At 38.7% G+C, this 72,089-nt stretch overlaps 5 protein-coding genes across 5 annotated transcripts in view; 3 read left to right on the forward strand and 2 right to left on the reverse strand.

Annotated features, from left to right (window-relative positions):
* Positions 1-4,248: 4,248 nt before the first annotated feature.
* Positions 4,249-5,196, forward strand: LOC124959069 (olfactory receptor 5B17-like). Its single transcript, XM_047517711.1, has one exon. It carries the CDS (start codon positions 4,252-4,254, stop codon positions 5,194-5,196), a length of 945 nt encoding a protein of 314 aa, XP_047373667.1. The 5' UTR covers positions 4,249-4,251.
* A 10,531-nt stretch (positions 5,197-15,727) lies between these two features.
* On the reverse strand, positions 15,728-16,669 carry LOC124959070 (olfactory receptor 9I1-like). The gene has a single exon (XM_047517712.1). It carries the CDS (start codon positions 16,667-16,669, stop codon positions 15,728-15,730), a length of 942 nt encoding a protein of 313 aa, XP_047373668.1.
* A 10,687-nt stretch (positions 16,670-27,356) lies between these two features.
* Positions 27,357-42,290, forward strand: LOC124959071 (olfactory receptor 5B2-like). Its single transcript, XM_047517713.1, has 3 exons — positions 27,357-28,269; positions 36,167-36,189; positions 42,180-42,290. Exons 1-3 carry the CDS (start codon positions 27,357-27,359, stop codon positions 42,288-42,290), a joined length of 1,047 nt encoding a protein of 348 aa, XP_047373669.1.
* A 2,236-nt stretch (positions 42,291-44,526) lies between these two features.
* On the reverse strand, positions 44,527-45,462 carry LOC124960785 (olfactory receptor 5B17-like). The gene has a single exon (XM_047519717.1). The coding sequence runs from the start codon at positions 45,460-45,462 to the stop codon at positions 44,527-44,529; it is 936 nt and encodes a 311-aa protein (XP_047375673.1).
* A 26,121-nt stretch (positions 45,463-71,583) lies between these two features.
* LOC124959072 (olfactory receptor 5B12-like) overlaps positions 71,584-72,089 on the forward strand; it is a 948-nt gene continuing 442 nt past the window's right edge. Inside the window, exon 1 of the mRNA XM_047517714.1 lies at positions 71,584-72,089. This exon is cut by the window's right edge and continues 442 nt beyond it. Within this exon, the coding sequence (XP_047373670.1) occupies positions 71,587-72,089 (503 nt within the window). The 5' untranslated portion in view covers positions 71,584-71,586.

The raw sequence follows: 72,089 nt of genomic DNA on the forward strand, positions 1-72,089 counted from the left end.
TAATTGCTTCTTCACTAGATAAGTATGATTGAAGAGAGATAATCGTCCTCAAAAGGGAGAGTCTGTTACCCAAGAGAAAACCATGTTTGTAAAAATTTTTCTAGTTGTATTCATTAGGCTCTGAAATCATGTCACAGTCCCACATGACATTATTTTAAAGAAAAAACTAATGAGAGCCCCTTTGGCCACCATTTAAACAAGTGACTGCTATACCATTTAAACAAGTAAAGTACATGCACTGACCTTTCCCTAGACAGAGTATTTTTGGTGATTCTGCAACAGAAGGCAAGAAAAACATGCCAAAATAAAAATGGTGTCTCATGCTGAAAGAATAACACTTTTACTAAAGTATACTCAAGTATGTTTGGACACACCTACTTGCTCTTAACAGACTCACTTCTGTGAAGTTATGACAGAGAAAATTTCATAATTCCTATTCAGCAAACGAGGAAGATGAACTCAGCAGCAGGAAGATAAATTGAAAATGCACAGAAAATCCACAGTCCATGCAAGATCTAAACCCAGGCCCCCTAACCTGGGAAGACCATAACCACCTTCCATCTCTTCATGCCTCAGAGAACTTGCAACATTTTCACAAATATATTGGAGAGAATTCCTCCAATATCATTTGTACACCTTCTGACGACTAATTTCTCGATAAATTTCTGATTTCAGACCCACAATTCAGGGCAATTTCTCTTTCTTTTCCAAGAGCAAGGTAAGCTTCTATAATCACTAAGTATGTTCAATAAAATATATGATTAACATATAAACAGGATGTTACATCTTCAGAGAATTTTGAGATCAATCTGCTTGTTTTAATATCTTTTTGAAACACTGACACAGTAGTGGCTGGGGATGTATCTCAATGGTAAAGTACTTGCCTAGCATCTGCAAGACCATGGGTTGAAGCCTCAGTAACACAATCCCCAGGATCACACACACACACACACACACACACACACACACACACACACAGAGCTATCTTGAGCTGGGGTCTAGGCAGCTTGCCTATTATGCAGTGCAGATATATATCACACTGAGATGGATCTTCCATTCAAATGCACATCACTTTAACAAGCAGAGAGGGTTCAGTGATATTCATGAAATGACATGTCATGTTGATTTCCCTAAGAAGAGAGCAAAGGCCTAGATTAGCTGATGCTCTGAGCAGGAGGTGAACAACCCTGTTCTGCCCATCAGGTTGTCACTGAAGGGACAGCTCCCCTGAACCAGGTGCAGCAATACTTCCATTGACTCTGGATGAACCACAAGTCTACTTAGAACACTTCTCCATTTTCACTATCAGTTCCCCACAAACTTGCTTTTGCATTACTACTGCTCTAGAAAACCTGGCATTGCAGTGATTAAAGACACAGACTTTAGAAGAAGTTAGACATGGAATTGAATCTTGAATTAATCTCTAAGTCGGTATAGAATTTGAGGAAAGCATATGACCCTCCAAACCTCCCTGTTCTTAACAGTGAGGTTAGATATCTGACCATGTGTAAGTGTAAATACTGTCTCTCCCCCTATTCTGATATGTGTCTGTGTGTCTGTCTATCATCCATGAGACAAAATTGGCTCATAATCATTAAGTTTAAGCTGTTAATAACTTCAGATCTAATATAGGAAAAAAACCCATTTCAGATACGTGATCTTGACAAATCCATACTTTCATGTTGGTTGGCTACTGATCTCTGAAGACATCTCAGCCTCAACAATTTCTAACTCTGAAGATAAAATTTACCTACTATACATTGTTTTCATGCCCAGCACAGCAGCCTTAATAATGATTCCCAAAATTATTCACTTATTTATCCCTGAAACTTATGATTAGCATGTCTTACAAGGTAAAAAGGACTCTGGATGGTGATTAAAGCAAGGATTTGAGAAGTTGAGATTTTCTTGGGGACATTCACAGGGACCAGTACAATATATTAGTGATCAAAAGCTACACATATAAAAATAAAAATTGTAGCTCATGTTATTAAATGGGGGATATATTTTCTAACACAAAAATTTAAATTCCAGACATCAAAGTGATATGTGGAGGGACCAAGAAAAAGATGAAAAAAGAGATCAGGGAAAAGACAAATAGAACCCAGGCTATCTTGGATCTACTACACCAAAAATTTTCAACCCTCAATATCTGCTCTCTAGCTAAGTGTTGATGGTGATGACAATAAAAATGGGTCTAACACAAGAAGGCATTTTTTTTTTTTTGACCAGGGATTGAACCCAGGAGCACTTAACTTCTTAGCCTCAACCCAACCTTTTTTTTTTTATATTTATTTTTTATTTACAGAGAGGATCTTGCTGGGTTGTTTAGGGTCTCACTGTTGAGGCTGGCTTTGAACACACAATTCTGCCTTAGTCTCCAGAGCAGCTAGGATCACAGGTGTGTGCCCCTGTGTCTGGCAAGAACAGATTCTAAATATGCTTTACAAGGAAGAAATTTTTCAAAAGAGGACTTGAAGTTCCCAGGGTGCTCAGGCACAATGGTTGATACAGATTCTCATCTGGGAAAGCATAGAGCAACCATGTGTATGTGTAAATACTGTCTCTTCACATATTCTCTGACATCTGTCTGTCTATCATCCATGAGACAAAATTGGCTCATAGTCCTTAAGTTTAAGCTGTTAATAACTTCAGATCTGATTTAGGAAAAAAATCCATTTCAGATACTTGTTGTTTACAAATTCATACTTCCATGCTCTTCTGTTTGTTGACTACTAATCTCTGAAGACATCTCAGTCTCTGCAATGTCTAAAACTGAAGATCCTGCACACCTTCATTTCTTTAAAAACTGGATATATGAGTATGTATATGTGTAAATACTGTTTTTCCCCCAATCTCTGATATGTGTCTGTCTGTGTGTCTTTATATCTATCTATGACCCATTAAACATAATTGGCTCACAATCAGTAAGTTTAAGCTATTAGCAGCTTCAAGAGATTTGATTTAGGAAAAAAATCATGTCTCATATTTGATCATAACAAATTAATACTTTTCTCTGTTCCTCTGGTTTTTCTTATACACAATCACTAAGTTGGTTTCTAATCTCTGAAGACATCACAGCCTCAACCATGTCTACCTCTGGAGATGATTTACCTACTATACATTGCATTCATGCCCAGTATACCAGCTTAATGATGGTTCCCCAAATATCCACTTTTTTATTCCCGAAACCTATGGGTACACTGTCTTACATAGTAAAAAGGACTCTGCATGGTGATTAAAGTGAGGGTTTGAGAAGGTGAGATTTTCCTGGGTCATCCACAGTGGCCAATGACAATATATTAGTAATCATAGAACCAAAAAAAAAAGACATATATAAAAATAAAAATAAAAATAAATAAAAATTGTAGCTCATATCATTAACCAGGGGATACGTTGGATACCACAAATAATTTAATGTCCAGACATATCAATTGACATATGGAGGGAAAAGCAGAAATATGAGAAATGAGATAAGGGAATAGATGAATAGAACCACAGACTATCATGTACTTCCCACATCAGAAATTTCCACCCTCAATTTCTGCTCTGTAGCTGAGGATTCACGGAAATGACAGTAAGAATGATTCTGACACAAAAAGGCATTCTTTCAACACCAGCTGAAATGCACTTTGGAAGGAAGTAATTTTTAAAAAAAGGACTCAGAAGTCCCAGCGTGCTCAAGCAGAATGGTTGATACAGACTCATCTGGGAAAGGACAGAGCATGCTGGAAGTTTCTTATCATGGAGATAATGATTATATGTAAATTAAATAAAAATAAAATCACTTCAAATTCATTAACATTTAGGTTCAGAACCATTCTGATTGGATTTAAACTTTGTGAGTTAATTCTTCAAACTTTTGGTTACCAAGTTATTTCATATAAGAATTGGCATAATAGCTAATCAATTTAATGGTACTGATGAGAAGTTTAAAGGAATACACACATATAAATCCTGACATAGGAGATAGAAACATAGCTGTTGATCTTGAAAGAAACAAATTAACAGATTGGGAAGCCAACCTGTGTAGGCACTTACTCTTCAAAAGCAAATTATTGTCTAGATAAATCATCCACTAAATTGTGTGGTCATGCCAACACGTTAGATCTAGAGAATACTGAAAATCATGATTATTATAGTAAGGCAATATTATCCTTTTCCATTTCTGTTCAACTGAGTTTGCTCTTCTAAATCAAATGTTTCCTCTTTGCTGCATGGCACCTGGCGGTTCTAGAGTAAGTGCCCTCCATGGGGAATAACACGGAGGTGAGTGAGTTCATCCTGCTGGGACTGTCCAGTGCTCCAGAGCTGCAGCTTCCCCTCTTCATCATGTTCACTCTCATCTACCTCGTCACCCTGGCTGGGAACCTGGGGATGATGACATTGATCCTGCTGGACTCGCGGCTCCACACCCCCATGTACATTTTCCTCAGCAACCTGTCTCTGGTGGACTTTTGTTCCTCCTCAGCTGTCACTCCCAAGGTCATGGCTGGGTTGCTTATGGAAGACAAGGTCATCTCCTACCACGCCTGTGCTGCTCAGATGTTCTTTTTTGCAGGCTTTGCCACCGTAGAAAATTACCTCCTGACCTTGATGGCCTACGATCGCTACGTGGCAGTGTGCAAACCCCTGCATTACTCCACCATCATGACGAGCCCCCTGTGTGCTCGTCTGGCCCTAGGCTGCTATGCCATCGGTCTGGTGAATGCTTCTGTGCAAATTGGAGACACGTTCTGCCTCTCTTACTGTGTGTCCAATGTGGTCCATCACTACTTCTGTGATATTCCAGCTGTCATGACTCTGACTTGCTCTGACAAGCACATTGCTGAACTGATTCTTGTTCTCGTGTCAACCTTTAATGTCATTTTCGCATTTCTTGTTATCTCAATTTCCTACCTATTCATATTTGCCACTATTTTGAAGATGCACTCAGCTTCAGGGTACCGGAAGGCTCTGTCCACCTGTGCCTCCCACCTCACTGCTGTCTCCATTTTCTATGGGACTGTCATCATCATGTACTTACAGCCCAGCTCCAGCCACTCCATGGACACAGACAAAATCGCCTCTGTCTTTTATACCATGATCATCCCCATGCTGAACCCTGTGGTCTACAGCCTGAGGAACAAGGAGGTCAAGAGCGCATTCAAAAAGCTTATTCAAAAGGCAAAATCTTCTCTAGGTTCTGTCCTTTAATGATGTGAACCCCACCAAGTTATTTCATCCCCGTTAGAACTACTGCATGCAATAATCCAAATGTTAAATGCTTTGTGGTATATAGAGAATGAAATTGCCTAATATTATTTCTTCAGCTGAAGAACAGTTCTAAGTATTCACAAATTTGAAAATATAATTATTTCAATGAAGTTTTAAGGAATATATTTTTTTGTCACATTTTATCCAGATATAAATAATTACTTCATTTTAATAAAATTTGTCACCACAGAGTTATTTGGTATTAGAAAGCCTGCTCACATGAAAATTTCTAAATAGAGAATATTCATGTTAGAATAAAAGGCAGAAGAGATATAATTATTTTATTTTAATTAAATCAATTTGCGGATGTCATGACCTTTAGTACATAAATCATAAACAATAAATTGAAAATTATTAGAACTAATAAATGACATAAGTAACGTTTAAAGGTAGACCTTCAATGCAAATTAATGATAATTGTGTATATAAGCAGTTAATAATCTGAAAATAATTAAAGGAATTCCACTTTAAAAATCATCAAAAATAATGAAAAGATCATGGAGAAAAATTAAAAACAAAGTGTAGTGTTTTTTTTTTCAAGCATCCTTGAGGATTTTACTTTTATACATTTTATAGGTAAAATATTTTTTTATGTTTCTCATTCTTAGTTGACATAACAGATAATAATTTGTTCAAAGCAAGAGCAGCAACAATGTCTTCAAAGACGTGAGATTTTTAACTATGTAATTAAAAATAAAGTGTATCATGTTATGAAACATCATTAAAAATGTGCACATAGCAACACATACAAATATTTTATTACTATTTTAGTTGCACATATTTATGGGATAACTGTATATATATGTATAGCATGTACTAATCAAGCCATGGTAGTTTTTCCATTTCCTTAAAATTATTAAAAATTTTGATTAGCATACAAAAATTGTACAATGTGGTATTTCAATACATGTCTACAATGTGCAGAAATCAGGATAATTAACATTTTCATCTCCTTATCATTACTTTTATTTGGAGTCTGAAATATTCTGGCTCTTCATAAAACATATAATAGTTTTTTGTGAATTATAATTATACCACTGTGCTGTAGAGCACTATAATTTATGACTTCTATTGAACATGTTTGGGCATTACTTATACTCTTAAAATTATAAAACAATTGAAAGACATGAAATAAAATCTAAATGGGGAAAGACATTCCTTGTTCATGAATCAAAATCCAAAAGCCAAAAATACTCCCCAACAGATCTACAAAGTCAACATCCTCCTTGTCCATCTCCCACCAGCTGTACAGAAAGTGGTAAACTTATTTCAAAATTCATGAGGGAATCCGAGACCCAAAATAAACAAAATAATATGTAAAAGGAAAGGAAAGTTGGATTACTCTCACTTCTCTAATTTTCAAAATTTACCTGAGAAGTGTTATGGTTTAGATGTGAGGTGGCCCCAAAAGCTTACATGGGAGACAATGCTGGAAGGTTCAGAGGAGAAATGATTGGGTTGTAAGAGTCTTAACCAAATCAGTGAATTAATCCCTGATAGGACTAATTGAAGTGGTAGGGTGTAGTTGGAGGAGATTGGACTTGGGGTGTGACTTTGGGGTATATATTTTGTATCTGGAGAGTGAAGTCTCTCTCTCTCTCTCTGGTTCCTGATGATGCCTGCTACTTCCCTCTGCCACACTCTTCCATCATGATGTTCAACCTCATCTCGAGCCCTAATGAATGGAGCTAGTCTTCTATGGACTAAGACCTCTGAAATCATGAGCCTTCAAATAAACCTTCCTCCTCTGCAATTGTGCTGGTCAGATCATTTAGTCACAGCAGTGAAAAAGCCAACTAAAACAAGAAGCTATAGCAATCAAGATTGTATGATTTTTCACTTAGGGTAATGTTCTCCAGTTTAATTCATGTTTTTGCAAATGACAGGATTCCCCCCACCTTTGTGACTGAATAGTACTCTATTGTGTATACATACTATATTTTCTTTATACACTCATTTGTTGATAAACACCTAAGCCGCTCCCATACCTTAGCTATTGTGAATAATATTGCCATGAACATAGGCAGTAAACACAGGAGTACTTGCATCTCTTTGGCATGATGATGTCAATTCCTTTGGATCTATGTACCTCTATGTACTAGTAGCAGGATTGCTGAATTCTATTGTATTTTTAGTTCACAGTACCTCCAAATTTTTCCATAATGAATCAAATATCACATTTTACCCCATAAATATGTACAATTATTATTTGCCAATCAAAACAGTTAGGATAAGTTATAAAAAAACAGAAAAGATAATATGATAATGGTTTAAGAAAAGCAGCTATAAATCAATGGACTAGAATTAAGAATCCGGAAATAAACCCCTAAGAGATATGATTAATTAACTTTCCGCAAGGGCTTCCAAAGAATTCAATAAAAGCATAATAATTTGTTTTCAAGAAAAAAGTCTTGGGACAATGGGATGTCCTCATGCAAACGCATGGAGTTGAACCCCTGTGTTATATCCTATACAAAAATTAAATCAAAATGGATAACAGCCCTAACTGTAAGAGCAAATACTATAAAACTCAGAGGAAAAAAGAGGGAAATGGAAATAAGAAGAAAAATGAGAAAGGTTTTTAATGAAGAAAAATAGGACAAAGAATATCAAAACTTGGGAAATGCAGCTGAAGAGTACTGACAGAGACTTTTATAGCACCAAAGTTTACATTGGTGAAGAAGAAAAGACTCGAGCCAATGATGTAAGCTACCATTATTAAGTAACTGGAAAAAAAGGGTAGAAAACAAAACCAAAATCAACAACAAGGGGACTGACAAAAGCAGAAATTAATAAAATTAAAGGTGGAAAAACAATACAGAAAACAAGTGAAATCAAAATCTGTGCGTTTGGGGGGAAAACTGTAATATCATAAGTCTACAGCTTAAATGATCAATATCAAAATAAAGAGAGGATGTTACCACAGATATTAAAAGAGGAAAAGGGGAAAATGCCATGATTGAATCTATGCCTATAATGCAAAATTTTAGGCAAAATGAACCAATTTTTAAAGAAAGAAAATATCATGGTTCACTGGAGGAAAAAAAATATATACAAGATTAGGCTTTCAGGAGTTGTTTCCATACTGTGTTACTGCGGAAGCGTCTCTGAGTGTATGGAGCATCCGCAGAGGAAAGACTGGAGGATGGGATGAGAACAGTTCTGTGACCAGACCAGCTGCCACCAGGTAAGATTCTCTACATCACCGCAAAGGCCACATCTCCTGGACCTGTGACGCAAAGGCCATCTCAGCCGGCACCCAGGCACAGAGGAGAGATTTCAACCTGTGTGAGGACAGGGGCTGCCACAGCCTGACCCTGCTCTCCATCAGCCCTGGGGGTGCTGGGCTCATATGTGCTGAGGTTGCCTGCCCTTCAGCTCTTTCCAGACATTCTCTAAGTGATGCTGACCCAGAAAGAGGAAAAGTGAAGAGCGGAGGGAGTGCACTACGTTCCCACCTAAGCATGGGCACACGAGGGACCTTCAGGAATCCAACTCCAGTCTCTTGGTTCTCAGATTGATGCCCATGTTCCAAACCTAGATCTGGCTCAGATCCTCCCCACAACCCAGGCGGGTGAACAGGCATCCAGTGAATGCACTGAACCCTAAATGAGGGTGCACCACTGGCACCAGCTTGCACAGCCTCCACCAGCAGCTCTGGTAAAGGGAGGTGCTGGGCTGGACAGCACATCAGCTGAGGGGTCCAGGAAGTCCTGCCAGGTCTGCAACATGAGCCACCAGGCTTCTAGCAGGCACTTTGAGATGTCCCTACTGCTATGGTCCTCTCCCACAGTGGTCTCAGCAGGCCTTTCTGGGGTCCAGGAAACCCCAATGTGTTGAGCATGGGTCGAGTCCCTCCTCTCACACCTGCTTCTTGTCCTAGCTTTGGTAAAGCCCAGACTATAATGCCTTGTCCCCTGGCTGATGACCAGTTGTCCAGAGCACATTAGCAGAGGTAATTTTAAAGGTAAAAGACTCACTTCTCAACTGCTTCGACTTTGGAGTTACACTTCCAAAGTCAGACATAACGTTAGATTCACAGCCATGCCCAGGATGTCCCCTCTCCAGACTCTTCTCTGGCCCCTGGGTGTGATGGACACACTGTGTGTCCTTTACCAGCTGCTTCTTCTCCCTGCCTACACTCTCTGGGAGTTACAGGTTCAGAAGGGTTAGTCAAAGAGGCCTTAACGTTGGTGCCATATGTGTGCAATTTCTTTTTGCACACTTGTTTTCTGCAATGGTTTAGTTTGACTTCTTTAATTGTCCTTGTGTCACTAGCATAGCATAGAAGCCAGAATAAATTGATGTGGTCCTTAGGAAAAGCTGTACCTGCCACCATCCAGAGAGCTCAGAGTAGAGAGTTAGGGGCGTGGAGGAGTGCTGGACTCACAGTGCCCTCTTCTCCCACCTTAAGTCCTCCAGATTGCAAGAGATCCTGCTCCAGTTCCCTCTTGCTCCCCTCCCCTCCCCTCCTGGTTTAGTTTGCTATTTTCAGAGAGGGGACATAGGATGCTGTTCCTGATTTCTGTGGGCAGCAATTTGGTCTTTCCCAGCAGGAGAGGTAGAGGGGAGCTAACTAGGGAAAGAAATTGATCAAATTATGTTGTGTGCATGTCATAACCAATACTGTTGTTCATGAAATCGACACCTATACAAATTACATTTGTTTAGCATATTAAAGTATTGTGGTATATTCATTAGATTTGTTATATATCCCGCACAACCACATTTCTATTAAATAAATTTAATTTGTCATTAGTATTGTTCTTTTTCATTTTATTTATATATTTTTCTGTTTTCATTGAAGCATTAAAATTACACATAATAGTGAGATTCACTGTGACATATTCATACATGCACACAACATAATATGCTCAATTTCTTTCCCTAGTTAACTCCCCTCTGCCTTTCTTGCCCTTGCCCTGGATCTCCTTCCTCTATTCTACTTGTCTCCCTTCTATTTTCATGGGATCCCTTTCTTTTCCTTTTTTTCTCTCTCTTTAACTTCTGTATGTGAGAGAAAAAATTCAAACCTTGAGTTTCTGAGTCTGGTTTATTTCAATTAGCATGATGTTCTCCAGTTCTATCCATTTGGAAGTGACATGCTATGAGTATTATTCTAACAACAGCAGCAGCAAAAACACTCCAAATAAGAAAAACTGCATGATAAATTCAACCAAATGATTAAGAAAAATGAAATACAAATTCAGCACAACTGTTTGAGAATATAAAAGACAACAGTTCCATTCCCAAATCATTTTATGAGGCCAGAATTGTCCTCATGCCAAAGCCAGTTAAAGACATTTCAAGAAACGAAAATCACATGCCAATAGTCCTCATGAACTTTATCACAAAAACATTAAGATATTTGGAAACAGAACCCAACAATAGATCAGAAAGTTAATATATTAACCCCACATCATAACCACTGGAGTTTACTTTGGGAATGCATGTCTGGATCAACAATCAGAACCTACACAATGTATTCCAAATTATCAACAGACTAGAGATATCAATAAATTCATAAAAACCACATGACAAAATTCAACTATCTACAGTGTTGTACTGAATAAAGAATAGACATATTGCATGAGGTGAAAACAAGAGTCCAACTATAGAACACACTGATATTGTCAACTTGTTTTGACAGGTTTGTAAAGACTGATCTATGGGGGGAAAAATTCTTTCAAACATTTCCAAGAATGGTTTAAGAAAAACTGCATGCAACAATGAATGGATATAACATGTACTTACAGAAACGAATTCTAAATGGCTAATACACGTAAACATAAGACTAAAATTATGCAGGTTTGAGAATACAGTGTAGAAAATCACAGTAACACTATTAGCATCTGAAAATATTTTGAATATGACCCCAAAATATAACCCATCACACTCTAAAAACTAAAACACAATCCTTTATGTCCTTTCATCTAGATTCATTCATCTGGCAGCCCTCCCCTGGAGGGTTGTAGCTATGCTCTCATCTACTCAAAATAATAATTGTCTTAGGGGAAAACCTGCACGGTAGGAACATTCTAGAAACCCCAATCTTTGTTACTTTCTGTGTCCATGTCTGTCCAGTGCTCTGCATTCGAATGTGGCAATGTGTCCATGAAGGTCCGGGTGACTGAGTTCTCTTTACTGCCACCTTTAGGTGTGACTATGCACATGGCTTTCCGGATGTGCTCAGTGAGGTCTGATGCTGCAAGTGGTGACTCACGATGCTCCTGTCCACACTGGTCAGCAGCATGCTTGACTCTCACCAGAGACCATCTTACAGATACAGGGGACCCCAAACCTGGAATGGACTAGGGATGTGCTCCTGTGATTTCCCATCTCTGCTGCTCAGAATCTCAAGTCTTCTGGAGACAACTCACGGGATGCAGCATGGGAAGTGAAGAGAAGGCCAAGCAGTAGGATACTCCCATCACAACCTGAGCTGCCAGCAGAGTCTCAATTCTTCTAACGCTTGTGACCCATGAGGTGCTTCATTTCATTTTGTTTGGAAATTGGGCTCCCTGTTAAAAAGAGGTTCGAATGTGTCTGGTCATTACATTTCCTTCATTTGGGTCAAGAAAAATAATGCAAACCAGAGAAGCAACTTGTATGCAGTGTGTCAGAAATCATTGCCTCCCAGATTTATTTCACTGAGGTCAGAACATTAGAATCCCAGTTGGTGCCTGAGGAATGGCCGCAGAGTCAGAAAAGTATAAACCAGAACTCACAAGGTCCAGACTGGGACCATAGGGATGGGAAGGTTTCTGTAACACAGCGAGGATACCCAGAGTTGGGGTGTCGGTCCATCATCTCCTGCATTGTCCGCTCTGCTCCTATGACGTCCATTTCCTCGAGAGGAACTCAAAAGTTTCTTGTAACTAATGCCTTTCATCCGACCTCACCAGCAGGAGAAACCTCCTTGGAAGGAACGGGGTCTGTTCTTTGTCCACACATGAGTACGTGGTGATAGTGTGGTATCAGGGCACCAATATCTCTATGCACTTGCATGTTTGCTACTGATTACTATTTCAGCAAGGTATGTATTCCTATTTCCATTTAACAGAGGACAGAATTGAAGACTTGAGAAGAGAAATAACTTGCCTAAAAAGACACCAGATAAAATCTAATCTGTTCAGCAATTTGAAAGGCAAGTTCATTCGTCTCTGGTATATATTTTATCTCCCCACTTAATATAGTTATCAGATTTACATTATGTTGTAGGGAAAGAGTTGGTCTTGCACTCCTGAGAGGAACTTCTATGAAGCAAAGTTAATATTTCTGTGCTGCTTTCTGATCAGGTTCAAGGAGATTGCTGCTATGGGCATTTTAAATACCTGGAAAATGCAATTACCTAATGTTCCTTGGGCTGATTTTATACATATGCTGGAAACTTGAAAATTGCTGGGAGAGATTTTTTAAATGTCCTCAAGATAAATTTGTGAGGTAATGCATATATTAATTAGCTCGTCTTAGCCGGTCCACTATGTACACGTGTATCAAAACATCACTTTGCATGACATAAACACATGCAATTTTTATTTTTCAGTTGAAAAAATTCAATAAAGACTATTGCAAAAATTCAGTAACAGCTTCAGAGCTGGAAAAAGTCATTCTTGAGGAGGATCCTTGAATCCCACAATGTTACTGCCAAGGAAAATCAGGGTGCTGTGGTTTGCCTTGGGCACAGATCTCATGATCTTGGACATAGGCCCATGCTTAGGGTATGGTAGGGGTTCAGGTATTTTTTAACATTTTTGTTGTGAAATATATGTATTTATTTATTGTCTAAATTTTATTAAACTGTATTCAAAATGCACATAAAATAAAAACAAATATAATACAATTTGTATAACAAATATCCAGGCAATCACTGTCAAACCACAATACATGAAATACTTTCTCTCTCCAGAAGTTCCTAGGTGGTACTCTCCCTCCTTACAAAACCTTCCTTTGCTGCTGTGTGTTTTCAGTAGTTAAAGGTTTTTCATCTATGTATATGTCTCTCTAACAATATAACCTTTCTTTCTTTCTCTCTCTCTATATATGTACACAAGGGTGCACGCACACACACACACACACACACACACACACACAACCCAATTATTTCCACTTATTTTCTGTAATAAGTGTTTCTCTCTTACATGAAGGAAGCCTGAAGACAGACAGTCCCTGGCTCACATGATGGACTAAAAATATCCTTTTTTTCTTCTGCCATTGACAGTATTGATTTCATCTGCAAAGTCACCTTATGATCCACAATGATAACCTGGGGTCCAGCCATTAAGGCACACTCCAAGCCAGAAGAATAAAAATCCAAAGGCTAGCAGAGTTTTGTGGGGTTATGACAATTTTTTATGAAGTTTTGTTACCCATATCCTGGTGCTCAAAGGCAAGTTTCTCCAGTGTACCTCATTAGGTCATTGGAAATCCAGGGTTACCAGTTATGTGTATCTTTGATTTTTAAAAGATAATGCCAAACTCTTTTCCAAAGTTGTTACACAAGCTAATCTTATTCTTTTTTTCCATATCAGGTATTTTAATTTCTGCCTATTCAAATGAGCATGTTTTGGGCTCAAATATGAATTTTCCTGATTACTAATGAGAATAAGCATCTCTTCATAGATTTAATAATGTTTGAATATACTCTATCTGGGTCAACAGGATTTCCTATTCTGAATTTCTTCACATGTTCAGCTTCATAATGGCCATGAAAATTTTGTATTAGCCAAACACAGGTCAGATGTTTATTTCTGAATCAATCAGCTACAGACTATGCAATGGTCCAAGCCAAAGGATTCGCACCTCATAAAACTGATGGTGGATGGGTTTGTCGAGCACAAAACAATAAGTTCAATGAAAGAAACATCCTTTGGTCATCTTTGAATATGAGATGTGCAAATGAATGCACCTCTTCCCAGTTAAGCATACAAGTTTGTTTAATTTCTTGGGCAAAGATTGAGTCATACATTCTCCTCAGTTAAATGCCTTTCACCATCTTTGGTTCATAATATTCTTCACTTTTTACAATGGCTGTGGAATTGTCACAAATGCCCAGAGTTGATACAAAAAAGTGAAGAAAACAGAAAGGAAGAGAAAAATCTAAATTGAATACTAGATTTATTCTAGGAGATTTCTTATTCATCTGCTGATTTCATTTTTACAGTATCTTCTTGGATTTGGAATTGTTATACTTGATTTAGACCTGAGAAGTCAAATCATATCCCCAAAGTCTCACAATGAATTAGAAGGACATTAGAGTCAAGGATACAGGATTTAGTTTGAAGTCTAACTCCACAGCTTGTCCACGGCTATACTCTTAAGTAATTTTGAATCCTGGGAAAGTGTTTACTTAATTTTAAAAAATGGGAATTTTATATTTAGTCCTGTCTCCCCTTCTTGCCTTATAGAATTTCCATAAAACTCAAATGGAACCATGCATGTCATATAACAATTCCTTCAAAAGCCATCATTGAGAGCTCATGTGATCTGGACATTGGACTTAGAAATGAAGGAAACAGACTGTGTTCTCAAGGGTTTTACAGTCTGATGCAGGAGTTATGGTAATTTCCCCTCTCACCAGATCTTTGCTAGGGAAGGTGATGTGTAGTTTAACTGTTGTCTGTATCCCTCTTTGCTCTCCAACATGATTGACCCTCACAATAGAACACTTAACAAATGAGAACTGTTCATGAAGTAGGCAATGGGGTGAGGAAAGGCATCACACTGTGTCTTTTAGAAACTAGAGCTGGACCTTGTAGACACCCAGTGGCACTATGACCAGTGTCACTAAGTGGCTTAGTTCTTCCTGAGATATCAGCATATCACTGAGGCAGGAACCACAAAGCCTAGTTCCAGTTGAGGTACCAGCTGGCAAAGCCATTTGTAAATTCCACTCTGTCCTGAGCAGGAAGGAAGACACTCTAAGGGGCAAGACACTCTAATGGTGAAGAGGGAGGCCTATATCTCAAAGATGTCCTTCCCTGGGTCAGTTAGAGTCTCAGTTCTATTTTATATAGTTCTCATAATTACAGTGATCATTCACTTACATATTAAAAGGAGAAAGAAGACCAATTAGCACAACTCACAGGGGTCCCCGGATGTCATCTTCGAGAAGAAGGACATGGTAATGTTGATAGGAGCCCAAAGGAGAAGGAAAGAGTGGCAAGAACTGGGATGGTGAAATAAACTCAAGACACCTTGAACTTCAGGATTTCTAAGTTGAGACATCAGAGAGTGGTAGGACTGATAAGTGACAAAAACATGGGCTGGAAGTGGGAGAGGGGAGGAGAAGGAGGTTCCATGGAGTTACTGGCTAAACCTTCACATTTTTTTGGTTTTGTTTATGTGCCTGGTGGGCCTGGTCTATCTTCTCTCTGTTTTTGCATGTAGGATCCATATTGCTCTGGTGCCTATTAGGATATGTTGCCATGGGAGCAAAAGTGACCAGGATAAGAAGACCTCTCATTTGTGTCTACCCGCTCTGGGACACCTGGAATCTACTGGTGACCTTTTTGATGGCAGCTTTCACATCCTTGTTCCTCAGGCTGTAGATCAGAGGGTTCAGCATGGGGATGACCACAGTGTAGAAGACGGACACCACCTTGTCTTCCTCCAGCGAGTTGCCTGAGCCGCTTCGTATATACATGAAGATCAGTGTCCCAAAGAAAAGGGCCACGGCGGTGAGGTGGGAGGCACATGTGGAGAAAGTCTTGGCCCTGCCACCTGCAGACTTCACCCTCAAAACGGCCTTGATGATGAGCAGGTAGGAAATGAGGATGGCCAAGGCATTGGCCAAAATCACAAAGTTGCCAAAGAAGACAATGATGATCTCAGCGTTCATTGTGTCACCGCAGGCAAGCTTCAGCAGGGGCGGGAGGTCACAGAAGAAGAAGTTGATCTGGTTGTCCTCACAGAAAGAGAGGGAGAAGGTGCATGTGGTTCTCAGGATGGCCCCAGACATCCCACAGACATAGGCTCCCAGCACCAAACTCCAGCAGATTCTGGGATTCATGGCCACTGCGTAGAGCAGTGGGTTGCTAATAGCAACACAGCGGTCATAGGCCATCACTGCCAGCAGGAAACACTCTGTGGCTGCACAGATGGTGAAGAAGAACTGGGCAGCACAGCAGCCATAGGAGATGACCATTTTGCCTGTGGCCAGTGTGGCCAGGATCTGAGGGGTGATGACTGAGCTGTAGCAGGCATCTATCAGGGAGAGGTGGCTCAGGAAGAAGTACATTGGGGTGTGGAGCTGGACATCCACTTGGATGAGAACCACCATCCCCAGATTCCCCAGAAGGGTGACAAGATAGAAACTGAGAAAGAGCAGGAAAAGGGGCATCTCCAGGTTCGGATGACCAGTAAAGCCTGTGAGAACGAACTCAGCTACTCTGGTGAGGTTATTCTTGGCCATGGGTTCAGGGTGGACTGTTGGTCTGAGGATGAGAATGAAGTAAAAAAAAAATTCTTAGAATCCAAGAACAGAATCTCTTTCTCCATAGTAGAAGCTGAGTTTATAATTCTGAATTTACATACTGAGTTGTTTTTCAGAAATCCTGAACCCGGCTGATTCTCCTTGAGCTTCTCCTGCATTGTATGAAGCTGAACCCTCAGTTGTTGCTTCTGATTCAGATTACTTCTGTTTCTCATTGGAGATTTCTGTAAACATAAAAGACACATGATTCTCAGGTTTTGAAGAGAAAAAGACAACATCTATCCTAATCCCACCTGGGACTGGACACCCCATGTGGTCATCTAGTTGCTACATGAGCCTCCATCTGCAGACAGCTCCACCTGTAATTCTGTGTGGACCTGGATTCTCCTTCTCTGTGCCTTCCACCCACTGACCTTAGTTTCTTCCCTTCCAGACACACAACAATTTTAATCCCTTCTTACCATGAAATCTGTTCAGAAGGTAGAATATGATGACATGGTAAATAAGTTGATCTAATTTTCTTCTTACTATATGATTTTTCAAGCAGGTAGTCAAAAATTGCCTGGTCAGTTAGTCTTAGTTCATATCTAAAAGTTTTTCTCCACCTTAATCTTTACCACTCCAGCACAGATACAGGAAGTAGAGTAAATTATAGGGAAATCTTTTGTCTAAGCTCTGCTTTCTGTTGTCAACCCCCCATAAAACTGTATTTTATAAAGTTTACTTACAACATGTAAATCCAGAGAGATTAGAGCTGCAGGCTTAGAAACTATTACTCCAATCTTACTTGTAAATTTTATATAAGAGTTGAAATCCCATGCTGGACACGGTCCCAAGGGATGACAAATTCTGATGGCAAAGGCCCTGGTTCACCTTCCTGGTGTGCATGTGAACCGTCCTTCAAAGTCAGTATTTCCCCAGGGTTTCTAGGGTAATAGTGTCATCTTTATTACCTGGTACAACAATCCAGTGGGATTTTTCTTCATTTGGGATTAAAACTAATCTAAGGTAGTTCAAGAATTTTGCTCAGATAAGTGAATGTAGCTGACCAATTTTAGGTTTCCTTCTTCCTAAGCAAACCCAAGGGTATCGAAAGTGTTTTGGAGCTGGTTTTATGGAAGAAATGCTGCAACCCCAGAGGTTTCTGCTGGATCGTGAATCAGCAGCTGGGACACCCCAGGGCCCCTGGGAAAAGCTAGCCCTGTCAGGGAGAATGCACTTCAGCAGAGCTCATTATCCATCTTCTCCACACATCCTAGAGGAGAAAAGCAAAGCTTTGGGGATTTCAGGGCAACTCCTAGGCCTTGTTAGTCTCAAAGCTAAACTGCAGCTACTGCAAGGAAAAAAAGGTTCTTTTCATTACTGGTCCTCATGTTTTCCTATCCTGCAGTGAGTGCTATCAGGACCGGAACTCGGATGTGGACCTTTGGTGGAGTGATCTTTACATTGCACCCATCCTTGGTCCTGCTGTCAAGTCCCGTCGCAGGGGCTGAAGCTTGCTGCACTATCTGCTCAGTGTTTTATGAGGAAGAACGATTATTGATCGTGAGGTAATACATGCAGTACAGTATACACACACCCAATTGGCATCTCCTCTGGGGAGCTTGTTAGCTCGCCTTCCTTGAAGACTCATTTCCAGGACTCCTGTGTCCACTCTCCCTGGCTATTCCAGTTCGCGGTGTTGATCCTGCAGAATTCTTGTCTCTACACTTCCATGCGCTTCTCTTTAATCACTTGCCTCAGAGGGGGTCTTTTGTCAGTCCTCAGTGGTCACTCCCAAGTCCTGACTGGGTTCCTCAGAGGAGACAAAGTCTTCCTCATCATGCAGGTGCTGCTCAGATGATCTCTCAAAACTTTCACCACGTGGAAAAAGTCCTGCTGGCTCTGGTGGCCTGTGAGCACCATGCAGCAGGGTGCCAACCCTTTCATTGATCCTCATCGTGACTACAGCTCTGTTGCACTTGGACAACTGTAGGCTGCCACCTCTGTACCCTAGACCACACACACAGAAAATCATAAAAACCAGGAGAATAGATCCTCAGTCATTAACTGTGAAATTGTGTAAGAGTAGGCTCTTTGTTTAACCTGGAAAATCACTTCATACTTACTGATTTTACCTATAACTAAAATGACTTTAACGGTTCACGTAGAATAAGATCGGACAATGACTATCATGAATCAGCACCACGCACCACGTGTTCATTGTCCCGTTTTTACCGTCAAAATACTGTATAAAAATCTATCACAACCATGTGAATGTGTTCAATAACACTGAGCAGTATACTCAAAATGGTTTAAGTGGTCAGCTTTTATTGTGTTGATTTTACCATTATCAAAATAAACAAATGAAACACACAAACATTTGATTTCAATTCATAACAACTCAGCTTTTTGATATAGGGAAGTTGAGGGTCAGATATCCAAAACCAGTACCGCTGAGCTGAAATCAAAGCAGGGGGCTGTGCTCCTTCCAGAAGCTTCTGGGGAGCATTGGTCCTTGTCACCTTCACCCTGAGGTGACTGCCTGCACTCCTTAGCGCTGAATGCCAGCTGTCTCCACTGCTTTCTCTGCTTTGTCTTTCTTCAACCTCCCTTTTCCTCTCTCTTTTAAAAATGATATAAAATTCTCAAAACATAGGATTTACTCTCTTTGAATGTACAATGCAATGACATTTAGAACCTTCACAGGTTCTGAGGTGCAGCTATCTCTATCTATTGGATTCCCAAATCTCCCATTACCAACGCAACATACATAAAGTTATACATTTAAACCCATTAGGACATAACTCTCTTGCCTCCTGCCCTCTGTCCAAGGTGATCAGTAACCTGCTTTTGTATTCTTGTCTCTACCTATTCTGAGCAATTTGTATAAAAAGCAATCATCAAATAGGTGACATTTTTGTCTGACTAATGTCATTTGTTGTTTCCATGGCTCATCACTATTACAACATCTATTGGCACTTTATTTCCTTTATGACTGAATAATATTCCATTGCATGGAAATACCCCTTTGTTTATTCATTCCTCAGATGATTGGACCTGCTTATACTTTTCAGCAATTGTGAATAGTCCTGCTATGAACACCCACTACGTACAAATATTTGTGTGCCTACTTTCAAACTTCTGAGGATGTTTTAGAGCCTAAGGGTTGAGTCACACGGTAATTTAACTTTTGAGGAACTGCCAAACTGTTTTCCACAGAAGCTACACCATTGTACACTCCTATCAGCAATACATGAGGGTTCTAATTTCTCCACATTGTTAACAATTTATATGCCTCATTTTAAAATGAATCATCCTAGCAATAATAACGTACTATTTCACTGAGGTTTTGATTTGAAGTTCCATAGCAATTAAGGATGTTGCTTATTGGACATGTGAATATATTCTATTTCTTTCTTTCTTTCTTTCTTTCTTTTTTCTTTCTCTCTTTCTTCCTTTCCCTCTTTATTTCTTTCTTTCTTTTGTGTGTGTGTGTGTGTGTGTGTGTGTGTGTGTGTGTGTGTGTTGTGTGCTGGGGGTTCTGGCATGTTAGACAGGTTCTCTTCCACTGAGCTCCATCCCCAGTCTGGCCATTTGTAGATACTCTTTAAAGAAATGTCTATTCAAGTCTTTTGCCCATTTGTAGTTGGGTTGCAAGTGTTTCTGTTGTTACTTTGTGGAGGTTCTTTATATATTCTGGCCATTAAAACCTTCCAGACATAAGATCCGTGAATAGTTTCGCTGATTTTTTTAGGCTGTCTTTGCAATGCTTGATACCTACTAATGAATAAAAGTTTTAAATTTTGATAAAGTCCAAGTCATCAGCGTTTTTTTATTTTTTTTGTTTTATTTTGTTCTTATACTTTTTAAAAATCTCTTATCAGTGTCTTGTAGTTATACATAAAGTGAGACTCATTTTGACATATTCACAAATGCATATAACACGGCTTGCTCCACTTCACCCTCAGTACTTCCCTTCCCCTTCCCTCCTCCAATCCCTCCCCTCTACGCTATTAGTCTTCCTTCTGTTTATTTCTTTTAAATTGGTAAATTATAGTGGTATATAAAATTAGAATGCATTGTGATATAACTATAAATGGACATAGAATGAACATAGAATCAACTTCATTCCCTAGTTCTTCCCCTTTTCCTCCCCTCCTTCTTCTATGATTTTTTGTATTCTCTATGATTTTTTGGCTTTGGGAACATAATTACCTGGGGAATTTTTTACATTTTTAAAAATTTGTTCTTTTTAGATATACATGACAGTCAAATGTATTTTGACATATTACACACATGTGGAGTATAGCTTATTCTAATTAGAATCCTATTCTTTTGGTTGTACATGCAGTGGAGTTACCCTGGTTGTGTATTCATATACAAGGATAGAAAAGTTATGTCCATTCAATCCTACTGTCCTTCCTATCCCCTCCCCCTCCCTTCTCTTTATTCCCCTTAGTCTAGTACAATGGACTTCTATTCTTCCCCTCCTCATCCTCCCTTGTTGTGAGTTAGCATCCACATATCAGAGAGAACATCTGGTCTTTGGATTTGGGAACTGGCTTATTTCACTCAGCATGATATTCTCCATTTCCATTCATTTACTGGCAAATGGCATAATTTCATTCTTCTTTAAGGTTGAGTGATATTCCATGGTGTGTGTGTGTGTGTATATATATATATATATATCACATCTTCTTTATTAATTCATCAGTTGAAGGACACCCAGGTTGATTCCATAGCTTAGCTATTGTGAATTGAGCAGCTGTGAACATTGATGTGGCTGCGTCATGGTAGCACGCTGATTTTAAGTCCTTTGGGTATAAACTGAGGACTGGAATAGCTGGGTCAAGTGGTGGTTCATTCCAGCTTTTCTGAGGAATCTCCACACTGTTTTTCAGAGTGGTTGCACCAATTTGAAGCAATATATGAGTGAACCTTTTTCCCCACATTTATTGTGCATTCTTAATTGCCATTCTAACTGGAATGAGGTGAAATCTCAGTGTAGTTTTAATTGGCAAGGATTGCTAGAGATATGGAACATTTTTTCATATGTTTGTTGATCATTCATCTAATGACCTGCTTTAACCCCTTGACATAGTCATAAGCATTTCTCCATCATATGTGGTGAAGTGCTCACCTCCAGCAAGTAAATACGGATTTCTACACATTCAGGGACCTCTTAAACTTTTCTGTTTAAAACGAACAAATGGCCCCCCAAAAGAAACTGCCCCCACAAAAGCTGAAGCTGTGATAAAGTAAATAGGAATATGCAGTGGAGCTTGGGCAGTGAGGACATTGCTGGGACAGGCCTTCCTGAACACTCAGCCACACTGCACCTCCTGGAGCAGAGGTCATTGTAATACACCGCTGAGGTTGGTTCTTGTCATTTTGTGTCATATCCTAGAAACCATTAATAAATCCAAACTCATGGATTTTACCCATGTTTTCTTCTAACAGTTCTGTGGTTCTAACTCTGTTTCAGTCAGTGATATATTTTGATTTGCTCTGGTATTTCCACTTGTCTTAATGCTATTGTTTATGAGTGCATTTTCCCCACTGAGTAAACTTGTCACCCTTGCCAAAATGCAATTGAACCTGGACAGATGGACTCTTAATTCCTGGACTCTTAATTCTATTCCACGGGTTCACTTAAGCCAGTGCCACATGGCAATGACTGTGGTGGTTGAGTAATACATTTTGAATTTGGAATAGGCATGTGCTCCTACTTTGTTTTTCTGTAAGATTATTTTGGTTGTTGAACATCCTTTGAAATTCAATATGATATTTGTATTGGCTTTTACATTTCAGGAAACAAGCCTTTAGGATCTTGGTAGGAATTTCATTAAATCTATTTAAAGTATTGCCATTTAAAAATACTAACTTTTAAAACCCATGAAAATTTAAACTCTAGGGATTTGGGAATTTCAGCAATTTTTTGTACTTTGAAGGTGTAAGTGTGTAACTTTTTGGTTTATATCCATTTCTGGATGTTGATTGACTTGAATACTGCTATAAGTGGATTTATTTTTAAATTTCCTCTTAAGATTATTTATTGTCAGTATGTAGAAACGCCATTGAAATTTGTTTGATAATCTTAAATCCTGTGATTTTACTGATTAAGTTTATTGGGTAATATTGTTCTGTACACACTTTAAGATTTTTGATATATAAGATCATGTCATCTGAGAGTAGACATAGCTTTTCTTCTATCCAATTTGGTATCTTTTATTTTCCTTGCTTGCTGTTCTGGTTTGAACTTCTGGAACAATTTAGAACTCAAGTAATGAGAGCAGCAATACTTGTGTCTGATGTTTTGGGGAATCTTCAGTCCCTCACTTTGGATTATAGTCTTAGCTGTGGTTTGTACGTGCTCTTTACTGTTAGTGGACATTCACTTCAGTTCTAGTATTCTGAGTATTCTTTTCATGAAAGAAGTAAAACTTTGGCAATTGCTTACTCTGGATTATAGAAATGATCTTGTTGTTCCCTTCATTATATTAATTTGTTTATTACATGGCTTGATTTTTGCATATTGAAACACCTTCACATTCTTGGAATAAGAATTGCTCATTCATGATTTATGGTTATGTTCACTTATGATGGATTTGTCCTGCAAGTGTTTTTTTAACATCACTTCACTGTATTAAACAGGGGTATTGATCTGTACTTTTATTTAATTCGTGTTTTTGTCTAGCTTTGTTATGAGGTTATGCTGACTTCGCAGAATGAGTGAAGCAGTGTTTTATATATATATATAAAACATATAAATAAACATATATATAAATACCCAGATGAAATGAAAATGTTCAAACAAAAAACAAACTTAGGGAAGTGAAAGTTAGATGGACTTTATTTCTAATCGCCAAAAATGAAAACAGCATTAATGTCTCTCAACTAAGGAATGTAAAAATTAATATGTATTTCAGTATGAATGGACCTCAGTTATGTTACACTCATTGAATGAACCACAGATGGCATATCCTAGGAGTCTAGTCAAGGACATTCTTGCAAAGGCAAAAACAAATGGAAAAAGTTGGTGGTGTTTGCTGGGGCAGGAGGTGGGAGAGACAATTGACCAAAAAGATTAAGAAGTTTGTTACAGGTGATTTTTGGTAGTGGTTGCGTGAATATACGTTCGAAGCGAATTTTGAAGCTCTACATTAAAAAGTATGTGTATTTGTCTTTCAATTATATATTGAAGATTGAAATGAGAATTGGCAGATAACACAATTACATGTGTGCACACATAAAATATCCACCTTAGTCCCACAGGTAGTTTAATTGCTTCTTTCCTTAAAAAGTGGGATGAAGCACTGTAGACTCCCTCATGGGAGGGCATCCCAGGAGAGCTCTGTGTATGCAGTGCCCCCGTGGTCATTATTAATTCCTCTGAATATTATTATCTGTCATTACAGACAGGTTTTCTTCCAACCTAAAGGCTTGTTGCGAGTGCACAACTGTGGTCAAGAAAAATACCCCGAGATTAAAGTCATATTGATTGACTTTGGATTCATAACCACTTACCAAGTTGTTTTGAAATTTTATTTGCAAACATACTACTGTAGATAATGTATGAGACATAACATCATAATATTTCTTTTACAAATAAGGAGGAGGTGTGTCCTCCACAGACACTGTAAGAATGCATGGTAGATTCAGGACCCAAATGCTTACTAGAGTCTTTTCTAGACCTCAGCATCCTTTGGCAACTACCTGCGAGAGAGCTGCTCCAACAATATGGTTTTTCATGGAAGAATTTCTGTTTTCAAACACTCTGTTCAGGATTGACTATCATTTGTTTTTGAAGAGCAAGGTAAGCTTTTATATTCAATATGTACTTATGGTGAAAAGTGTAATTCATTTTAAAATAGTGGGGCAGGTGGACCTTCTGTGAATTACATCAGCACAGAAGTGGGACTGTGAGCATGTTTCTAAAACACTGAGGTGAAGCTGGAATGCAAATACTAAAAGTTCTTCAGGAAAGAGTTTAGTGATATTTATAAAATATCGTATTGCTGCTTCCCAAAATATTTTTAAAGAAAAATGAATATCTAGTAATTTCTAGTTATTCACTCCCTGGTGGTTTTTTACTAGAGATTAAAGAGCACAGAGAGTGCAATGATCCTTCTTTAAATAGAAAGGGACCTGATGAATAATCAAGATCTGAACTTCATTTTAACATTTTAACATTTTGCCCATAATCCCATGATCTATTGTTACTGGCACATCTACAAATATCAATGGTCATATAGTAAAATTAACGCTTTTGATTGAAATTACACTGAGTTTAAGTATTCGATTTTGAATCTTCCTCAATATACCTCAATCTACAGGTAGATATACAGGGACACAAAGTCCCCATCAAATGTTGTAGAACACGCTGTGTTAAAAGTGCTACATACCTTAAGGTAGACAAACATAAAGCCCTTGCGGGCTGGACTTGCAAAGTGATGTTGCCAGGGAATAGAATAAGAATAATAGGGAATAGTAGTTAGCAGAGAATGAGTGAGCTTCCAAACTCCTCAAATTGAAATAGATGAGACAGACATCGTTACCCTATGTACATGTACGATTTCATGAATAGCATCAATCTACATCGGGCACAACCACATGACAAAAAGATGTAACCCATTTGTGTACAATGAACCAAAATGCAGTGAGTAAAATTTTAAAAATATATATACCAGAAGAAAAAAATTAATATTTTTAAATTGTTCCTGTGGCGGGGGGGAATCCTAGTCCTATTCTTCAACAAATGAATATTTTTAAACTTGGAGCTTTCCCCAAAAGAGTGTCTGCAGGTTAAAGATAACCTCCAAACAGTGAACTTTCAACCCTGAATATCTGTGATTCAATGATAGGTTGATAGAGAATGAGAAAAGGCACAATCTTTCAACTCAAGCCAAAAAAAATGAACCTTAATAAAGAAATTGAACAGAAGAAGGGCTCACATGGAATGCCCAGAGCCATCAATCCTATGGGCAGATCATGAACAGTGTGAAAGCACATAAATCTCAGTAGACTTAGTACTAACCTCATCTAGGTCTGAAGCCCCCTATGTGGGTACCCACTTTTCTCAAACCACAGAAGGGCCCGAAGTCCATCCTAGTAGTGATAGTGTAGATAGAACGTTTCAGGTTGTGCTAGACACTCAGCATTTACTCATTTTTAATGTGTTATCTCAATTTTCACAGTAGCACCTTGAGGTAGGGTCACTACTACCATGACCTGCGTAGCAGTCACAAAGGTTTCTTGAGTAGGAGTGACGGGAGATGAAGAAAAATCACAGAGACAAAGAATACACAGAGATAATTTCACTAAAAACCAGGTGGGAAACTGCACTCGGATATGGTAGCAGGAACCCAGAACTAGCCCAGCAAGTTTCTCATAATGAGGAGGTGAAATTACAGGGACACTGTAAATTGTCCAATGCTTGTAAGTAGTCAGAGACTTCCTTGTGCATATAAAAGTTACAGAGTTAGAAACATTTTGCAACAGCTACCACCCTATTATTTTGTTGTTGTTGTTGTTGCATGAATGGTATCTTGTATTCCACTATCTTGACAAATACTAATAATATATTTTTAAAAGTCACTTAGGTTTTCTAAGACTGTGTCACTTATAAATAATGATAACATTGCTACACTATTATTGAAGTGCTAAAAACTTTCTGCCATTATCCTCCTGTCCCAGGGCACCCATTGTCCTGGGAGATCTGGTAACTGTTAGCATCAGAGATAAGAGTATAGACTGATAGCATCCTTACCCGTGGCAAGGAATGTTTCCCAGACTTGGCTTTGCCAAAACTTCAGGATCAGCTGATGACAGGGGGCTCATCCACTCTCCACACATTACCATCTAAATTTTGCACAGGGGAATTAGGTGACAGCAGTGATTCTTAGCCTGCAGATGTAGGGTTGGTGCACACCTCTGCACAGAGAGGGCCGGCACCTGATGCTGTGCCCTCCCCCACCAGAACTGCCTCCATGGCACCACTTTCTCACCACCTCCACCATGCATGTATCTCAGGAGCTTGCTGCAAAATCCTAAACACTGAGCTTGGATCATTGCAGACAATGAGCAATTGTAAATTGCAATTTTAGTTTAGACCATGAATATGGTAATCATCATTCTGTCTGTGACCAAAGCTTGACTTTCCAATTAATATTTCTACAAGCATGAATGTATCACTCAACCTCTGGTGTCTCACAATCCAAATGAAAGTAACAACACTCCTTCGTTATAAAATTGTTGAGAAATTAGGGGATAGAGATAGAGTGTCCAGAATCCAGACAAGTTCCTGGCACATGAGTTACACAGAAGAAGTCTGTGAAGACATGAAAACATGAACTGATTGATTTATTAATTCCAGCATTGTCATGTATAGTTTACTAAATTTTCAAAATCTCAGCTCACACAGATATCAAATTTTAAATCATGAACATGGTCCAGGTAGACTCCCCATTTAACATGCCGGAGCTGTACAGATAATTAATACACTAAACTATATTGTGAGGCTCATGTTTTATTTATGAGAAATTTGAAGTACATAGTGTGACTACAGTGATAACATAATGCACATGGTAGATATACATTCGGGTTTCACTGGAGTCTCTGCTATGTTGAGAGCCCCATTGTTATTCCTCTTTGCTACAGTGCATCTTGTGATTCCCAAGCATTGATGGAGAACAGGACAGAAGTGGTGGACTTCATCCTCCTAGGACTAACCAGTGCCCCAGAACTACAAGTGGCCCTCTTTATCATGATCACCCTCATCTACCTCATCGATGTGGTTGGTAACCTGGGGATGATCCTATTGATCCTCCTGGACTCCCGACTCCACACGCCCATGTACTTTTTCCTTGGTAACCTGTCTCTGGCAGACTTCTGCTATTCTTCAGCTGTCACCCCCACAGTCATGGCTGGGCTCATTTTAGGAAACTGCGTAATTTCCTACAATGCCTGTGCTGCTCAAGCGTTCTTGTTTGGAGCCTTTGCTGGTGTGGAAAATTTATTCTTGGCCGCAATGGCCTTTGACCGCTATGCTGCAGTATGTAAGCCCCTGCACTACACCACCACCATGACGACCAGTGTGTGTGTGTGTCTGGCTGCAGGCTGCTACGTCGGGGGTTTCCTGAATGCCTCCGTCCACACTGGGGAAACGTTCAGTCTCTCCTTCTGTAAGTCCAACGTGGTCCACCACTTCTTCTGTGATATTCCAGCAGTCATGTCTCTCTCTTGCTCTGATAGACATGTCAATGAGCTGGTTCTTGTTTATGTAGCCAGCTTCATTATCTTTTCTGCCCTCCTAGTTATCTTGGTATCCTACCTATTCATATTTGTCACCATTCTAAAGATGCGCTCAGCTGCAGGATACCAGAAGGCTCTGTCCACCTGTGCCTCCCACCTCACTGCTGTCTCCATTTTCTATGGGACAGTTATCTTCATGTACTTACAGCCCAGCTCCAGCCACTCCATGGACACCGACAAGATTGCCTCCGTCTTTTACACTATGGTCATCCCCATGCTGAACCCTGTGGTCTACAGCCTCAGGAACAAGGAGGTCAAGAGTGCATTCAAAAAAGTCATTGGAAGCACCATTCATTGAAGACAATGTTCTGCTGCCATGTGATCTTTGGACCTTTGTCTGGTGCACAGGGCTTCCTTTCTCACTCCCTGTTCCGTCTACTGGTCTATATGTCCATTGTCAGGACAGTACCATGCGACTTTGGTGATCATAACTTTGTAGAAAATTTTCAAGTCAGGAATTCTGATGCCTGCAGTTTGGTCTGCCTATTTTTTCATCCCTCAGGATTGTTTTGCTCTTCTGTCTTTTATGTTTCCATGACATCGGTGTTTCTAAATTACAATTATTCATGCATGCCGATTATACAAATAAATGGCTTAACTGTGACACTTCCATAAAAGCATGTGTCATGCTTGGATTTTATCCCTACTACCCTCTTATACTCTTCCTTCTCTCCTTCTCCCACCAGTCCTTTTACTTTTCCCTAAAAGTACCTTCCAATTGTCTGTTTTTCCTCTTCACTTCCACATAAGAGAAAAAAAAAGTGATCTGCCTTATTTTGCTAACATGGAATGATTATAAAAAAATTACGTCTCAGAAATTATATCATATCCATTCATTGTTCTTGAGTTTGTATGACCCACCTGTGGACTGTACTGGATTCAGAACTCTTCTAGTTTTTTCTAATATCTGTGTACAATTCTGCAGCTAAGAATGGGAATTGCTCTTTCTGAAAACCTTGTAAACTAAAACCAGATGACTAGTTGCAAGTCTCATGCCTGAAGCTGTGGGTCACACGGGGAGGGTTCATGAAACCAAAGCCAGGGACGTAGTTGGTGAAGCAGTGCTAACCTCACATGTGAATCCCTGGGTTCAACTTTTAGTACTGATTGGGGCCAGGGTGGGGGTGTTATCGAATCACCTAAAACCGTAACCAGAGATATCCAAACTATAAAATTGCTGGTTCCATGCTGTAGACACCTTTTCCCAAGCCCTTCGAAACAGACTCCCTGTTGTAATGAGACCCTAACCTCCTTGTAATGCCTGTTTTCCCACTTGACCTGATAACACTATAATTAAAATTCCACAATCGATAGCTGTGTGGGTACTTTGACAGAACCTGACCTGAGAATTTCTTCAGAGTACCTAGTGACACCTTTGACAAAATCCACACCAGTTAGCAGAGGACCAGCCCTGCACAGAGGAACAATCAAAACCTAACCACATGCCATTTAGGGGAATGGAATGAACCTGATGTCTTGGAGAGTATGTTAATACTCCCTGAGTGGTGGGTGGGGAAGGAGAAAGTGTGCATAGAGAAGCACTCTGCGCCCCTTTGACTGGTTCAGATTGTCTAGCCATTGTTATATGTGCATTTTAGTCAATATTGCTGCTATTAAAGGGTAAGTCCTAATTGCCCAAAATTTGTTAGAAGTAGCAAAATAGTCTCTATATATCCTTTTGTTAGTTTTTAGGAAGAACTGTCTTCTGGGAATGACCTTTGTTAATCCACCTCTTGAAGCTAGGAGTAGTCCTGAATTTAGTCACTGGAATGGTGAAGAGGAAGAAGAGAAAGGGGGAGGGGGAGGGCTCTTTGCTAGTATCCCCATACCTGGAAGACAGGTGTAGATTATAACCACAGATCTATAGGTGCATTTTTGATAAAGTACTTGTGTTCACTGTGCACAAAGTTCATACTTTATTTCACAACATCTAAGCTTTCCTGACTTGACAGGGGAACATAAAAAGTAGAGCTAGTGAATTAACCAAATTATAAATATCTTTTTGTTATAATTGATAGAAAAGCTGCATCTTGGACATGGAATTGCTTTATCGTTGGACAGTGTGTATGGAGACTTGTTCATTAGGCTGGTAGCAGAGGGGCCAGGAAAGCACACAGGGAAAGAGGGGAGCAAGTGCTCAAGGATTTACATTTTGATGTGAGTCTCTGGAGTGTGCATCTTCTGGCTGTACTGTAGGAATGGTTTTCACTGGGAACATGTTTTCTTGCTAATATTTTAGTAGCAGAAAACTGGTAATGAAACAAGCTTGGTGTATTCTGCTGCTTTGTCTCATCTTAAATTGAGCATCGAGGGAATGCATTATTTTAGTTGTAACTCTGACAGTTTGTCTATCGAGAGACCTGTTGCCATTTCTATCTTCAGTGAAATATTTGTCCCCAAGAAATGGTAACAGATAGAGTTGGTGTAGTGTGTTCTCGGTTATCAAAGATATTTATGTAACTTTGGGAGTTTGAACTGGTGAATATTCAAGATGTGTGGAAAAGTATGATACGCACTACGATCTCAGTCACACAAAATGGGATTTTTTGTATGTATATACATGACCTGGAGGAACAACTAAATTGCTTCTGACTGGATGACTTTGTTCTTTGATTGTGTTTTTGTTTTTCCTAGAATACAAATATTAACTATTAAAAAACAAAAGCTATTTTAAAAAAACAAAATAAGAAGAAAAAAAAAAAAAGAAAGAAAAAAAGAAACCTAACCACAGAGTGGCTGGCCAGTAATGCTCTCAGAGACAGTTCTTGTTCCAAAAATGGGGGAAATGCTGGTAATCACGTATAAATAAATTTTAAAATGCTCTTGCTTTTCCTCCATTTTTGTCATACCCTGCCTATTTTATGCTTTTGAAAAGTGAAATGTGAAAAAGTAGATTCTATAAAATAACTCTAGCTTTTAAATTAATTCATTAATTCATTTAAGATGCTTCAGTTCTATTTTGAAAAATAATGTTGACAATAAAAAATTGTGCTTTCATTTAAAACCGTGCTACTTTCTTATCTGAAATTAGAACCCTTAGAACAATTGCTCAACTAAAGAAAAAAAGTAAGAGGAAAGATCAGTAGAATGGACAAATGGGATTGAGGAGAAGGATAGAGGGATGGGAAAAGGGAAGATGGGTGGGGTGAGTCTGAACTTACGGACGTGCACGCGGGGGTGTGGCACCGGGAATCCCAACATCAGATACGTCCACAGGACACTCATTTACCAAACGCTTTCAATAAATCACAGAGAGCTCTGTAGAACAGAGGTAGGGAGGCAGAAGGAAAAGAGAAGTGTGGAGTGGGGAAGCACCCTGCACTGGATTAGAGCAAATTACAGTCTGTGCTTTTGCAATTATGCCCAAATGTAGCCTAATGTTTTATATAACTAGAAAGACTGATTTTTTAAAAGAGTAAAATGTTCTGTGTGCTGTTCACACAGTAGGGTGAATATAGATAATGGTTATATATGCAATAAACCAGAAAAATGGACTTAGAATGTTTTCATCATAAGGAAACAATAAATATGTGAAATAGATATGTTTAGCATGACTTATTTATCTATTTTGTGGGGGGAGGGTTACTGGGGATGAAATTCAGGGACACTTGGTCACTGAACCACATCCCCAGCCCTATTTTGTGTTTTATTTATAGACAGGGTCTCACTAAGTGCTTAGCACCTCACTTTTGCTGAGGCTGGCTTTGAACTCACAATCCTTCAGTCTCAGCCTCTTGAGCCGCTGGGATTATAGGCGGGTGCCACTGCACCCAGCTGTTTAACCCAATTTAAACATTACGAAAAATATTTATTGAAATATCACATGAAAGTCCATCGACATGTCTAATATTATGTTTTTATGTCTCAATTAAAATAAATTTGAGTATAAACCAAGGAGTGGGATAACTGGGTCAGAAGGTGGGTCCATTCCAAGTTTCCTGAGGATTCTCCACACTGCTTTCCAGAGTGGCTGCACCAATTTGCAACTCCACCAGCAATGTAAAAATGTGCCTTTTTCCCCACATCCATGCCAACATCTATTATTGTTTGTTCTTGGTAATATCCATTCTACTTGGAGAAAGAGGAAAACTTAATACCAAAGGACTTAAAATTAGCAAACTGAATAACACAGCCACATCAATGTTTACGGCAGCTCAATCCACAATACCTAGATTGTGGAACCAAACTAGATGCACTTCAACAGATGAATGGATAAAGAAACTGTAGTATACATACACAATGGAATATTATTCAGTCATAAAGAAAAATAATATGATGGCATTTGCAGATGGAATGAATGGATGGAATTGAAGAATATCATGCTAAGTGAAAGAAGCCAATCCCCAAAAACCAAAGGCTGAATGTTTTCCCTGCTAAGTGAATGATGATATATAATCGGGGTGGGTGTGAGAGAAGAATGGAGGAACTATAGATTACGTAGAGGGAAATGAGAGGGAGGCGCGTTTGAAAAATGGTGGCATGAGACAGACATCATTACCTTATGCACATGTATGATTACACGAATGGTGTGAATCTACATCATGCACAACCATAGAAATGAAATGATGTACCCCATTTATGTAAAATGAATCAAAATGAAGTCTGTAAAATATAAAAAAGAAAAAATAAATTTGATAAAAAGTTAAAAAGTTAAAAAAAAAGGTAATATTAGTTTAAAATTTATAGTCTAGTAATCCAATTATTTTATTTATTGAATTAATTTTATCCTTTGGTATATGTAATATTTACATATATGCTATATAAAATGTGATATATTTCATACATTACATTATGAATGTATAAAATATAACATATACAAGCAAACCCCATCAAAATCTCAATTACACGGAAGGTGGTGGAAGAGAACTACCCTTCATGTGATTGCAAGAGAGAAGAGTTGGAGTAACAAAGAAGAAATTATAACTGTGGAACGTGAGAGAGAGAGAGAGAGAGAGAGAACTCTTAGAACCAATGAGGAAGTGATGGAAAACCTAAAAAGCACAGAGAATCGGAAAAGTAACACAGAAAAGTGCAAAGCAATTTACAACTTCAATTCTTTTTTTATTAAAATATTTTTTATTTTTACAGACATATTTTGATCCATTGTACACAAATGGGGTACAAATTTTCATTTCTATGGTTGTACACAATGTAGATTCACACCATTCATGTAATCATACATATATATAGGGTAATACAGTCTGTTTCATTCTACTGTTTTTCCATCCCCACCTACTTCCACCCCTTTTTCCTCTACACCATCCAAAGTTCCTTCATTCTTCTCTTCCCCCCATCACCTCTACTCATTATATATTGTCATGAACTTATCAGAGAAAACATTCAGCCTTTGGTTTTTGGGGGCTTGGCCTATTTCACTTAGTATGATATTTTCCAACTTCATCCATTTACCAGCAATTGCCATAATTTTGTTCTTCTTTATGATTGAGTAATATTCCATTGTGTATATATACCACAGTTTCTTTCTCCATTTGTCAATTGAAGGGCATCTAGGTTGATTCCACAATCTAGCTATTGTGAATTGAACTGCTATAAACATTGATGTGGCTGCTTTACTATAGTATGCTGATTTTAAGTCTTTTGGGTATAAACCGAGGAGTGGGATAGCTGGGTCAAATGGTGGGTCCATGCCAAGCTTTCTGAGGAATCTCCATACTGCTTTCCAGATTGGCTGCACCAATTTACAACTGCACCAGCAATGTGTGAGTGTGCCTTTTTCCCCACATCCTCCCTAACACTTATTATTGCTTGTGTTCTTGATAATAGCCATTCTAATTGGAGGTAGATGAAATGTGAGGGTGGTTTTAATTTGCATTTCTCTAATGACTAGGGATGATGAGCCCTTTTTCATATATTGTTGATCACCTGTATATCTTCGGTGAAGTATCTGCCCAGTTCCTTGGCCCGTTTATTGATTGGGTTCTTTGTAGTTTGGGTGTAAAGTTCTTTAAGTTCTTTATAAACTTTGGAGATGAGTGCTCTGCCTGAAGTGTGCGTGGAAAAAACTTCGATCCTGGCTCAACCCAGGTAGGGACCAAACTGCGGCAGAGATCAGAAACCCTGCTGCCTTGACTGGCTGGGAGATGGCCCTGCAGGAGGCAGTGTCTGAACAAACCTGCTGAGAGGATCATGCAGAGCAGGGCGACTGTGGTGGAGGAGAGGGGAGGGAGGCACAGCTGGTCCTGCCCCATGACAGATGTGTCCCCACTCATGGGCGCATCCCATGGGGCCAGGCTGGAGGCATCAGGACTGAGTCCAGCAACCCATGCTTCCCGTGACCCCCCAGCAAGAACTCAGTGGTTGGATTGCTCCCCGGCTTCAGAGGCATTCCGGGGAGACTCTGTGGCTGCACGTTGGCCTTGGGTGCCTGGGACTGGAAACCTCCGGGCTGGATCGCTGCCTGCCCGGAGCAGCCCACACGCTGCCCAACTCGCCGGGTCAGTGAGAGGGGCTGGCAGTGACCCCGGCAGTGCCCACCCACCGGGCGCGCACACTAACGGCCTCGGGAGAGGAGACAGCCCTGCCTGGTCAACAACCGGGTGCGGGGTGCTTCCTGCCCCAAGTCTCTGGCCTCGGTCTGCCGAGAGGATTCCCAGCAGCGCGGCCCCTTCTCCTGCAGCACCTGGCGGATTCCAACCATGGGAGACCTGTGTTCAAGTGTCCGCAAGTACCTCACCTTCTTGATTTTTTTTCTCCTCCTTGTCTATCCAGAATCAATAACCATGCTTTGATTATTTGACTGAGTGTAGCAAGAGTAACGACGCAGGCTCTTTTGAATTCGTTTTGTTGAAATTTTGAGGAGGAATCTCAGATGGGACTTTTAGAAACCTTGAGGCTACAAAGTCAAACCAAGCAGACTTTATAGTTTTACCTGCAGTACTTTGTATCTTGAGGCTGCCAGGAAGTAACAGTCTTGCTTACTCATCAAATCTAAGGGAATGTGGAGTCAAGAACTTTATGGACCTGTTTTGGTTTCTGTTTGTTTGATTGTTTGTTTGTTGTACCAGGGATTGAACCCAGGGGTGCTGAACCACTGAGCCACATCCCCAGCCCTTTTTTACATTTTATTTAAAGACAGGGTCTTGCTAAGTTGCTTAGGGCCTCACTAAGTTGCTGAGACTGGTTTTGAACTGGCAATCCTCCTGCCTCAGCCTCCTGAGCTGCTGGGATTATAGCCATGTGCCACTGCAACCAGGCAATGTACATTTTTTTTAAATTCATTTTTATTGGAAACAAGTGGGATACATCTTGTTTCTCTGTTAGTACATGAAGTAGAGGCATACCATTTGTGTAATCATACATTTACCTATGGTAATGGTTTTTGATTCATTCTGTTATTTTTTTTCTCCCCCCCACCCCTCCCACCCCTCTTATCCCTCTATAGAGTCCCTCCTTCTTCCATTCCTGCCCCCTTCCCATCCCCTATATGTGTCATCATCCACTTATCAGTGAGATCATTCGTCCTTTGGTTTTTTTGAGATTGACTTATCTCACTTAGCATGATATTCTCCAACTGCATCCATTTCCCTGCAAATGCCATGAATTTATTATTCTTTATGACTGAGTAATATTCCATGGTATATATATACCACTGTTTCCTTATCCATTTATCAATTGAGGGACATCTAGTTTCGTTCCACAATCTGGCTATTGTGAACTGAGCAGCTATGAACATTGTTGTGGCTGTATCTCTGTAGTACACTAATTTTAAGTCCTTTGGGTATAGGCCAAGGAGTGGGATAGCTGGGTCAAATGGTAGGTACATTCCAAGTTTTCTAAGGAATCTCCAAACTGCTTTCCAGAGTGACTGCACTAATTTGCAGCCCCACCAGCAATGTATGAGTGTACCTTTTTCCCCACATCCTCTCCACCACCTATTGTTGCTTGTATTCTTCATAATCGCCTTTCTAATTGGGGTGAGAAGGAATCTTAGTGTAGTTTTGATTTGCATTTTTCTTATTACTAGAGATGGTGAACATTTTTTCATATGTTTGTCAATTGCTTGCAGATCTTCTTCTGTAAAGTGTCTATTCATTTCCTTAGCCCATTTGTTGATTGGATTATTTGTATTCTTCGTGTATAGTTTGTTGAGTTCTTTATATATTCTGGAAATTAGTGCTCTATCTGAAGTATGATTGGCAAAGATTTTCTTCCACTCTGTAGGTTCTCTCTTCACATTGCAGATAGTTTCCTTTGCTGACAGAAAGCTTTTTAGTTTGAATCTGTCCCAGTTGTTGATTCTTGCTTTTATTTCTTGAGCTATGGGAGTCCTGTTAAGGAAGTCTGATCCTAAGCCAACAAGGTGAAGATTTGAACCTACTTTTTCTTCTATAAGATGCAAGGTCTCTGGTCTGATTTCAAGGTCCTTGATCCATTGTGAGTTGAGTTTTGTGCAGGGTGAGAGATAGGGGTTTAGTTTCATTCTGTTGCATATGGATTTCCAGTTTTCCCAGCACCATTTGTTGAAAAGGTTACCTTTCTCCATTGCATACTTTTGGCACCTTTGTCTAGTATGAGAAAATTGTATTTATTTGGGTTTGTGTCCCGTGTCCTCTATTCTGTACCATTGATCTACCTGTCTATTTTGGCGCCAATACCATGCCATTTTAGTTACTACTGCTTTGCAGTATAGTTGAAGGTCTGGTATTGTGATACCCCCTGCTTCACTCTTCCTGCTAAGGATTGCTTTAGCTATTCTGGGTTTCTTATTCTTCCAGATGAATTTCATGATTGCTTGCTCTATTTCTGTAAGGTACATCATTGGGATTTTAATTGGAATTGCATTGAATCTGTATAGCACTTTTGGTAGTATGGCCATTTTGACAATATTAGTTCTGCCTATCCAAGAACATGGGAGATCTTTCCATCTTCTAAGGTTTTCCTTAATTTCTTTCTTTAGTGTTCTGTAGTTCTCATTGTAGAGGTCTTTCACCTCTTTTGTTACATTGATTCCCAAGTATTTTATTTGTTTTGAAGCTATTGTGAATGGGGTAGTTTTCCTAATTTCTCTTTCTGAAGATTCATCACTTATGTATAAAAATGCATTGGATTTATGAGCATTGATCTTGTAACCTGCTACTTTACTGAATTCACTTATGAGTTCTAAAAGTTTTCTGGTGGAATTTTCTGGTTCCTCTAAATACATAATCATGTCATCAGCAAATAGGGATAGTTTGAGTTCTTCTTTTCCTATTCGTATTCCTTTAATTTCCTTGGTCTAATTGCTCTGGCTAGAATTTCGAGGACAATGTTGAACAGAAGTGGTGAAAGAGGGCATCCCTGCCTTGTTCCAGTTTTTAGGGGAAATGCTTTCAGTTTTTCACCACTTAAAATGATATTGGTCATGGGCTTAGCATAGATGGCCTTTACAATGTTAAGGAATGTTCCCACTATCCCTATTTTTTCTAGTGTTTTGAGCATGAAGGGATGCTGTATTTTATCAAATGCTTTTTCTGCATCTATCGAAATAATCATGTGATTCTTAACTTTAAGTCTATTGATATGGTGAATTACATTTATTGATTTCCAGATGTTGAACCAGCCTTGCATCCCTGGGATAAAACCCACTTGATCGTGGTCCACTATCTTTTTAATATATTTTTGTTTGTGATTTGCTGAGATTTTGTTGAGAATTTTTGCATCAATGTTCATTAAGGATATTGGTCTGAAATTTTCTTTCCTCGATGTGTCTCTGTCTGGTTTAGGTATCAGGGTGATATTGGCTTCATAGAATGAGTTTGGGAGGGTTCCCTCCTCTTCTATTTCATGGAATACTTAGAGGAGTATTGGAATGAGCTCTTCTTTAAAGGTTTTGTAGAACTCGGCTGAGAACCCATCTGGTCCATACTTTTCATTGTTGGTAGGCTTTTGATGACTTCTTCTATTTCATTTCTTGAAATTGATCTATTTAAATTGTGTATGTCCTCCTTGTTCAGTTTAGGTAATTCATATGTCTCTAGAAACCTGTTGATGTCTTCAAAATTTTCTATTTTGTTGGAGTATAGATTTTCAAAATATCTTCTAATTCTGTTTTGTATTTCAATCGTATCTGTCATGATATTTCCTTGTCCATTCCGAATTTTAGTGATTTGGGTTTTCTCTCTTCTTCTCTTTGTTAGTGTGGCTAAGGGTTTATCAATTTTGTTTATTTTTTCAAAGAACCAACTATTTATTTTGTCAATTTTTTTGATTGTTTCTTTTGTTTCAATTTAATTGATTTCAGCTCTAATTTTAACTATTTCCTGTCGTCTACTACTTTTGGTGTTGGTCTGTTCTTCTTTTTCTAGGACTTTGAGCTGTAGAGTTAGGTTGTTTATTTGCTGATTTTTTCTTCTTTTATTGAATGCACTCCATGAAATTAACTTTCCTCTGAGAACTGCTTTCATAGTGTCCCAGAGATTTTGATATGTTGTTTCTTTGTTCTCATTTACCTCTAAGAATTTTTTAATTTCCTTCCTGATATCTTCTGTTATCCATTCATCATACAATAGAGTATTATTTAATCTCCAGGTGTTGGAGTAGTTTCTGCTTTTTACTTTGTCATTTATTTCTAATTTCAATCAATTATGATCTGATAGAATACAAGGTAGTATCTCTGTCTTCTTGTATTTGCTAATAGTAGCTTTGTGGCATAAAATATGGTCTTTTTTAGAGAAGGATCCATGTGCTGCTGAGCAGAAAGTGTATTCGCTCTTGGTTGGATGGTATATTCTATAAATGTCTGTTAAGTCTAAATTATTGATTATTTTTTTTTAAGATCTATGGTTTCTTTGTCCAATTTTTGTTTGGATGATCTATACAGTGGTGAGAGAGGTGTGTTAAAATCACCTAGTATTATTGTGTTGTGGTCTATTTGATTTCTGTCATTGAGAAGGATTTGTTTGACATATATGGATGAGCCACTGTTCGGGGCATAGGTATTTATGATTGTTATATCTTGCTGACTTATGCTTCCCTTAAGCAGTATGAAATGTCCTTCTTTATTCCTTCTGCCTAACTTTGGCTCTAAGTCCACATTATCTGATATGAGGATTGATACTATGGCTTTTTTGCTGAGTTCATGTGCACAGTATGTTTTTTCCCATCCTCTCACCTTTAGTCTATGGGTATCTCTTTCTATTAGGTGAGTCTCTTGCAGGCAACATATTGTTGGATCTTTCTTTTTAATCCAATCTGTCAGTCTATATCTTTTGATTGATGAGTTCAGACCATTAACATTCAGGGTTATTATTGAGATATGATTTGTATTCCTGGTCATTTGGCTCATTTTTTTTTTTCTGACACCACTTGGTTTCTCCTTTATTTGGCTAGTCCTTTAGGGTAGTTCCTCTCTTTGCTGATTTACATCATTGTATTGCATCTCTTACTCATGGAATATTTTGCTGAGAATGTTCTGTAGTGCCAGCTTTCTTTTGGTAAATTCTTTTAGCTTTTGTTTATCATGGAAGGATTTTATTTTGTCGTCAAATCTGAAGGTAAGTTTTGCTGGGTATAAGATTCTTGGTTGGCATCCGTTTTCTTTCAGGGCTTGGTAAATGTTGTTCCAGACCCTTCTAGCTTTTAGGGTCTGGATCGAAACATCTGCTGATATCTGTATTGATTTCCTCCTGAATGTAATTTGATTCTTCTCTCTCACAGTCTTTAAAATTCTGTCTTTATTTTGTACATTAGGTATTTTCATTATAATGTGCCTTGGTGTGGGTCTATTGTAATTTTGTGTATTTGGAGTCCTATAAGCCTCTTGAATTTTATTTTCCATTTCATTGTTCAGATTTGGGAAATTTTCTGAAATTATTTCATTGAATAGATTGTTCATCCCTTTGGTTTATTTCTCTAAGCCTTCCTCAATCCCAATAATTCTTAAATTTGGCCTTTTCATGATATCCCATAGTTCTTGGAGATTCTGTTCATAATTTCTTACCATCTTCTCTGTTCAACTTTTTTTTCAAGGTTAAATATTTTGTCTTCAATATCTGAGGTTCTGTCTTCCAGGTGTTCTATCCTATTGGCTATGCTTTCTATGGAGTTTTTAATTTGGTTTATTGTTTCCTTTATTTCAATGATTTCTGCTTGGTTTATTTTCAATATCTCTAACTCTTTATGGAAATGATCTTTTGCTTCCTGTATTTGGTCTTTTAACTGTCGGTTGGTGCAATCATTCAATGCCTGCATTTGCCCTTTCATCTCATCCTTCAATGCCTGCAGTTGCTCCCTCATCTCCTCATTTGCTTCCCTGATCGTTCTGATTATGTACATCTGAACTCCCTTTCTGACATTTCTTCTGCCATGCTGTCATTGGATTTTATTGCTGTACCATCTAGGTTTTTTTGGGATATTTTCTTCACTTGTTTTCTCGTATTGCTCAGGTATCTACCCCTCTAGTAGTGAAACTCTGCGATATTGCAGATTTCCTCTATTGACTAATATTGTCTCTGTAGATTTCCAATAACTCACCTCTTAGCCTTCAGTAGCCTGAAGTCTTGGAGGAACTTGATAATGTGGTGCTCCACTAGGAAGCTGGCCTTCCAGGGGTGGTGGCCTTCAGGTGGGGTATATTCCCCGGTGGCTCTGATTGGTCCCGAGTCTCTCAATACCTCCTCTTTTGGCTCCTGGGTCCTGTCAAAGGTCCTCTGGCCTCCTTTAGGTGTCTCCAGAAGGCAGTTGCCCTTCCAATGATGATGACCACGCCCTCAGGAGTAATTCACAATGCCTGCACCAGCCTGTAAAGACGCCTCTGGTTAACTCCATGATGGTGACAAACCTCAGCGTGGTGGTCAGACGGGGTTGTTCAGTGGTGGCGTCTCTATTTGGCCTGGTGGTTGAGCGGGTTGGCTACCCGCCACCCCGCTCTGCAAGGCAGGCAGGTTGGTTGCCCGATTGCTACCTCCGCGATGCAAGCAGCCTGACTTGCCTGTCAGCTCACTCCGTGACTGCGACCAACCAGCAATGGCACCGACCTAGGTGCAGGGGTCAGGCGGGGTCGCTGAGTTATGATGTCTGTCCTTGGCATGCTGACTGGGCGGGTTATCTGCCTGCCCCTTACCTAGGTGCAGGGGTCAGGCTGGGTCCCTATGTACATTTTTAAATATGACCATGATTTCAGTTACATCCCATTACAGGGAGAAAAAGCGTTCTCATTGGATTTATGTGAAAGGCTATACTATCATTAAATAAATATAATTATGAATAATTGATGAATTTTTGGAGAGATCATACTAGGGATTAAAAAGTTAATATTTTATGTGTAACTTTCATAAACTAATAATAAACTGAAAAAAATAAAATTAAAATTTTATTTATACAAGTTTATCAAATTGCTGTTATAAATTTTTTAAAAGTTCTGCTTTATTGCTAGATTATAAAACAATAAAATAGAGAAATAGAAGTGTTTTCAATAAATAAATCCTAAAATAATCCCTAATCCATGACCTGTTTAGTCCCCAGAAAAAAAAACCCACACATCTACAGTCAACTAATTTTCCACAAAGGTGCTGAGAGTGCTTGCTGGAGAGAGGAGAGTCTTCTCAATAAGTGGCGCTGAGGAGATCAGATGTCCACTTGCAGAATGAAGCTAGGGCTCTGGTTCTCACCCGTGTCAAAAATCAACTCAAAAGGATTAACAACTTTGGAACTAACAGGAAAAACCCAAAGGGGAAACACTTCCAGACATTGGAATTGGCAAGGATGTTTTTGGTCAAGATTCCCAAAGAACAGGAAAGAAAAGGAAAAAGAATAAAAGTCACTTCAGAGACACATGCATACCTGTGTTAACAGCCGCACAAATCACAATCACCAAGTTGTGGAGCCAGACTAGGTGCTAATCAACAGATGAACTGGTAAAGAAAATGTTTGCGTACACGATGGTATTTATTCAGCCACAAGGAAGAACAAGCTGGGTGGAACTGGAAAGCATTATGTTAAATTAAACAAGATACTTATATCAAAGTTGGAGAGAAAGAAAGGAAAAAACAGGGTTGGGGATCTTGTAAAAATAGGAGGGAGACCATTAGGTAGAAGAAGAGGATCTTGGAGAGGGAGGAAGGGAGGGCAAAGGGAGGTACTAGGGAATGAAATTGATCAAATTTCATTCAGATGTCACCTGTATGTGTGAACATGCGCCCCCACAATGAAACCCACTCTTCTGTACAGTTCATATGCACCCATATCATTTTGACAGCAAAGAGATGGAAAATACATAGGAGAATTTAAGAGACAGGCAAGGCGAAGTAATGTCAGCAACATGGTGAAGCAGTTAGACCCAGGGAACTCCCCAGAAACACCAATATAACAATGATATACCAACCAAAATAACTCTATGAGAAATTCAGAATCTAGTTCAATAGTTGCAATTCCCCAGACCAACACAAAACCAAGAACAACCACATTAAAATAAGCAGAAACAACAATTTCACTTACTCACGTCAGCCCCTCTCTCAAGCTATCAGGGCTCAGTGCCAAGAATGCCTCAGGGCACAAATTCTCTCTCTGAAAGGAAGGGCAGCTAAGGTGTGTCCAAGTTCTAGATAGTTCAGCAGCCTTCCTGAGAGTCCAATTTCAACCTTGACCCACCCAGAGAAGCTAGGATACTGGCAAGTAGGATTTAATCCCTAGGATGCAACACCTGCAGATGAATTATGTGATTTACCTCATTAACAGAATGAAGAATGAAAATCATAGGATCATCTCAATGGATGCAGAAAGGCATTCGATATAATTAAATATCATTTCATGATTTTTTAAAAAAAGCACTCAAGAAACGAGGTTTAGAAGGAATGTACTTCAACATTATAAAAGCCAAATATGAAAAACTCAAAGCTAACATCTTGTACCCCATTACCGCATACATATCTGTGATATTCATTCTAGTTATGATTTGGAGCTGGGTGAGAGTCTACCAATAGTTGCAAAATTAAATTGTGTTGGATACGTCTGACAGTTTTTCCTTTCATATAATCCTCTATCAATAGCATCCAGATTATCTTATGGGGATGTATCTATATTAATTAGTGCAAATACTAGCTACTATACAAGCAAATTCTAAAATTGCAGTAGCATGATCATAGCGATTTTTCTTGCTCTAGTTGTTTGTTCTACAGGAACTTATGGTGGAGCCTCACTATGTGCCCTGGAATGAAAAAAGGAATATTTTAATGGAAAACAACTAACCAATCTTTTCCCTTGCAACACTTATAATCATCAAACACCCATTTAGTTCTTCCTTCCAAACAGAAAACATATTATCCACCTCCACCAGGTGCATAATCCCAACTAATTCCAACTAATCATTATGGAAGGTGAATGAATGTCCAGGCTTCTGCAGAGTGTAGATCCTCTCCAAGCAGCCCAGGTGAGTCTCCTTATTGTCCAGTAAAAGACAAGGTAGTTCATTCAACATTCTTACCCAGAACACGGTGTTAGAGTAAAGAAAATTAGAAGGGAAAAAAAAGCCTTTCATATAAAACAGTAATGGAAGAAAGACACTTGGGCCAGTTGTGAAATGCTGAATTAACATTACGAAGCCCCCCCTCCCTCGCGATAAAATATATTTCATTATGAGACTCATTTTCCACTGTTCTTCTTGGATTCTGGTCCATCTTATTAAATGATCATTGTTTTGCCCATCGTTCTTGTTTAATTAATTTATAATTCTATCTAATGGTAGGACTCATGATGCCACCTTTGTGCATGCACATAACATAATGTGCATGCACATTCCCCAGGACCTTCCCTTTCCCTGTGCGTCTCCCTCTCCCTGATCCACTTGCTCTACTCTACTCGTCTGCTTTCTTCTATTATTTTTATTATTATTATTGATGCTTTGTAATTATACATAAAAGTGGGATTCCTTGTGGCATAATAATATGTGAGCATTGGATAATTTGGCAGATTTCCTTCCCCACCACTTCCTGCACCCTCCCTCCCTCCCCTTCCTGTGCTCCTTTGGTCTCCCTTCTATCTTCAAAAGATGATGGAATTATTTTTATTTTCACTGGGGCATTTTGTCTTGTTTTGCTTTTACCAAGTGGGAAGGAATGGTAATCATAACTTAAGGTAAAATGACTTCATCATCTTTCTCCTCTTTTTTAGTCTTTTTTATTTATTGATTTATGTTGCTGCAGTGCTGTGGATTGAACCCACAGCCAGGCAAGCTCTTGCCTCTAAGCTCCACTCTCTGCCCTTTCCCTTTTCTAATCTGCATATTTACCTTTTGGGAATTGTCCTGTGAACAGTCTTTCTCTTCCCAAACAACCAAGTAACAACCGAAACACTTTTTGGATTCTGTGATTACATTTAGACAATATGCACCAATGAAAGGCATGCACTTCATTTAATAAACCTCATTTTAAAACCATCTTAATGTTTTTATGATTTGGATATGCTTATGTCTATTTCTCAAATAAAGAAATGAATATTAGATATTTCTTTTTCTAAATGTCCCAGATGATCATTAATATTTGAGTCATAGATTTAACAGAAAGGAAATAGCATGCTGTGGGCATAGATATACATATGTCATTAAGAGGTTAACCTAGAGAACATTTTGCCTTCTGAACAACCTTCTTAAATGCATTCTTAACTTCTTGGTTCCTCAGGCTGTAGACCACAGGGTTCAGCATGGGGATGACCATAGTGTAGAACACAGATGTGAATTTGTCAGTGTCCATGGAGTGACTGGAACTTGGTTTTAAGTGCATGATGGTGACAGTCCCATAAAATGTGGAAACTGCAAGGAGGTGAGCAGCACAGGTGGACAAAGCCTTCTGGTATCCCTCACCTGAGTGCATCTTCAAAACAGTGATCAATAAATAGAGGTAGGAAATCAAGATAATAAGAAGTGCAAAAACAATATGAAAGCTTGACAGAAGAACAAGAATCAGTTCACTACTGTGTTTATTAGAGCAAGCCAGAATCCTGACGGCTGGAATGTCACAGAAGAAGTGATGGACCACCTTGGACACACAGTAAGAGAGGCAGAACGTGTCTCCAGTTTGCACGGAAGCAGTCAGCAGACCAATGACATAGCAGCCTAGGACCAGGCAAGTGCACACAGTCCTCGTCATGATGGTGGAGTAGTGTAAGGGCTTACACACTCCTGCATAGCGGTCATAGGCCATGGAAGCCAAGAGGTAGCTGTCCACCGTGGCAAAGAACACAAAAAAGAACATCTGAGATGCACATGCATTGTAGGAAATTACGTTGTTTCCTGTGAGGAGCCCAGCCATGACCTTGGGAGTGACAGTCGAGGAGGAACCAAAGTCCACCAGAGACAGGTTGCTGAGGAAAAAGTACATGGGGGTGTGGAGCCGCGAGTCCAGCAGGATCAATGTCATCATCCCCAGGTTCCCAGCCAGGGTGACGAGGTAGATGAGTGTGAAAACCAGAAAAAGAGTAATCTGGAGTTCTGGGGTACTGGTTACTCCCAGCAGGATAAATTCACTGGCCCCTGTGTTGTTCTTCATAACTATTGTTTTAGAATCATGAGATGCTCTGTGATAAAGACAAGAGTGATGAACACAAAATGAGTTGCACAGAAATCGAAGTGTATTTTACTGTAGCAAAAATTGGTTCTTCAACATTCTCCAGATTGAAACCCTAGGAATGGCAGCCCCATTCTGTAGATTAACTTTATCCATGCACTGTTGAATATGGAGGGTCTTCTTGAATCACCTTTCCAACCTCTTAATTTAGCATATGAGCAAATCAAATTGCAGGAATTAATGAGTTGTCCAAGGTCACATTCCAGGAAGGAATTCACTTCCCCAGTAAGATCTTTGAGTCTACTAAGAGTTTTCACTTCCATAGTGCTCACAGATCAGGCATGTTATAGGTACATATCCATTTAACCCTGTCTTCAACACCATAAAGGTGACTAATTGTTATGTCCATCCATATGTCAGGCAACAAAGAGTTTGAGTCATTAAGTTTATAAAGGTACTAACAGGCAGAACAAAACTTTAACAAAGTTAACCGTGATTTCCAACCTAAGTGATATTTATGAATTTGAATTTTAAGTTCATCAAATTTGTAGCTAATTGTTGTGTCCAATCCATTGTACAAATCTCAGTGCTTCAGGTTGCATGGTAGAGTAATTCACAAATGTATGCATATTAGATGCAGAGGGAAAAATGCATCATTAGAAGAAGGCACAACCAAAAACAGCAATTCTGAAGAGAAGGTAGAGTGCTGGATGTTTTCACATCCATTTATCAACCCTTCCATTTACCCCTTGAGAGACACAGGTCTTAACCTAACTTCTGTGAATCTCATTTTATCCATCATTATACAAAGATGGCATTGGAGCTGCCTCAGGGATTATTGTGGGAGTTGAGTGAGATAGTGAACGAATCGCAGCGCACTGTGGTGTGAATAAAAGGCCTGACCAAGTGACAGCGACATTACTGTCAGAACAGGAGGAGGTCTCTATGTTGGTTTAGGGGAAGGTCGAGACAACACCCAAGGCTTCAAGGTGTGCGTGAGTTTTGAAAACAGTACCCTTGCTCCTGGGTTGACCCTTTCTCACACATCCTCTCAGATGTTTGGGATCTTCCGCTATTTTTCCATCAGACCTGCCTCTCCCATGTGAGGGACTGTGTCAGAAATTCTTGATGTGCCATTTGGGATCTTCAAGTCCTCTTGAGTTAATTTCTCTCTTGAAGTCCACACTATGGCTTGCGTTCAAGGACTCCCTTCTCTCTTAGATGCTTTCTTATTGTCACTACTATCAACATGGAACTATGCCACAGATACTCAGGGTTGAAAGTTCATGAAGACTGACTCTAGTCTGCAGATCTGCTTATCTGCAAGCACAGTATTTTAAATATATTTCTTTGAATCTGAAGCTTTTGACAGGACATCCATTCTCTGATAACCACTATTTTCTGCCATCTTTTCCATGCTTCATGTGTCTGATCTTAAAGCAGGTGAATCTGCCTACACCTCGCCGCAAAATGTAAAGTACAGTGCTTGTTGCTTAGATTTCTTCAGTGCTGGCTGTGTTTTCATGAGGACCAATGTTCTCACTAGACCAACTGAGGTAATCCAGGACATTCTCACCATCTCAATGTTCTTAATTTTGTAAATACTGGAACGTTGGCCATGTAAAGTGGCTGCATGTACATTATGTATAACGTTAGAGATGACTGAAGTTGAGAAATCTTCCCAGATTATCCCGAATCCTAATTTTTGTATATCCATAAATAGTGGTGCATACAGAGGTGTCAACTTGTAAAGATCACCTCTCTGGAATGAATTGATCTCCCCAATCAGATATCTCTGGGTTAGAAACAGCTTGTACTTAGTACTTACTTGCCAGTTGGTCTCAGAAATAGAAAGAGAGGGAGTGTGCTAGAGAGAGATACAGCATATATGTACACACACATACACACTCACACACACAAATACACAATCTCGATTAAATGAAGAATTCAAGAAGTTACATGCCTTCCTCATATGCCACATCTAGCATGAGATCTACTCAGGATTCAAATCCAGGTCTAACTGATCTTGGAATCTGTGCCTTTTATCATTGCATTATCAGGATTTCTTAAAGCAAGTAATGAAAGGGTGAGATTTTGAAGAAATTAAAGTAAAAAGGGAGTAAGGATCTTGGTCATTACAGGAAGAGCATTCTAGAGTCTGAATAAATGCCATTCCACTCTCTTTTGGTGAGCTATCCCTTTTAATGACACACCCTAATATACAAACAGGATGAATTACCATGTACTCATTCAAAGCATCATCTGTCCAGGGTTTTGCTCATTCTTTTGAGGAAAGCAACACACCATTTCATAAGCATCATGATATACTATGAGAATTTAAGAATTTTTGTATTTAGATTCTAGAATCAAAAAAAAAAAATTCAAACAGCCAGATCTGAGCTCTAAAACTCAGGGAAGATGTAGCTGAAACATTGCTTCTGCATCCATTACATTTTTCACTAAGTTGTTTCTTGACTACAGAAGCTTACCTTGCTCCTTGAAAAGAAGAAAAAGATGATCCTGAATTATGAGTCTGGTACCAAAAATTCATCCTTGAAAGAAGGTATAAATAACATTGGAGAAACTCCTACCTAGGTATTAGTCAACTGTCCCAAGTTTCCTGGGGCACAAACAAATGGAGACAAGATCATTAACACAGAGGAGGCCTGCTTTGAGTCTTGCATCCACCCTACATTTTTAGTGTAAGTGGAAGAGTTATTTTCCTGTGGCCAGGCTCAGTTTCCTCATTTGTGAAATAGAGATAATAAAATCATCCTCCCTGATTATTTCCCAGAATAGTGCCTATAAAGAGTAGATGAGGGTGGATCTAGTAAAATCAAAACCAAACAAACAAACAAAAGAAAAACGTACTAAGTGGTGATCCCATCAAAATGAATCCATGTGAAGTTTGTCTTCGGTGTATTACTAGCTGTGGTGGTAGACTCACTGAAAATAATCAGCCTGAAGGAACACAGCCATTCATCAAAATGAGTAGTGATCAAAGAGGCTCTGAAGTTATGTCATGATGGGACTCTGTCACGGTGAACTCATGGTGGGACTCCAGAGCTCCATATAAAAGAATCAGGGGAAAGCACACCGCTCCGTGCTCCTCAGGGAACAGACTCCCTTTGAGGGTAATCATTGCTCTCCATTCCCTTTACCCAGTGAAGAAGCAAGTGAACCGTGCACGGGAACATAATCTGAGGTGCTTACTAACACAGAGATATTTTTCATACTTGCTATCATTTCTACCCCCTTCCACCCCCTCCTCCATTTTTTAAAATTAAGATGTCACTTACATATATGAATAATAAATTTAATTGATTTAAAATTATCGGGGTTATTGAGATTTGTAAATGACTTCTAAAATCTTATTTTTTTTTAACCTGTCATTTTTAATTCATTTGCTTGTCTCCGTTTCTGTTTAGTTCTAAGAACTCAATGATGGCTACTGGAATTCTTAGCTTATTAATCGATCACATTTCTGTTTTCTTGAGATTCACTAACAAATATGATCTTGGTGTCACAGAGATAAAGACTAAAAGTAGTCTTCATACCAATAAAAGAAGATTGGAATTTTGTTTGGATATGTAGGCATGTGGATTATTTTTCTTCCCTGATTACCCTCCTTGGATATATCCATATCCATATATATATATGGATGGATATAAATATATATCCATATATCCATATCCCCTTGGAACTCATTGTCCCTGTCCTGCCCAGTGCTTATTAAGACAGAGTCTGCATCTTTTAGACTGAGGGCTAATTTTGCTGGAAGAGACTGCTCAGCCCATTTGCAGAATATTTAATTTCTCTAGTGGCAGCCATCAGATAGGACTAGAGCAATGAACACCCCAGATGCCTCAACTTTCAGGTAGTATAACTGAGCCACATCTTTTAGAGTCTTCTAGTGACTCCAAGGTTCCAGGTGTGATTTACCCCCCATGCTCCCAGATATAATCTACTCACTAATGAAATCCTGAATTTGTGTCTCCATTAGTCAGGGTTCTCTAGAGGAACAGAACCAACAGGATATAATTAGTATTATCAAGAAAGGGCATGTATTAGGATGGCTTACACAGTCAGAAGCTGGATAGTCCCACAATGGCCATATGCAACCCACAGTGCTGGAGGAATCAGTAGTTAACTCAGTCCAAGAAGGTGGAGCCTCAGAAGAGGGACAAGTGAGTCTGCTTTGAAGGAGTGAAGGAGTTGCTGTCTGATGTCCTCAGCTGATGGTCACATCAACCCAAGCACCAGCTCAAGAAAAATCAAGTTTGAGTCTGTCGCAATCCTCCTTCTTCCACTCTTTGTTCCATCCAGGCCCCCAGCATATTTGACTGTTCCACCCACATTCAGGGTGGGTCTCCCACATCGATTGGCTGTCCCATAAGCCACTCAATTCTGGAAACACCCTCACATCCTCATGGTGAGACCCATTAGTCTCTCAATCTTCAGCATCTCTTGATGCAATCAAATTGACCATCCAGATTAGCCATGGCAATGTCCTTCCCTCTCCTGACTCGCTGTCCCTCTACTTTATGAGTGCTTCCTGCTATTAACTCCCAAATTACAAGATCTCAAGTTCCTGATTTGGGTCTGCTCTGGAGGAACCTACTGTAATACACATCCTAAGACTATGGGTCTCTTCTCTAAGCAAGCAGATCCTCTACCATTAACCTTGCCACATAGAGCAAGACAGGACACAAGAAACCCTTGCCTTCAATAAGCAAGACTAAACCAAAGGAGAAAAGCTAAAGAATGAAACATGCTCTATGCTCATTCTTCTTTCAAATTCCCCAATCAGATCAATTGTATTTCCTCTGCTGGTAAAGTTCTGTACTTCTTTACTCACGGCTTATAAACTAACTTTTGAGTCTTGTGTATCTGAAGGGGTTTGATTTTCCCCTTATGCTCAAATATCAGTTGTTCTGGGTATAGAAATATGGATTAGTATTTATTTCCCCACAGCCTTTTGAGGATACCACTGTGCTGTCTGCAGACTTCCATGTCTTTTGACAAGAAGACTGAGGTGAGCCAATGATTATTTTGTATTTTCCCTGTCCAGCATCTCAATAGTTTTTCCTTGTCCCTGTTTCTCTACTTTTATAAAAATGGAGAATTTTTAAAACATATTCTTTCAGAAATTTGTGTGGCTCTTCAAACAGAGGACTTATCCAGTTCATGATCTGATAAATTCTCACCTATTTTCTATTTGAGCCCTCATTTCCCCACGTTCTCCCTATTTGTTGGGTGGCTCATACAACATAGGGAGTTTTTTGATCTATCCTATCACTTTAACCTACTTTTGTTTTAACCGTAGTAAGAACACTTAACATGAGATCTATCCTCAGCAAGTCTTTAAATGCACAAAATATTATTGCTAACTTTGGGCCCAAAGTTATACAGCAAATCTCAAAAACCTATTCATCTTGAATAACTAATACTTTATATTCATTAAATAACAACTTGTTTTCCTCCTCCTCAACCCCTGGAAACCATCATTCTATTTTCTGTTCCTTTGATTTTTGTTATTTTCAATACTTCTTACAACTGGATTCACATCACAGCTGTGCTTCTCTGCCTGGATTATTTCACTAAAGGTAACACTTTCTAGACTCTGTCCTGTTGCCACGTATGTGTATTTTCTCCTTTACAATGATTGACTAATATTCCATTGTATGTATATGCCACATTTTCTTTATTTACTCAACTGTTGATGAACATTTATGCTATTTCCATAACTCCACCTTTGCAAATAGAGATATGGAGGGTCTGGGTATTTCTTTGATAGACAAGGAGGGTCTGGGTATTTCTATTGTTATTGTTGTGTATAATAACCACCCAACAGCTGTAAGGTTTTATCTTATTGTGTTATTAATATGTATTTCCCTGATATGGGTGTGGACTCTCATATACTTGTCAACCATTCATGTGTCTTCTTTGGAGAAATGTTTTTTCAGGTCTTTTAATCATTTTTTAAAATTATTTTTTATTCAGCTTTTAAATTTTTTACAAACTGCATTTTGATTCATTGTACACAAATCAGGTACATCATTTCGTTTCTATGGTTGTACATGATGTAGATTCATACCATTCGTGTAACCATATATGTACATAGGGTAATGATATCTGTCTCATTCCACCATTTTTCATACCCCCTCCCTCTCATTTCCTTCTACATATTCTAAAGTTCCCCCATTCTTCTCTCATTCCCCACTCCCTGACCCCCATTATATATCATTCTCCACTTATCAGGGAAAACATTTGGCCTTTCGTTTTTTGGGCTTGGCTTATTTCACTTAGCATGATATTCTCCAATTCCATCCACTTATTTGCAAATGCCATAATATTATTCTTCTTTATGGCTGAATAGTATTCCATTGTGTATATATACCAGAGTTTCTTTATCCATTCATCTGTTGAAGGTCATCTAGGTTGGTTCTACAATCTAGCTATTGTGAACTGAGCTGCTATAAACATTGATGTTTTTCTATTTATTTTGATTCTTTGTACAACTGACGTTTCTCTGGTTGTACACCAAGTAGAGTCACACCATTTGTGTAATCACATATGTACATAGGGTAATGATGTTTGTCTCATTATGTTATTTTTTCTTCCCCTCACCCTCACCCCACCCCTCTTTTTCCTCTAAACAATCCATCCTTTCTCCAACCTTGCCTCCCTCCCACCCCCCATTATGTATCATCATCCGCTCATCAGAGAGATCATTCGGCCTTTGGTTTTTTGGAATTGGCTTATCTCACTTAGCATGATATTCTCCAACTGCATCCATTTACCTTCAAATTCCATAATTTTATTCTTCTTTATGGCTGAATAATATTCCATTGTGTATAAATACCACAGTTTTTTTTTTAATCCATTCATCAACTGAAGGGCATCTAGGTTGGTTCCACAATCTAGTTATTGTGAATTGACCAGCTAAGAACATTGATGTGGCTGTATCTCTGTAGTATGCTGATTTTAAGTCTTTTAGGTATAGGCCAAGGAGTGGGATAGCTGGGTCAAATGGTGGTTCCATTCCAGGTTTTCTAAGGAATCTCCACACCCCTTCATGCTCAAAACACTTGAAAAAATAGGAATAGTAGAAACGTACCTCAACATTGTAAAGGCCATCTACGCTAAGCCCATGGCCAATATCATTCTAACCTGGTGAAAAACTGAAAGCATTCCCCCTAAAAACTGGAACAAGGCAGGGATGCCCTCTTTCACCACTTCTATTCAACATTGTCCTTGAAACTCTAGCCAGAGCAATTAGACAGACCGAAGAAATTAAAGGGATACGAATAGGAAAAGAAGAACTCAAACTATCCCTGTTCGCTGATGACATGATTATATATTTAGAGCCAGAAAATTCCACCAGAAAATTTCTAGAAGTCATAAGTGAATTCAGTAAAGTAGCGGGATATAAAATCAATGCACATAAATCTAATGCATTTTTATTCGTAAGTGATGAATCCTCTGAAAGAGAAATTAGGAAAACTACCCCATTCACAATAGCCTCAAAAAATAAAGTAAAATACTTGGGAATCAATCTAACAAAAGAGGTGAAGGACCTCTACAATGAGAACTACAGAACACTAAATAAAGAAATTAAAGAAAACCTTAAAAGATGGAAAGATCGTCCATGTTCTTGAATAGGCAGAGTTAATTTTGCCCATTTTTTCAATAAACTATTTGTTGTTTTATTTGCTATTAAGTTCTAAGAGTTCTTTACATATTATGGATTTTTTTCCTATTCTTTTTTAAATTCTTCTTAGTGATATCTAACAGTAGAATTCACTTTGATATAATTGTATGAGCATGGAGTATGTCTTATTAGAATTTGGACCCCATTTTAAGGATGTGCATGATGGTGAGATTATTCACTATGGTGTATTTGTAAGTACATAGGAAAATGTTTTGGATTCATTCTGCTATCTTCACATATCATGGATTTTAACCCCTTGTCAGATATATGGTTTGCAAATACTGTCTCCCATTCCATTGTTTTGCTTTGCTGTGCAGAAGTGTTAGAGTTTAATGTATGCCCACTTGTCTATTCTACTTCTGTTTTTATTGTGCCTCTGGTGTCCTATTCCTTAAATCACTGGGAAAACCAATGCTGTGAAGATTTTCTCCTATTTTTTGTAGAAGTTTTACAGTTTCAAGTCTATGTTTAATCTTCAATCTGTTTTGTGTTGATTTATGTTGGTTTTACCCTATGATGTCAGATTATAATCCAATTTGTTTTTTCACATGTGAATATCCAGTTTTGCCAGCACAGTCTCGTGACATGTTGTACATTCTTGGCAACCCCATGGAAGGTCAGTGAGACCCTACCTATGGGTTTATTTCTGGGGTCTCTCTTCTACTTTATTGTTCTTCATGTCTGTCTTTATATCAGCACCAGACTGTTTGACTTACTGTCATATCACAATATGTTTTTAAGCCAGTGTAAGACCTCCAACTTTGTGGACTCTAAAACTTAAAATACATAAATAAAGAGTGTGGATATTAAGGTAGGGGAGAAGTGTGAATAAAAGATATTTGCCCAAATGTACAACTTTCCAGTTAAGTAAAATGAATCAATCTAACTAGAAGATTAGGATCATAATTAATAACATTGTGTTACATACTTGGTAATTTACCAATTTAGTAGATTTTAGGAAATCTTACCATTGAAAAAAAGAAGAAAAAGAAAAGAAAGGTAGCTATATGAGGTAAAGGATACGTTAATGTGCTCAACTTTAGTAATTATTGCACAATGCACAAGCCTATCAGAATGTCATGTTGCACACCTAAACTACAGGCAACACAATTTTAATGTATCAAAGACAATTGTAAAATGAAAAGCACAACCTGAAACCCCACAGGAGAAAGCCTGGACATAAATCTTTATAAGCTTGGATTGAGCAAGACTTTCTTCAATATAACGGAAGAAGCACAAGGAACCCAGCAAACCACAGATAAATCACATTTGATTCAAAGTAAGTTTTGTGCATCAGATGATACTAGAAAAAATGTGAAAAGATCACATACAGAATACAAGAAAATATATTATTTATATATTTAAAGAGATTAATACTCAGAATATATGTAGAACTCATAGAGCTCATCATTAAAAAGTAGTCCATTTTAAAAATGGGAAATATGTTGGAACACACAACACTCCAAAGAAGATACACAATGGGGAAATAAGAATCGTGTATCTCAGTAGAAAGATACAAATCAAAGCCACAGTGGAATACCACTTTACACCTGCTAGGATGGCTACAATTAAAAAATGAGAAATCACAAAATTTGGAAACACAGGGAAAAAATAAGAATCCAGATACCTTATTCATAGGATGCAAACTGTTGAGCAACTGCAGAAGGCAGCTTGGTGTTCCTCAGAAGGAAAAGAGTTACCAAGTACCAAGTTATTTTTTGTTTCTTAAACCTACAGAAATGAAATCATATTTTCAGAAAGTAAAAACCTTGTCTATAAATGTTAATAGTTGTATCATTCACAATTGTCACAAGGTAAAAGGAACCCATCCACTAAGGAAAGCATGAATAGAATGTGGTATATCCATGCACAAGAAGGAGAGGACTGCTCATCTGCAATACAGCATGGAAGAACATTGAAAGCATGATTATAAATGAAAGAAACAAACCGCAGCTCAACTCACACTAGCTAAACTATTGAACCAACCTAGGTGCCCTTCAACAGATGAATGGATAAAGAAAATATGATAAATATATATATATATATATATACATATATGTGTGTGTGTGTGTGTGAATATTACTCAGCATTAAAGAAGAATGAAATTATGGTATTCGCTGGTAAATGGATGGAGATAGAGAATATCATGCTAAAAGACATAAGCTGAACTCTAAAAACCAAGGCTGCATATTTTCTCTGATATGCAAATGCTAATTCACAATAGAGCAGGGAGGACAGGGAAGAATAGAGTTACTTTATATTAGATAGAGGGGAGTGAAGGAAGGGGGAGGGGTATAGGATGGGGGATACAATAGAGTCTGGCAGACGTTATTGCCCCGTGTGTATGTGTGACTGCATGACCATTGTGATCCTGCAATATGTGTAGTCATGGAAATGGGAGGTTACGCTCCATTTGTGTATGATCTATCAAAATGTGTGGGTGCATTCTACTGTCATGTGCAGCAGATTGGAACAAATTTTTAAAATTAAAAAAAAAACAATCCTATTTGATTCCATTTATATTGAATATCTAGAATAGTCAAGTCAATAGAAAAAAATGGTTGGTTTCTCATTGACAGGAGATAGGAGAACAGGAAGAATGGTAATAACAACTAATATATTGGATTGATTTTTGTGATAACAGAAATATTCTGAAATAAGATATTGGCAAGGACTCTAAAACATCATGAATATAAAATCACTGTGCATTTTTTAATTTTTTTATTTTTACAGACTGCATTTTGATTCACTGTATATAAATGGGGTACATCCTTCCTTTTCTATGGTTGTGCACAATGTAGATTCATACCATTCATGTAATGATACATGTACATACAGTAATGCTGTCTCATTCCACCATTTTTCATATCCCCCTCCCTTTCATTTCCATCTACATAATCTAAAATTCCTCCATTCTTTTCTCACTTCTACACCCCACCCCCATTATATACCATCATCCACTTATCAGGGAAAACATTCAATCTTTGATTTTCTGGGATTGGCTTATTTCACTTAGCATGATATTCTCCAACTGCATCCATTTACCTGCAAATGCCATAATTTTATTTTTCTTTATGGCTAAATAATATTCCATTGTATATATATATATATATATACCACAGTTCTTTTTTATCCATTCATCAATTGAAGGGCATATAGTTTGATTCCACAATCCAGTTATTGTGAATTGAGCTGCTATAAACATTGATGTGGCTGTATTACTGTAGTATGCTAATTTTAAGTCCTTTGGGTATAAACTAAGGAATGGGATAACTGTGTCAAAAGTTGGGTTCATTCCAAGTTTTCTGAGGATTCTTCACACTGCTTTCAAGAGTGGCTGCACCAATTTGCAACTCCACCAGCAATGGAAAAGTGTGCCTTTTTTCCCACATCCACGCCAATATGTATTATTGTTTGTGTTCTTGGTAATAGCTATTAGCACTATCTCTGCAATTTACATTTTTTAATTTTATATTCAATTGGAAAATATAATGTATACATCTGTGTGGTATAATGTAGTGCTTTCATACATGTATACATTGTGAAATGATCAAATCAGGTTAATTAGCATATTTATTACTTCAAATAGTTTTTGAACTGAGAACATTTAAAATTCTTTAAGATGTTTTTGAAATATGCAATACATTATTATTAACCATACTCATGATGCTATGCAATAAACACATGGACTGAAAATCATATATATATATATATATATATATATATATATATCAGACTTCTATACTTACATATACATATATGTACTTACATATACATATGTATACTTACATATGTATACTTACGTATACATATATATACATACATACATGCACATATATATAATAGAATTATATTCAGCCTTTAAAAAACAGAAAATTAAGTCATTGGCAACAACAAAGACAAACCTATAGAACATTAACCTAAGTGAAGGAAGCCAGGCACAGAGAGACAAACACCATAAGACCTCACTTACCTGTAAAATCTTAAAAGTTAATCTCATAGGCTGAGCAAGGTATTGGCACATGCCTGTAATCCCAGTGACTCAGGAGACTGAGGCAGGAGAATCATAAGTTCAAAGTCAGCCTCAGAAACTTAGCAAGGCCCTAAGCAACTTAGCAAGAACCTGCCACAAAATTAAAAATACAAAGGGCCGCGGAGGTGGCTCAGTGGTCAAGCACCCTTAGGTTCAATCCCTGTTACCAAAAACTGTCAATCTCATGGAATCAGATAAGAGAGTGGGGGTTACCAAAGTCTAGAGGGAGTAGGGGATTGAGAATAGGGGGTTGTTGATAAAATTAGATAGGAGGAATGAGTTCTGTGACTGTAAAAAATTTAAATGGTGAATTTTGTGTGATATGAATAATGATCTAAAAATAATTACAAATAAAAAGACTGAAGTTGAATCATTTCTTTTATCAATAGAGAGATTGGTATGGACTTATGTGTAAATTGCATCTATATGGTGCTTACATAATAATAGTTAATCTTTGTGAAGATAAATTAGGTAATTATTCCTAAATACTACATCAAAAGTGTAGAGAGAGACAAACAATGTAGGTGTGTTGAATTTCCTCAAAATTAGCTTCTTCTTCAAAGAGTAGGATCTACAAACTGGTGAGTAAATCCATATAGTAAAGGAAAATATTTACAAATCTTACATCAAATAAAAGTCTTATATTTAGAATCTGTACAAGAAATGCTGTCTCTTCACGGGGCGATCCAAGATGGCGGCCTAGAGGGAGACTGCACCCCCAGTCGCTCCAGATCCCAGGAGTTAAGAAGGGGAGGCATTGAGAGACTCGGACTGAAATAGAGCCACAGGTGAGTCTGCCCACTGGGTAAAGCTCGGCCCGGGTGGCAGGCCCAGATAGAGGTGGCTTATCGGAGCCGGGCAGGGCAGCTAGAGTCTTCCCAAGGTAGCCTTCCACAATCCGGCAGTGGGCTCCTCCCACACGGCCAGCTGCACGGTGCAGGCCCACAGTGAGAGCATTTCCGCACAGAACCAGTTCCAAACCGTGGAACCAGTAGGGGGCTAGGGGCAGTTTTCTTCGGATGCGCTGCTTTATCAGATTCCTCCAAGACATCAGGCTACTGAAGGCTGGGAGGTGATACACTGGAAATCTACCGGGACACTATAAGCCAATAGCGGAAAACTGCAATATCTCAGGGTCCCACTGACAGCTGACCAATATGAGAAAAAAAGGGAAGAAAATGTCCCAAACAAACCTAGATACTACATCAATAAAACCCAATGACAGCACACCAGAAGAAATGTCAGAAAGGGAGTTCAGAATGTACGTAATTAAAACGATCAGGGAAGCAAATGAGGAGATGAAAGAGCAAATGCAGGCATTGAAGGAGGAGATGAAAGAGCAAATGCAGGCATTAAATGATCGCACCAATCAACAGTTAAAAGACCAAATATGGGAAGCCAGAGATCATTTCAATAAAGAGTTAGAGATACTGAAAAAAAAAAACAAACTGAAATACTTGAAATGAAGGAAACAATAAACCAAGTTAAAAACTCCATAGAAAGCATAACCAATAGGATAGAACATCTGGAAGACAGAACCTCTGACATTGAAGACAAATTATTTAATCTTGAAAGCAAAGTTGGCCAAACAGAAAAGATGGTAAGAAATCATGAACAGAATCTACAAGAACTATGGGATATCATGAAAAGGCCAAATTTAAGAATTATTGGGATTGAGGAAGGCTTAGAGAAACAAACCAAAGGAATGAACAATCTATTCAATGAAATAATATCAGAAAATTTCCCAAATCTGAAGAATGAAATGGAAAACCAAGTACAAGAGGCTTATAGAACTCCAGACATAGAAAATTACAACAGACCCACACCAAGGCACATTATTATGAAAATACCTAACATACAAAATTAAGACAGAATTTTAAAGGCCGCGAGAGAAAACAATCAAATTACATTCAGAGGGAAACCAATAAGAATATCAGCAGATTTTTCAATCCAGACCCTAAAAGCTAGAAGGGCCTGGAACAACATATACCAAGCCCTGAAAGAAAACGAATGCCAACCAAGAATCTTATACCCAGCAAAACTTACCTTCAAATTTGACGATGAAATAAGATCCTTCCATGATAAACAAAAGCTAAAGGAATTTACAAAAAGAAAGCCAGCATTACAGAACATTCTCAGCAAAATATTCCATGAGGAAGAGATGAAAAACAACGATGCAAATCAGCAACAGGAGGCACTAGCCTAAAGGAATAGCCAAATAAAGGAGAAACCAAATCATGTCAAAAACAAATATGAGTCAATTGACTGGGAATACAAATCATATCACAATAATAACCCTGAATGTCAATGGCCTGAATTCATCAATCAAAAGACACAGACTGGCAGATTGGATTAAAAAGAAAAATCCAACAATATGCTGCCTGCAAGAGACTCATCTCATAGAAAGAGACACCCATAGACTAAAGGTGAAAGGATGGGGAAAAACATACCAGGCACACGGACACAGCAAAAAAGCTGGAGTATCCATCCTCATTTCAGATAATGTGGACTTCAAACCAAAACTAGTCAGAAGGGATAAAGAAGGACATTACATGCTGCTTAAGGGAAGCATAAATCAGCAAGACATAACAATCATAAATATCTATGCCCCGAACATTGGCTCATCCACGTACATCAAACAAATCCTTCTCAATTCCAGAAAACAAATAGACCACAACACAATAATACTAGGCGATTTTAACACACCTCTCTCACCACTGGATAGATCATCCAAACAAAAATTGAATAAAGAAACTATAGATCTGAATAACACAATGAACACTTTAGACTTAACGGACATATATAGAATATACCATCCAACAAAGAACGAATACACTTTCTGCTCAGCAGCACATGGATCCTTCTCTAAAATAGACACAAAGCTACTGTTAGCAAATACAAGAAGATAGAGATACTACCTTGTACTCTATCACATAATAATGGATTGAAATTAGAAATAAATGACAGAATAAAAAACAGAAACTTCTCAAATACCTGGAGATTAAATAATACACTATTATATGATGAATGGATAACAGAAGACATCAGGAGGGAAATTAAAAAATTCTTAGAAGTAAACGAGAACAAAGACACATCGTATCAAAATCTCTGGGACACTATGAAAGCAGTACTTAGAGGAAGATTTATTTCATGGGGTGCATTCAACAAAAGAAGTAGAAATCAACAAATAAACGACTTAACACTACAGCTCAAAGCGCTAGAAAAAGAAGAGCAGACCAATACCAAAAGTAGTAGAAGACAGGAAATAGTTAAAATCAGAGCCGAAATCAACGAAATCGAAACAAAAGAAACAATTGGAAAAATTAACAAAATAAATAGTTGGTTCTTTGAAAAAATAAATAAAATTGATAAACCCTTAGCCACACTAACAAAGAGAAAGAGGGAGAAAACTCAAATTACTAAAATTTGGAATGAACAAGGAAACATCACAACAGACACGAGTGAAATACAAAACATAATTAGAAGCTATTTCGAAAATCTATACTCCAACAAAACAGAAAACCTCGAAGACATCAACAAATTTCTAGAGACATATGAATTACCTAAACTGAACGAGGAGGACATACACAACTTAAATAAACCAATTTCAAGCAATGAAATAGAAGAGGTCATCAAAAGCCTACCAACAAAGAAAAGTCCAGGACCAGATGGGTTCTCAGCCGAGTTCTACAAAACCTTTAAAGAAGAGCTCATTCCAATACTCCTCAAACTATTCCATGAAATAGAAGAGGAGGGAACCCTCCCAAACTCGTTGTATGAAGCCAATATCACCTTGATACCTAAACCAGACAGAGACACATCGAGGAAAGAAAATTTCAGACCAATATCCTTAATGAACATCGACGCAAAAATTCTCAACAAAATTTTAGCAAATCGCATACAAATATATATTAAAAAGATAGTGCACCACGATCAAGTGGGTTTTATCACAGGGATGCAAGGTTGGTTCAACATTCGGAAATCAATAAATGTCATTCACCATATCAACAGACTTAAAGTTAAGAATCACATGATTATTTCAATAGATGCAGAAAAAGCATTCGATAAAATACAGCATCCCTTCATGCTCAAAACACTAGAAAAAATTGGGGTAGTGGGAACATTCCTTAACATTATAAAGGCAATCTACACTAAGCCCATGGCTAATATCATTCTAAATGGTGAAAAACTGAAAGCGTTCCCCCTAAAAACTGGAACAAGGCAGGGATGCCCTCTTTCACCGCTTCTATTCAACATCGTCCTTGAGACTCTAGCCAGAGCAATCAGACAAACCAAAGAAATTAAAGGGATACGAATAGGAAAAGAAGAACTCAAAATATCCCTGTTCGCTGATGACATGATTATATATTTAGAGGAACCGGGAAATTCCACCAGAAAACTTTTAGAACTCATAAGTGAATTCAGTAAAGTAGCAGGTTACAAGATCAATGCTCATAAATCCAATGCATTTTTATACATAAGCGATGAATCTTCAGAAAGAGAAATTAGGAAAACTACCCCATTCACAATAGCATCGAAAAAAATAAAATACTTGGGAATCAATCTCACAAAAGAGGTGAAAGACCTCTACAATGAGTACTACAGAACACTAAAGAAAGAAATTCAAGAAAACCTTAGAAGATGGAAAGATCTCCCATGTTCCTGGATAGGCAGAATTAATATCGTCAAAATGGCTATACTACCTAAAGTGCTATACAGATTCAATGCAATTCCAATTAAAATCCCAATTTTGTACCTTGCAGAAATAGAGCAAGCAATTATGAAATTCATCTGGAAGAATAAAAAACCTAGAATAGCTAAAGCAATCCTCAGTAGCAAGAGCGAAGCAGGGGGTATTGCAATACCAGATCTTCAACTCTACTACAAAGCAATAGTAACAAAAATGGCATGGTATTGGTACCAAAATAGACAGGTAGATCAATGGTACAGAATAGAGGACACGGACACAAACCCAAACAAATATAATTTCCTCATACTAGACAAAGGGGCCAAAAATATGCAATGGAGAAAAGATAGCCTCTTCAATAAATGGTGCTGGGAAAATTGGAAATCCATATGCAACAAAATGAAAATAAACCCATATCTCTCACCGTGCACAAAACTAAACTCAAAATGGATTAAGGACCTTGGAATCAGACCAGAGACCCTGCATCTTATAGAAGAAAAAGTAGGTCCAGATCTTCAACATGTCGGCTTAGGACCAGACTTTCTCAACAGGACTCCCATAGCACAAGAAATAAAAGCAAGAATCAACAACTGGGATAGATTCAAACTAAAAAGCTTTCTCTCAGCAAAGGAAACTATCAGAAATGTGAAGAGAGAGCCTACAGAGTGGGAGAATATCTTTGCCAACCATACCTCAGATAGAGCGCTAATTTCCAGAATCTATAAAGAACTCAAAAAACTCTACATGAAGAATACAAATAATCCAATCAACAAATGGTCTAAGGAAATGAACAGACACTTCACAGAAGAAGATGTACAAGTAATCAACAGATATATGAAAAAATGTTCAACATCCCTAGTAATAAGGGAAATGCAAATCAAAACTACCCTAAGATTTCATCTCACCCCAATTAGAATGGCGATTATCAAGAATACAAGCAACAACAGGTGTTGGCGAGGATGTGGTGATAAAGGAACACTCATACATTGCTGGTGGGGTTGCAAATTAGTGCAGCCACTCTGGAAAGCAGTGTGGAGATTCCTCAGAAAGCTTGGAATGGAAACACCATTTGACCCAGATATCCCACTCCTTGGCCTATACCCAAAGGACTTAAAATCAGCATACTACAGAGATACAGCCACATCAATGTTCATTGCTGCTCAATTCACCATAGCCAGATTGTGGAACCAACCTAGATGCCCTTCAGTTGATGAATGGATAAAGAAACTGTGGCATATTTATACAATGGAATATTACTCCGCAATGAAGAATGATAAATTATGGCATTTGTAGGCAAATGGAGGAAATTGGAGAATATCATGCTAAGTGAGATAAGCCAATCTCAAAAAACTAAAGGACGAATGATCTCGCTGATAAGCGGATGAGGACATATAATGGGGGGTGGGAGGGGTTAGCATTAGGTTTAGGGTTAGGTTTAGGATTAGGGATAAGGAGAGCGGTTAAGAATGAAGGAAGGAAGGACTGTATAGAGGGAAAAGAGGGGTGGGAGGGGTGGGGAGAAGGGAAAAAAATAAACATCATTGCCCTATGTAAACGTATGATTACACAAATGGTATGCCTTGACTCTATGTACAAATAGAGAAACAACATGTATTCCATTTGTATACAATTAAAAAAATAAATAAATAAATAAAATAGATAACAACAAAAAAAGAATAGAACAGAGAAACATACAATAAACGGCATAGCATTTTATTCAATTCATGAGTCCTTGTCTAATGTATCTGTAGACTTGACTCATAGATCTTAAATGCCTGAGAATCATTTTGTACCTATTAGTAGAAACGAGCCTGGTACAGTTGATTTGCCTAAAGAGAAAAAGTCATCATAAATGTGAGACAAAATTTTCAGCTAAATGAAGTAATTTCAAAGACAAAAATGCTAATCAGAACTTGTCTGGACAAATGCATGCATATTACCTAAAGTTATACATCAGGATTTTATTTTGTTGAATCTTAGTAAGAAAAAATAATATTAACCTTTGTATGGATTAATGGAAATGGTAAAAATATATTTTAGTATTAATTTATGTTTCTGAATTAATTTATTTAGCCAGGGTACCAGTGAGACCCCAAGAAGGAGGATGTATTATAATCACAATAATTAAATTCAATGAATCAGTCAGATGACTGCTTAACAGTGTTTAGTGCATTGAAGAAAGTAAAGGCAGATTGATGTTGCTGCATGAGGATGGAGTATACTGAATTAATTTTATAAAGTGTCATTAAGCATTCTTTCCTCTCTATTCCAGATTACTGACAGAGCATTTCTCTCATTTTTATGGTATTTGGGATAATAATATAAATGATAATAATGAATAAGTGTTATATAGGATATCAAGTTTGTCATGAACTGTGCCAAATTCTGCACAAATATTAACTGGTTGAATATATTCAAGAATCTTTTGCAGAGTTGCCACCATCAAGTTAATTTTAAAGATGAGTTATTGAAAGTAGAGTTTATGTAACTTCCCATGATCATACAGCTAATTAGCAAATATATGCATAGACTATATATATACTAAATATATATAAATATATGTACAATATACATATAGCATATGGACATATGGACATATATATGTATATATGCATGCATATGTGCATATATGTAATTTAAATCAGATTTAAGAAGAAAAATAAAGTTAATATATATTTGAAAAAAAAAAAAAGAAATGCTTAGAATTGAGTAATGAAGAGACTAATAAACCAATTAATAAATGACCAAAGATCTAAACACATTTATCCAAAGTATGTATATAAATGACCATGATCACAAGAAATGATGATTACATGCACATGCCTGTAATCCCAGTGGCTCAGGAGACTGAGGCAGGAGAATCACATTCAAAGTCAGCCTCAGAAACTTAGCAAGGCCCTAAGCAACTTAGCAAGAGTAAATCTATATAGTAAAGGAAAATATTTACAAATCTTACATCAAATAAAGGATGTAAGCCATTAGGAAACGCAAATCACTCTCACAATTGCATATCATTTCAGACACAACAACACGGCTAAAATAAAAAAAGAAAGGCAAGAGTAAATGCTAGACAAGAACAACTTAGAAAAATAAGAACCCTAATGCCTTGTTTGGGGGAAAGTTAAATGGTGTGGCTATTTCGGAATGCAACCTGGCAATTCATAAAATGGTTAAGCATGGCCCAGTGTGGTGGTGCACACCTGTAATCCCAGAGACTTGGGAGGCTGAGGCAGGAGGATTGCAATTTCAAAGTCAGCCTCAGGAACTTAGCAAGGCCCGAACTAACTTGGCAAGATCCTGTCTCAACATAAAAAAATAAAACCACTCAGTTGCTAAGCACCCCCCTGGGTTCAAAAAGAGAAAAGGAAAAGGTCAAGCATGGAGTTATTGTCTTAGTCCATTTCTGCTGCTACAACAAAACGCCACAGAGCAGGTAACTCATAAAACACAGAAATGTGTTTCCCACAGTTCTGGAGGCTCACCATGGTGCCCTCTGGAGCGGCAGACAGACCTGCACCTGGGCCAGCTTGATCCACAGCAGGGGTGGTAGAGGAGTACGAGGCCAGATGAGGGAAATAGAGACCCAGGTGGCCCTGGGCACCTCTCTTCAAACTGTTCTGCCCTCAAGGCCTCAATATTCTGTGCAGAGATGGGAAGCGCTTCCTGGAAGATCCCTGAAAGGCCCTCGGACTCACTCTCCCACCATCTGGTGAACAGCACCGGGTTTCATTCTGTCCATTCCTGATCTTCTCTGAGGGTGGTTTGGCCACAGCCATGGTTGACGCTTCTACATTTTTACTCTTTACCCAGCTGTGCTGAGCATTTTCCAAATCTTCACATTCTGCTCTTACAGATTCTGACTTCATACTTCCTCTCTTCTCATAGGTTGCAGCTAAGAGAACCCATGTAGAACCCCGAATGCCTTGCTGCTACGCAGAGATTTCTTCCACCAAACATTCCAGTTCATCGTTCTTAAGTTCTGTCCTCTATAGATTTACAGCATGGACACAACTCTGCTAAGTTCTTTGACAGTCTGTAATAAGGATGGCCTTTCCTCCATTTTCCAATACCGTGCTCCTCCTCTGCAGCTGAGACATCATCAGGAAAGTCTTTATGTCCATATTACTGCGAGCTTCTGGTCATGACCACTAAAATAATCTCTAAGAATGTGGAGGCTTCCCTATAGGTTGTCTCTCCTTCTCAACTGAATCATCCATAATAGTCCATTTATGTCAACCTAGGATTTTTCTAGAATTCACTTCAAAATTGTTCCATTCTCTACCCCTTATCCAGTTCCTAAGCTGATTCCACATTTTTAGTTTGTTTATTATAGCAACAAACCATTCCTCCGGCACCAAATGCTTTCCTATAATGTTTGCGCAGCTGTAACAAAACACCACAGACTGGGTAACTTAAAAAGAACAGAAATATATTTCTCTTAGCTCTGGAGACTGGGATGTCTCAGGCCAAGGACTGGCATGTGCTGCAGGATGATGGCCTTCTTGCTACATATTCACGAGGCAGAAGGCAGAAGGGATTGTAACCAAGGTGAAACACTAAGAACCCTCCAGCTTCATTGTTCTCAACCGACACTAAAAATCACTGACTACGGAGGTCACACAGCAGAACAAAACGCTTATCTCCAGCTGGCTTGGCTGTGGCTGACACCTCTGACTCAGGCACCTTCCACTCCTCACCCTGCTCTCCCATGAACATGCCTTCCGCGTGGTGACTACGAGGTTAGATGTCCCTGGGAAAACTAATTAAGAAAACTTGACACGTGAAGCTTACTTTTTCTAGAGTTGCCGAACCCAGGACATCGGACATCCTCCAGACAACTTCAAAATATACCTCATCTAACGTGAAACACCCAACATGCTAACCCTACCCTGTAGCTTAAGGAAAAAGAATAGATAATGTATAATTATGTACAGAGAAAATTTGTGTTTATTACAGTAACTAGCCTGGGAGACAAAAGTCAAGGGAGTTCCAACGAAAAGGAGAGAGAAAAGACCCCAGAGTGACAGGGCTGACTCTAGAACCGGTTCCACAACTCAGAGGCATTCTTCCTGAGCCTTGTCCTCCTATTCCTCCTTCCCTCCCCATGAAGCCCTCTGAAACCCTGAGTTCCTCCCAGTGGCCTTTGTGGTCTAAAGCCTCTGACTTCTTTGCATTTCTAGCTTTCCAGTAAATCTTTAACCTTCCCCCAATAACGTGTCCTCAAGTCACTGGCCTTTCTGAGCAGTCAGGAAAATGGATGTGGGTCTGGTAATACATGAACTTTGTCTGTCCCCAGATGGCAGAAGAGCAGAAGACAGACACACCCAGCCATGTAAGCCTGATTGCTAGCAGCGTCCATCCATTGCTATTTGCCTAAACATCTCCCCCTGGGCCCTACTTTCCACACCTCAATGCTTTGGGGATTAAGTTTCCAACACATGAATTTTGGGGAAAGATCCATACCATGCTACTGGACATAAAACACAAAAAATTAAATTCTGAAGTCTGTACCCAGGAGAAAAAAGTATGCACACACAAATACCATGCACAAATGGCATACTTTTAAGTAGCCAAAAGTAGAAAAAAATCCATCCACTGGTGAAAAGCTAAACACAGTGTGGTACTTCCTCACGGTGCACTACTCAGCGGTAAAAAGAAGTGACCTACAGGTGACCACCACAAACTAAATGAACTTGTAAATATTATTCTGACAAATCAAAGCCTATTCTATTTATATTGTGTCCATTCTGAGCTAATCACACAGACAGAAACTAGATAAGTGATTTCCTAGGGTAGATATGAAAGGTGGGAATGAAAGGACATGGGAAACAGGCTTATCAGCAGAGTTTTTGGTTGTTTTGTTTTTTAGATAGTAAAAATGTTGTTAAATTGTGTGACAGTTGACAACTCTAAATTCGTATTTTAAATTGGTGGATTACCCTATGTAAACGTAAAAAAATAAATCAAAAAAAAAATCAAAAAAAAAAAAATGTCAAAAAAATAAATAAATAAATAAAATAAAATAAATTGGTGGATTTCCTGTTCTGGTGATTATATGACAATAATATTGTTATATAAAAAAGAAGGCATGAATTATAAGGGGAAGTAGTACCCAAAAATTTGTTATCTGTTTTTTTGAAATAGATACACAGACAAGAAAACAGAGTTTATTATGAATTGTATTAGGCAAGGTTGTCAGGGTCACATAAAGTAAGAAATAAATCTAAGCCTACAACAATTTAACATAATGAGGATTTATTTCTTAGCTGAGGAAGTTGCATGTATATCACAGGTTGCTCAGGACCGGGTTGGTCCCTCTCCACATGTTCACTCAGATACCCAGGTCCAGGGAGGAGACTCTGTCACCTGGAGCTACTCCCTGTGGGGCATGGAGCTTCCTCAGCTGTCCTGGCAGGGAAAGGCAGAACTGATCGGTTGTGCACAGACGTCATCATACTTAATCTCAGAAACGACCCACCTTGCTTGTTCTCTCACCCATTTGATAGAATAAGTTGGTGACACTGTCAACTTCAAAGTTTCAGAGAAATATAGGAAACAGATGCAGCATCTGAATACCAATATTGTCCTTCCACTTTTCTACAAGTGATATGAAGTTCGGAGAGAGAAACTAACCTGGTCAAGGTCACACTGCAATGGGAGAGGCAGGAGGAGGATGTGAAGCTCAAGCAGAATGACTACCCCTGTCTGCACTGATTAAAGAGAGAAATCTACCCTGAGTTTTAGTATCAATGATGATAAATACAAGTCTAGAGGAAATATAAATGGAACCATGTACTTAGTTTTAGGCAGATGTAGGACATATTCCCCCTTACCATAATACTATTTCACAGTAAGATGACTATAGCTGAAAATAAAACTTTATACATTTTAATAACCAGAAAAGAGGAATTTTAATGCTCTCACAAAAAAATGATAAATGTTTAAACAAAGGGTGTGAAAATCACCCCTATTTACACAATGATCACTACACAATACATACATGTAATGAAATATCACATTATACCCCCCAAAACATTCATATTTTTTAAAAGAAAACAGAAAAATATCCCCACAACACTTCTATAGTGGGAAGACAAATGGGCCTTTTAAAAGAAGGAAGAAAGAAGAAGGAGGAGGAAGAGGAAGATGAAGAAGATTTCGTGGACACATCTCTGAGAAAATCCTTTGGGAAGAAGCTAGATGTGTCAGAGCTTGTATGGGGTCCTGACCTTTCCAAAGCCAGAGATCCCATGAGTTTACATCCTTGTTGTCTAACTTGGCTGGGGCACAGCTGGTATGCAGACTGGGAGCTCTTCCCTCTAAGTTTCTGACCATGTCTTCATAAGCACTCTCAGTCAAAATGGAAACCTCCTCCTCAGCATTGTCTAGTCAGGGTCAGGTCCAAAGGGCCAACGCGGGATCAGGAATCTCCAGAGACCTCCATTCACATAAGAGTGATTCCCCTGAGACTTGTGTGGAAAGTCATCATCTCTGCCTTGATGTTTAAATGAGCACCAACCCACATTCTGTGCCGCAGCACAGAGGTGCCCAAGTGGGGAAGGACAGTCTCCTCCGAGATGTGCTCCTGGAGGTGGACGTTGGGACAACAGTCTGCATATGAAGGTCTTCCATACCACCTCATTTGTGCCCTCTTATTGTTCCCGGGACAAAAGTAAGTATTATGGAAACAGACAATCATATGTGGTTAGAATCCTATGGAACAATAGAATGTCCAACCATTTTGTTTTTAACCAATGAAAACAAAATAAAAAGGAAATTCATCCCTGTTAGGTTAAACAGTGCAGCACAGGCACCTACTGCTGGTCTTCTCACCCCTGTTCCCCTACTCTCTCTTCCCCGTGGTGCTGCTCTGTGGCATCCAGATGTTCATGCTCACTGCCTCACCTCGTATGAAAGGATGGGGTGATGGTTAGACTAAAGGGGAGAGCACACTCCTCATTTTCTCATAATCGGAATGTGCTATAGGATAGTCACATGAAGATTATATTTTTCCTTTTTCAAATTTAAGAGTTATGGCTCTTGCAGCATCTACTTGACCATCCCAGTTCTCTGGTTGCTTTCTCTAGGAACATCTAAGTTTGGACATTCCATAGTGTTGGTTAAATGTTTGACAGAAAGCAAAGAAAGATGGGATAGGCTATGGAATGTAATAGCTCCAGTGACTTCATTCAACAATGTCAGTATTTTGAAGGAAATGTGGTATAAATACCCAATGGAGTTCTATTTATTTATCTATATATAAGGACAAAATCATGTCACTTGCAGGAAGTGGGTGGAACTAGAGAACATCACTCTACTTGAAGTAAGCCAGACTCAGAAAGTCAATGGTAAACTGTTTTCTCTCATACATAGAAGCTAGAGATAAACAAGATCTGATGACAATAGAAGGGAGACCAGTAGAGCAGAGTGGACAGGATTAGGAAGATGGAGAAGGGGAGAGAAAGAGGTAACACTGAGAATGAAATTGACCAAATTATATTATGTACAGTGTGAATGCACCAGAAAGAATAGCTCGATGGCATATCATCCTAATGCACCCACAAATAATTTTGTACAAAATTATATATGGTTTTCAAAGAACTTCCATAATTATTATTATACACGAGACTACGAGTGAGGGGAAAAAATGACTTTCACATTGGCTATCCTTAGCAACAAGGGCAGAACCATCCCTGCCTTGAATGTGATGGATTGTTTGTCCAGGAAAGAAGAGGATCACTCAGCATTCCAAAGTCAGAAGTGCACCTGAGCAGCCTGAGGTGAGTACCTCAGATGCACCATAAAATATAGCTGTGTTGGGGACACAAAATTTCTAGGGAAGAATGAAAGTAACTCTACTGTCCTCCTCTATTCTCCCTCCCCACAAATATTGAAAAGGAATGGGCAATGCTAGAAAGGGAAACCATTAACCTATATGAAAATAATAACTGTGACATGAATAAAGAGAAATGTAAGCATTGTTTCAACCTTTGAAAGTTTGTCCTTTAGTATGTGTGGTGCTAAAAGATGGCAATTTATCACCAAGAATGTACCCCAGGGATAATGCATTTACCTACAGGCCCAAAGATTAAAGGGAAGCCTCCAATAAAATGCCCCTACAAATTAGAGAAAGAAGCTTGAGTCTCCCTAGAGCATGACCCCAAATCATTGTATGTCTTCATCTATTAGGAACAAGTCACTGAAAGGTTATTAGAAATGGGAAATGCATTGGACGGGTTTAGCCAGCATTACATCCAAAGCATAACCAAATATTGCTTGTATTAAGTTTTCTGATGATTAAGGTTTTTGCTTATACTTTAGAGAAGAGTACTTGCAGGAAATTCTAAGTAGTAAAAAAAAGATTCCTGTGTGGTTCATTGCAGTAGATACCAGACATCAGAAAAGCAGAAATGAGTCCAAGAATCATAATATAGGCAACATGGTAGCCACAATAGACAAAGACCCTTCCACATCAATCCATGACACCTTAATTTAAAGAGATGAAGGACCTAACCCAATTAACCTGTACCCAGATACCAGTTCATCTTCTTTCACAGACTCCTCTGTGAACAAGGAGCTATACATGAGCAGCTTTCATCATCTGGTACAACTTCAAGGATTCGTTTTCTCATCTTGTCAGTCCTTTCTCATGGTAACTCCCAATTGACTGTGATGGAGAACATCTCAGAGGTGACTGAATTTATTCTGCTGGGGTTATCAGATGCCCTCGAGTTACAGGTTCCATTATTTATGGTCTTCACTCTCATCTACCTCTTCACTCTGGTGGGGAACCTGGGGATGATCCTGTTGATCCTGCTGGACTCCCGTCTCCACACTCCCATGTACTTTTTCCTCAGTAACCTGTCTCTGGTGGACTGCATTTATTCTTCAGCTGTCACTCCCAAGGTAATGGAGGGGTTGCTCACAGGAGATAAGACCATATCCTACAATGCATGTGCAGCCCAGATGTTCTTCTTCGCAGCCTTTGCCATCATCGAGAGTTTCCTCCTGGCCTCCATGGCCCTGGATCGCCATGCAGCCGTGTGTAAGCCCCTGCATTACACCACCACCATGACAAGCACTGTGTGTGTCCTGATGGTCACCGCCTCCTATACCTGTGGACTCCTGCAGGCTTCTATCCATGTTGCCTTCACGTTCCATCTCTCCTTCTGTCA

The sequence above is a fragment of the Sciurus carolinensis genome, chromosome 11 (genome assembly GCF_902686445.1).
Source record: "Sciurus carolinensis chromosome 11, mSciCar1.2, whole genome shotgun sequence".
Classification (NCBI taxonomy): domain Eukaryota; kingdom Metazoa; phylum Chordata; class Mammalia; order Rodentia; family Sciuridae; genus Sciurus; species Sciurus carolinensis.

Excerpts from the sequence above, each read along its gene's own strand:
- LOC124959070 (XM_047517712.1), bottom strand. The coding sequence starts at position 16,669 with ATGGCCAAGAATAACCTCACCAGAGTAGCTGAGTTCGTTCTCACAGGC.
- LOC124960785 (XM_047519717.1), bottom strand. The coding sequence starts at position 45,462 with ATGAAGAACAACACAGGGGCCAGTGAATTTATCCTGCTGGGAGTAACC.
- LOC124959069 (XM_047517711.1), top strand. The coding sequence starts at position 4,252 with ATGGGGAATAACACGGAGGTGAGTGAGTTCATCCTGCTGGGACTGTCC.
- LOC124959071 (XM_047517713.1), top strand. The coding sequence starts at position 27,357 with ATGGAGAACAGGACAGAAGTGGTGGACTTCATCCTCCTAGGACTAACC. Across the intron at positions 28,270-36,166 it reads ATTCAAAAAAGTCATTGGAA|GTTCTCTCTTCACATTGCAG; the intron begins GCACCATTCATT and ends TCCACTCTGTAG. Across the intron at positions 36,190-42,179 it reads CTCTCTTCACATTGCAGATA|CAAAGAGATGGAAAATACAT; the intron begins GTTTCCTTTGCT and ends TCATTTTGACAG.